We start from the raw sequence: 72,089 nt of genomic DNA on the forward strand, positions 1-72,089 counted from the left end.
AATAAGGATTTCCTTTTCTATTTTACATTGGTTATATAATGTTGAAACTATATTGTTGTAACTTCCTTGATGAAAGGATTGCTTTAAAATGGGAGGGGGGGGGGGGAGGAGGAAGGGAGGACTATAACGACGACTATTTCGGTGTTAGACTGCTTTGCCATAAAAGGCTCTGGATATAAGGGGGTTAAAGCCTTGTTGCTGGGCCTTTCAGAACAGCAATTCCTTATACTGTATCAAAGGTCTTTCAAGCCGCTGGAGCTTTTATGCTGCTCTGAAGCAGGTTTATCAATGTATACTAAGTAAACAGACCTTTGTTTTTGTCTTCCACCCACCGCCCCTCTCTCTCTCTCTCTCTCTCTCTCTCTCTCTCTCTCTCTCTCTCTCTCCTCAGCCTGAAGTTGGATCGTTTCCAAATCGGCTGCAGAAGCAGTTACTGCTGCCTCCTCCACACACATACAGGAGCAGGGTTTCTAGGGTGAGGCAATGCGTCTGCAATTCACAGAGACAAGGCAGGAATTGTAATTGTACTTCATCATGTGACGACTTATGAAAGAGGAAGTTTGGATGGTTTAGTCACGTAGTCCTCTGCCCTATTGCTTAAGCCTTCAGGTCTTCTCAAAGGAAAATTATTATGGTGTTTGCCCCTTGGAGTCAAGGGTTCAAAACTGATTACAGTTTGAGCTCGTATATTAATGCAAGTATGGACACACATCGGCAACGTAAACTTTTATAAGGCAAGGGAGAAAAGGCAGAGAGGAAACCTGCCAGTTGTAGATGGATTTTAACTGGAACACAGAAACTGCCATTTTTCTTAAGTACTAGGAAAACATACAATGGGGAACAATCCTGCAGGGACTAGATGAAGTAATCGGGTCCTTTCCAGCTCTTATTTCTATGGTTCTTTTTTATAAAATAATAATGCTGGAGCTAAAGGCAAACTATTTAAATAATTACTGGCAAAAAAAAAAAAAAAAAAAAAAAAAACAGGAGTTGGGGTGGAGGAGGAAGGAGATGAAAGGGAACAAAAGGAAACAAAAATGAGAGTTGAAACTTCAGGTTAGAATGACTAGCTCTCCAAAATGACAATATAAGAGAGCTTTCATTGTGTGAAAAAAAATCTTTTTAAACCAAATTGGCTCCACAAAGCTTAACAACCCTTCCCCCGATATTCCTCTTGACAACCACATTGTAACCTTGCACATACTGTACAGTATACAGGAATAGTTACAAGTAGAGGACACCTAATGGAGTTCAGCAGTACTGACATGAAGCTGCATAAAGCTTTTGACTAGAAGAGAATATAAGCATATTTCCCCATTACTGGATGCAATACTATATTATGAGTAAGAAGAATATGATTTCATTGATAGTTTAGGGAAATATTACTCTGGTGACTAGACTGAGTTTATTGATTTCATCTCAAATCCAGATGTGGAATTACAGCCTCCCTTTTCAGAATGCAATTCCTATTATGATTTTGGAAACTAAAGCTTAGAGAATTGTGTCTCATGGGAGGTGGAGGGTGAGTAGGAGCACAACTATAAAAACAGTTACTTGGATTTCCTGTGGCCTTTACTCTGGGTTCACTATGTTTAGGTAAAAGTCTGAGAAACTCTGTAGGACAATCTTAGGCAAATTCAAATTTATTTTTTCTTTCAAAAAAAAAAAAAGGTGCTCATGTAAGCTTTTGAAATAGATGAAATAGCCCAAATTGAACAATATCAGTATATATCATAGTTCTATCTTATTTTCTAAATTACAAACATGTACTTATGGAAATTTATTCTGTTCCATATGACCTTTATAGACTATATTTCTCTTGTGCATAGAGAACTCACATAATTAAAAGGATCTCTGCATATGAGGGAGATAAACTCTATGTGGAAGGTTTGAGAATTAGGCCAAATACAGTTAAAGGAACTCTTAATCATCCATATATTATGTACATTCGATGTTAATCATCAGCTTATATGTAAACATATTTACAAGCTTTCATTTATAGTAAAATTTGGGGTCATGATGTAGGCTGACTACCTACTGTGGTAAAATTTAAAGAGCCTGAGTGAAAAATACAGACAAAGGAGAGATTGAGGTCACCAAACTAGTTCAGTTTGCAAGAAAATTTGTAGGAGAATTGGAAAGGATTCAATAGTTATTTGATGCCAGACATATTTTATATGAAGCTCTTTTATTGACTTTTTGAAAAACAGTATGATGGAACTCACTCTTTTGGATTAATTTCTCAGTTCAATGTGGAGTTGCCTTATGCAATTTACTTCAATTCAACAAATATTTATTAAGCTTCTATAATATTTAAGGCGCTGTATGAGGTGTTGGAGATATATGATACACAAAATATTCACTAAAAAAGAACAGTAGGAAGATTATGCTTATTCATTTATTCAACAAGTATTTATTACCTTACTCTGTTCCAGACATTATGCTAGGCACTGGGAATAATAAAACTTACATTTTATGGGGGGGGGAGTAATAAAATATGTTTGAATATAAGGAAATACAAAATAAGTAAATAAAGATATAAAGGGTAATTGGGAGGGGATTGCTGGATATCATTGATAGTCTAGGAAATGAGGACAGAAACTAAGTATTCTAAAAGACTATTATGGTAAAGAGATAGTCCACCCCAAATATGGTCAAAAGTCAAAGATGGGAAGCTGGAAAGCTAGTTTGACTGAAAGATAGAATGAATGAAGGAGAGTAAAGTCAAATCAGTCTGCAGAGATTAATTGGGATTAGATTGTTTTAACTGATAAAATAATTCCTGATAAACGAAGAAGTTTGGATTATATTTTAGTGACAATGGGGAGTTACTGAAGCTTTTTTTTACAGGGGGCTGACTTTTAAAAGTGCCTAGGAAGATTATTTTGACAGCTGAATGGTAGATGAGTTGGAGAGGTGAGAGACAGGAAGTAGTAAACTAACTTCACAATTAAAATTCAGGGGGGAAAACAAACAATGAGGATGTTAAATTTCCTTTCATTAACTTGTTTAAAATGCATACACATTAATTATCAGGAAGGTGCAATGTAATGATTTGGTTGAGAGAATTGAAAGAAGAATTTTATAAGAAATGTAAAAGATTAAGAACAGTATAATGATTTTAGTTTTCATGCAATAATTCAACAATAAAATTCCAGAATTAATATTAATGTATTATCAGTCTTATTTCCACATTGAAAACCTGAGATGTTAAGAGGTTAAGTGATTTGTCCAAGGTCAAACTAAAGTTAATGACAGAATCAAAACTAAAAACTAAACCTAAGATACTTTGTCTACTGTCCTATGCAATACAGAACTATTACTAAAAACAGGGTCTTAAAGTACTCTCTCTCTCTCTTTTTTTTTTTAATGAATGAATTATGTTTCTGTGTAACAGATATGACTCCATAACTGCCATCATTCTTTCTTCCTTTCGTCACTACAACATACAGTATCTGAAAACAGTAAAGCAAACTGATCCTAATAGTATGTTTGCTGCTGATGGACACCACTCTCTATTTGTATAATTTGCCAGTTTTTAACAGAAAGGAAGGATGTGTGTAAAAATACAAACTTTTGAAACCTGATAATTTACAATTTTTCCATTTTCCACAGGCATAGTTCAGAGTCCCAGCAAAAGTGATGTCATCTCCTGTGTGTTGGGGTCTGTTGCACAGATATTTATAACACACATGGGGAAATCAAGAAAAGCCTTGAGAAGTTCAAAGGACACTGAATCCAAAGAAGAAAATAAATTTACAAAAGATATTTCCAGATGTTAGAGGTGAGAGATAGTGACCACTCTGATATGTATAATCTGGATTTCTTTAAATAACATACAACTCCACATTAAAAGCAAGAAAGACCAATGTGGAGCTGATAATGCCATTAAAATTTGCAAAGTGTTTTTACATAAATTATCTCATTGAATCCTCACAAAAACTCTGTGAAGTATGTGTTATTATTATGGCCATCTTAAAGATGAAGAAGCTGGCTGAAAAAGATTAAAAAGCTTTCTCAAGGATCTACACTAGTTAGTAACTATGGCAGTATTCAAACCAAGATCTTCTTGACATTGTTTTCATCATTCTGTCCACTGAGTAGTCCTGCTTCCAATCAGAAATGGATTTACCTAGAAGTTTAACCCAATAGTCCTCAAATTGGAGTTCTCTTGTTTCTAGTGCTAAATCAATCTCCCTGCCAAATTCCATTAAAAATAAATGTTTGAGGGCAGCTAGGTGGCACAGTAGATAGAGCACCAGCCCTGAAGTTAGGAGGATCTGAGTTCAAATGTGGTCTCAGACACTTAACACTTCCTAGATGTGTGACCCTGGACAAGTCACTTAACCCCAATTGCCTCAGCAAAAAACAAACAAACAAATAAATAATAAAAGTTTGGAACTCATAAATCCATTAGTTGTTAGAGAATTTTAGCTCTGATCACCACATTTCCAGTTAAACAGATTCAATGTGGCAGTTAACCTTGAAAAGATAAAAATAACTTATAAGAAATTAGCAATAAATGAAAATTCTTCTCCCCAAATGCTATCTCCCATTTAACAATCTTTGTGGTCAAATTTCACATGTAATCCAAGTCAATATATGAGACTGCTTACCAAAGACAAAACAGATAAATTGAGAGAACACTAGAATACATTTTGTATTTGTGTTATTATTAGTGTACTAGAAAGTTTCATCATGCTTTCTCAAAAAAAAAATGTCTATTATAAGAATTTAGCTGAATAAATTTTCTGAACAAGTTAGTTACCAGTTAGTATTCTGAACTAGAATATAATCTTTTGAGCTCAAATTCAAGAGAGTTTTGAGGGAAAAAACTCCATGTGTTATAAAATTCTCTTGTCTTATGAGGTTAAAACTGAAGAGCAATAATCTTTACATTATCAAAAAATGTATAATTTTATATTTCATGGTGCTGGCTAAAAATAAATCCTTGTAGATTCTGTGCCAAAATGAGAGACAAGGTGGTCTAGGGAATCTTGCCCCAGTACAGGGAATTGGAGGGACCTGGATTTTCAATCATAAATTCACCTTTGAACTTGAATAAAATCACTCTCCTTTTCCCCTGCTTCACATTTTGTTTCTATAAAATTGAGTCAGGGAAGGATTTTGATGATCTTTGGGGGTTTTAAGTGATTTAGATTTCTTACATGTACTGTACAAATAATGACTATCTATTCCTATCACCTAAACTCTTAAGTGCTTTGACAAAAGTTGCACTTTCATTTTTACAAGATGAAAAAGAAGGTAACACCAATAATCATGATTATAATGGCTCACATAATAATGGTAACAATAGCTCACATTTATACAGTACTCTAAGGTTCACAAAGTGCTTTCCTTTCAAAAGCCATGTGAGGTGGGTGGTACAATTATTTTTGTGGCAACACAGATGTGGTAGCATGATTCTGTTATGTACTTACTAACTGTATATCCTTGGGCAAGATAATTTACATGCCAGAGTCTCAGTTTATTCAGCTGTAAAGTGAAGAGGTTAGAAAAGATGATCTTTAATGATTCCTTCTAGTTCTGAATCCCACAAATCTCATAGTATCATGTTTAAAGTAGGTAAAGTATTGAAACCTGGAATCAGGAGAAGAGGGCTCAAATTCCAACTCACACTTCCATGATGAGAAGTAAATCATTTAACTTCTTAGTTTACCCCTCAGTTTAATGTGAGGATGATATTTTTACAGCCCAACTTAATAGGTTGTTGTTGTGAGGGAAGAATTTTGCAAACCTTAAAAATGATATTATCAATCATTATCATCCTTTCTTTATAGTTATAAGAGAAGACAAGGTTGATACAGAAAGGACCCTAATGTGACGTCAGGATACCTGGTCTTGAGTCCAGGACACTTACTAGCTATGAAATACTGAGTAATCTTAGTCAATTCATGAATCAACAGGCATTTATTTATTGAGCACTTATGCTGTGCTAGAATGTGGGGGTAGGGAGAGGAAGATTAGGATAAGAGGAATTTACAATCTGTTGTTCAGTCCTTTCTTTTTGAAGAGGCTTGATGTCTGATCTGACATGATCAAGGTCTGACTTGATGGTGAATTTGGATTTAAAGTTTTCATCTTCAGATTCAGGTGAATCTGGTGCCTTCTTTCTCATAAGGCTCTAAACATTCCTCAGAGTTTGTTTCAATCTGTTTATCAGGAGACCATTAGTATACTTTCATTAACCACTGGTCAGTAGACTCACTTAGCTCTTAGAAGATGGCATATTCTTTAAATGGCATGTTAAGAATAGTAGTTACAAAACATTCTTCCTCCCCCATAAACCTAGATCACATTTCCCCACAAATATAGACAACATCCATAGGACAAGTTGGCAAAACTTAAGCTATAAAGATGGCAAGATACACAAGTAAAATGTGTCATGAAGACCAGAGTTCAATCTAGCCTCAGATACTTACCAGCTGTGTGACTCTGGACAAATCACTTAATCACTTAATCTCTGCCTTAGTGTCCTCATCTGTAAAACAAGGATAATAATAGCACCAACCTCCCAGGATTATTGTGAGGACCAAATGAGATAAAATTTGTAAAGCATTTAACATTTGTGCCTGACATGTGGGATTTCGATATAAATCCTAGCTATTATAATTAAGTGTGGCAAAGGCAGCCCCCAACTTGTGCTACAGAAGGTCAGGGAAGATCTTCCTTTCTTTGTAAAGTTCTTAGTCAGTTTACCTGGGGTTCAGGGTCTCTGCTAGGCAAGTTATTCAGCTAGGTTCATAGATCCTTTGTCTCTACCTTCCCATTCTTTTCTCCATTGCCGGTAGTCATATCCCTGAATCTGCTTCTTCTCTTGGAAACTGTTTATGTGTATAATTACTTTGTGTGGAGTGTGTGTCTCAGCTCACTTGCTCGATGAGGTAGTTCTTACTGGTCAAATAGTTTCCCTTCAAAGCTCCATGACCAACATGGAAGGGAAGGAAAAAGCATTATTCTGAGAAGGATTCCCAAAATCCTTCATCAGATTGCTTAAGGGACTCATGACCCACAAAAAATGTTAAGAACCTATGATATAAAAGGTGGCACAAACTGAGCCTTGTAGAAACCATGATTCTAAGAAGTGGAGAAAAAGGAGTACTTTGTTGGTCTGGGGAGACAGCTGGTATAAAGGTACAGGGAAAGGAAGAGATGGAGCACCATGTATAAGTAAGAGGAAGAAGGCCAATTTGGATAGACTTGATGTTCTTAAAAGGGAATAATATATGATAAGGCTGGAAAGATAGGTTGGGACCAGGTTACGAAGGAATGTAAATGCAAACAGGAATTTGTATTTGATTTTATAGGTAAGAAAAATGCATTGGAATTTATTAAACAGGGAAATGATGTGATCACATTTGTACTTTGGGAAGGACAATAAGGAGGCTTTTTCAGGAGTCTCAGTGAGAGGTAATGAAGCCCTGTACATGGTGACTGTGCAAGGAAACAAAAAAGAAATCGATGTGAGAGATGTGGTGGAGGAAGACATTACAAGATTTAGCAATTGAATGGACAAGTAGAGTGACATGTTAAAGAAATGGCTGACATTAGAACTGGCAAAATGGTGATGCTCCTGATAGAAATAGAAGAGTTTAGAAGAAGGATGGATTTAAATGGATAGATAATGAATTCTGTTTTCGATATGTTGAGTTTGAGATGTCTCTAGAATATTCAGTTTGAAGCACTCAAAAGATAGAGATTCAGTATTAGAACTCAAGAGAAAGACTAGAAATAAGAGATTTAGGTCTGGGGGCCATCTTCATGGATGTGATTTTTAAGCTGATGAAGTCAAAAAGAAGTAGAGAATGTAGAAAAAGAAGAGTCTTCCAGATCTAAACTTGGGGGTATTTCTAAGAAGAGTAATTAGGATTTGGAATATACATGGTGATCTAACAACCTCATTTTCCTTATCTATTAACCATATCTATTAACCTTATCATTATCCATAGATAATGATACTTGGATTTCCAAAGTCATGAGACCATTGTGAAAGATATCACTGTAAAGTGATAGATGTGTAAGCTATTACAATATATAAACTATACTATATTACTACACCATTACTACCAGTTAAGTGACTATAACTCATTGTTCAAATGAGTATTAATTTAACAAATTAATTCAATAGATACTTGTGTGTCTATCATGGGCAAGACGTGTTAAACCCAGGGAAATAAAAGATGAAAATCCTTGTCCTCAAAGAATGTACCCTTTATTGTTTTTATCCTTAAAATAGCTATTAACCAACATGAATTAAACTAAATTCCTCTTGAAAGAAAGAAAATGTTTCTTCTGGGATTCTAATCAATGATGACATTTCTCTTTACCAAATTGTGTTTTGATGATCTGCTCTGCTGCTTATTTGTTCCAGTCTAATGTGCTCAGCAAGATAACAGTATTTTTCTAGTAAAATGAACTGTAATTATTTTGTGGGTATTTTAATAATAATGCCTTCAATTAAACTCTTTCTCTAAATCTAAGTTTCTACTCTAAAACCTCATAATTGAGCTCTAAGGAAAGAGAAATCTGATCCCATGCACTAAAAAGTTATTACAGGAGGAATGAGAAACTTAGAATGAAAACAGAAAGACACACAGAGAAACGGTTCTGATGAGGGGCAAAAATGGGAGTTGCAAAGTGACTGATATGGAGGTACCAAAACCTCACTAACATTTTCAATTTTCAAAAAATAAATATGAAAGATAGAAGCAAAGGTAGGTAACAGAAGTTGAATAAAGGCCATGACATCGTCATCTAAAATAAAGTCAGGACCTCAAATGCTTAAAATGAATTGAGGTTAAGGAAGGAAACTGTGATGACCGCGTATTTTAAAATCAGCCAGAGTCAGGAATTCAGGTTAAGGGAAAATCTTCAATCTTTATTCTTTGTGGAGGTGAAGGGAGATGGTGATAGCAATGTGAGCAGCTGCGACAAGAACCCAACCAGCAGTCTCCACCTCTCTTCCTGCCCCTCTGCCTCCATCCCCCAAAATCGTCCCTACATCATTTCCTATACAACACATCAGGACTTGCACAAAGAGTGGGCGGGGACCATTCTTTCTCCAAGCATATATATTAATTGAGTATGGTTCAATTAATACTATTTAGCCTCACGTGCTTGGGATCTCAGTGCATCAACTCGAGCTTCAGTCCATTACAGGAAACTAAGAAAAAAAATTAAACATATTATAAAAGAAGAGAATAAAAAAATAGAGAGAACCTCTGCTTGGGGTTAATGGTACTGATAACAGAGAGAAGGCAGAGCTGCTCAATAGTTATTTGCCTCTTTTTTCTCTTCTCTGAAAAATAACTTTTGCCCTGAAAACAACATAGCCAAACTAGTGAGGTGAGCTCCTATTTGCTCTTGGTGAACTTATATCATCTAGTCCAAATGAACTATATCCTCAGTTACTAAAAGTACTGGTAGGTGTGTTTACTTAATATCACTTAGTAGTTAATTCTATATGAAAAACTGTATGAAACAGGAGTCATACCATAATGTTGAAAGAGAGAATGTTGTTTTGATTTTCAAAAAAGAAGGAAAAGAACAGAATTTGAAAATTGCAGGCCAGTGACCTTAACTTAGATGTTAGGAAAATTCTCCCAAGCTTTAATAAATAGATGGTGAGTGAACATATAAAAAGGAAAATTTGAACATAGCTTTACCAGGTACAAGTTATGTAGATGACACATTTCTTTCTTTGACAGTTACCAAATTAGTAGATCAAAGATGTTATAGATATAGTTTATACAAGTTGATAAACAATCCCATATTTCTTGTGGAAAATATGATTCATAATATAATTAGATGGATTTAAATTTAGTTGAATGATTGAACTCAAAAGAATATTAATTAAAGATTCAACATCCACTTGGCAAGAGGTCTCCAGTGAAGTGGCCTAAGGATTTCTGCTTGACCCTTTGCCACTTAACATTTTATTACAAATTCAGACAAAGGGATAGATGGCAAGTTCTTTAAATTTTCAGATGACACTAAGGTATGAGGAACAGTTTAACACAATGATTATAATAGGCAGATTCCAAAAAGATTCAGCATTAGATAGAATCTAATAAGAAAAATTTCATTAGGGATAAATGTAACCTCTTAAACCCAAATTCAGGAAACAAGTATCTGTATAGAATTAAGGACCCAAATCAGTCTGACTTTCATTGATTGGTTGATAATAGGTCCCAGACCAAGCCTCACTTTCTCGTTGTTTGGGTTTTGATGGCTCAGAATGAGTGTAAATAGCAATTGTTTCTATTTTGTCCAGGAAATCTGAGGGTCTTCCCCTCCCAGATTGATTCTCTTGAGAGATCAAACTAGGTCATCTCTTCCTTCAGTTCATGACTAGTCTTTAATAGCTAAATAGATTTTGCCTCAAATAAACTGAGACCTGGGAAAGAGCTTAGCTTAAAAAGACGAGAGTCTCCTACTGCATCTGAGGCTATTGCCAATTGTCCTGAGCTAGATCTTGCCATTGGACTCTGATGACCCTTGAGGAGAGAGTGAGTTAATGACTTTGTAAAGCCATGCCTCACTTAAATCCAATTCACTCCTGAGTCAAGAAATAACCCTCTTGATATCAGTGGTGCCCTTTGAGATTGAAGGATGAACCCCAACAACAGAATTAGTGTAGATTAAAATTCATTTTTTAAAAGATCTAGGGGTTTTAGTAGACTACGAGTTTAACTGTTCTGGCAGTTAGAATAGTCAACAAAACTTAATTGATATTGTGCAACATTTAAAAAATATAGCATAAGGAGGTAGGTAATAAGTGGTCCCTCTTCATTTAATCCTTTTGAACCCCTTGGTTTAAAGACATCAATAAAGTGGAGATTATCTGTAAGAAGACAACCAAAATGATGAAGGGCCTTGAATCTACAGCATATTAATACTGGTTGGGTGAAGTAGGGATACTTAGCCTAGAGAAGAAGAAAATTCAAGGATAATATGACAACTATCTTTAGGAATTTGAAAGGCTATGCTACAGAAAAAGGATTATTCTCTTTGGTTCCAGAAGTCAGAACCAGGAGCAGTATGTAGAAGTTAAAAGGAACAAAATTTAAACAAAGTCAGGAAAAACTTTACCATTTTTATTATATCATATTATATTATATATTATATGATAATATAAATTATTAAAGTACAATTAGAACTATCCAGAAATGGAATGGGCTGCCTCAAGAAAAAATTGGTTTTCCCTCAATGGAGGCTAGATGATTATCCATCAGATGTGTTAGAGTGAGTATTTTTTATGTATGGATTGTACTAGATGGTCACTGAGTTCTCTTTCAGCTCTAAAATTTTGTGATTCTGTGGAAGAGAGATAACTCGGGAATTTTTCTTGCAGCTTGAGCCAGCAAGGTACAATATGTAGTCAATCACATTGGACAGAAAGTCTTTTGATCCAGGCTTAGTGATAGTCTCTTAAGATGAGTATGACTAAGTTTTTAGAGAGTTACCATCAGAGAGTTGGTTACCAGGTGAAATTTTTGGCCAAAACAATAGAGGAAATTGGCTCCTAAGAAATGAAGAAAATTATGATTAGTGTTTACACTAAGAAAATTTCAAATCCTTGAAATATTGTATTATCTAATAAAGTATTATATAGGCTTAAGGCACTTAATAATCAAATTCTTCCTATGAAATCTCTAAATGTTTAGCTTTCTTTTTTCATAATTTATATTGATTATGTGGAATTGGGTATGTTTCTCTTGTTCTGTCTCTTTCATACTCACATAAATCATTCATATGTATGCATATACATGCACAAACATATGTTTATATGTATATGTATTGCATATGTATATAAATGTATGCATATATACATATACACATGTGCATATAATATATGTATACGTAAATATATACTTTAGAAAATAAAAATAATGAAGCTTTTGAAAGTATTTAATATTAAGATAATCATAAGGGATAGTTATTACTGTGAGAAAGCTTCTCAATTGATCATAATCTCTTCTACATCTAAATTTGATACTTTACAATTAGGAGGCACATGTATTATGGTTATGCCAAATAGTAGTAAAAATTAAAGTTTGCATGCAAAAGATGAGAGATACAGAGTAATAATAGCCTGGTCTTGATCTTTGAAGAAAGGCAACTGATAGACAAGCATAATAAAATCTATTTCCTGAAATGTACTTATAAATACAGAATGTTTACTAAAACTAATCACAGAGAGTTAAAATTCAAATATAAATGAATTTTGTGTTTCTAAACCAATTTGACACAAGGCAAATGCCTAAGTGGAGAACTTGGCTATACCATATCCCTGAAAATTCAAGAAAAGCCAACAATGTTAACGAAAAATACTCATATTTATATATTAGTTTTTACAAAGTAAAAAGTAGTAAATTTTGAGTTTGCAAAATATTTCCTTAACAACTCTTTGGAGATAAGTATTAAATAATGAGATTCTTTAGGGGGCAATTAGTGTGGCACAAATGTAGATACTTAAAACCCAGTATCTGCAAAAGACTTATAATTGAATCTTTATTAATTAGTCTTATTGATTTCATTTATTCAATATTTACTTATTTAGAATTATAATCATTTTTTCTTTTTTATAGAATATTTTATTTTTATATTATAGTCATTTTAGAATGTACCCTTCTCCTCTCCCCGCTCCTACTCCTTCCTTACAACAAAGAAGACAAAAAATGATTAAGAAAAAATAACTGATGTATTGATCAAAGTTGATCGTGTATTATTTATCTTTGATAGAGCAACCTATCTTTTCTCTAAAAAAAAAGGTATTGAAACATTTTTCTTTAAAACAATAGTCACTTAGTCACTTTTTAATAAATCCCCCCAACTCCATTACAAAGCACACTTTTCAAAAAACTGATTATTGTAAATAAACCCATATACAAATATCTGTAAATTATCTAGTAGAAAGAAGAATTTTATAGTTTTTTTGTTTGTTTCATATTGAAAGTATGGCAAAACCAACTGTTATAACTCATTATCCTTTTGTTACCTCTCCAAGGTGACTTATTTACATTGCTGAATTCCTTTATTCTTTTTTTTTTTTTTACATTTTTCTTTTTTTTTAAATTAGAACTTAAGAAATAAAACAAGTATTTTCATAGCAAAGTAGTATAGAAAAAGGAGGATTACACCTGAAACTTTATGATTTACAACTAGCTATTCCTTTTAAATATACAACAAAGTCATCATGTAACTTTCTTTTTTTTTTCTCCTTCTCTCCCAACCACCAAGTGACTACCATTAGACACAAATATATAGATATAGATATACAGAGATGAATAGGTATAAGGTATCTATCTATATATGCATATACATATGTGTGAGTTCTTTTTCTGGATGCAAATAGGATCTTACTTCATAGAATCTTCCAATTAATTTGGGTAATTTTTTTTTTTTTTTGCTCTGCTTTTTTTTTTCCTCTTCTCTTACCAATTTAAATTTTGTGTTTCTAATCATTCCTTACAATGAAGTAGCATTTACTTGCATTCATATACCATAATTTGTTCAGCCATTATTCATTTATGGGGTACATGATTTGTTTTCATATTCCCATTATTAGAATAATGGTTCTATGAACATCTGTGAGCATTTTGTCTTTTCTTGCTGTCAATAATATTCCTGGTATATAGCTTTAGTAGCAAAACCTCTGAACTAAAGGGTATACAATTTTAACTTTCCTCAAATAATTTAAGATTATTTCCCAGTACATTTAAATTAGTTTATAGTTCCACTAGTAGTAAATTCATATTCATTCCTATCTTCCTATAGGCTCTCCCACAACAGGCTTTCTTGTCTCTTTGAATCTTGGCAATCTTTATTTATGTGATACAGTAGTTCATTGTTACCTTAATTTACATTCCTGCAATTGTTAATGATTTTGAACATTCTGGTGGTTATTGAGTTTGTATTTTCCTTTTTGAAAACTTCATTTGGAGCACTTTGATGTTGTTATTTTAATCATGTCTGATTCTTTGCAAGCCTATTTAGGGTGCTCTTGGGAAAGACACTAGAGTGGTTTTGTCATTTCCTTTTACAGCTCATTTTATAGAGGGAGGAAACTGAGGCAAACAGCATTAAGTGACTTACCTAAGATTTCACAACTAGTAAGTGTCTGAGGTCAGAACTGGACTCAGGAAGAGCAGACTTCTAGACTCCAGGCTCAGCTCTCTTATCCATTATGTCACAGCTACCCCCTACTTGTCTGTTGTAGAATAAGTTAATATTAAATATTGATGTTACTTCTCTATAGATTTTTGATGTCAAGCTTTCATCAGAGGGATTTAATGTAAAGATCCCTCCTCCCCACCATCTTTATCTGTTCTAGTTCCAGGTGAACTGATTTTACTTTTGAAAAACAATATTTTAAATTTTATATAATCCAGATTGTCTATTTTGCCTTTTGTAAAAACATCTTTTGTTTTCTATGAAATGTGTCTTCTGAAAACTACTAGTCTCTGATAATTATATATGACTATGAATCATGGGATAAAACAATTTCTAACAGATCCAAATTTCAGGTGACCCAAAGGGCAATGAATGGGGAGAGAAGCATGGTAGGCATTAGTCAAGTGCAGCACATATTCAGTGATGATTTGCATATAAGATATATAAAAGAAATGCAAATACATGTAGATCAGAGATGTGCAGTGTTTTTGTTTTTGTTTTTATTTTTGTTTTTTTGAGGTAACTAGGGTTAAGTGACTTGCCCAAGATCACACAGCTAGACCATTTTAAGTGTCTGAGGCCACATTTGAATTCAGATCTTCCTGACTTCAGAGCTGGTGCACTATCCACTGAACCACCTAGCTGCCCCAGAGATGTACAGTGTTATCTGGACAAGTCATTTAACTACTTTGAACCTCATTTTCCTGGTACACAAAATGAGGATAACAATACTCACAGTACTTATATCTCAAGGCTGTTGTAAGATATGATTGAGATGATTGTAAAACAACTTTAAAGTGATATATAAATGTCAATTATTACTAATTCAAATAGATTTAAATAAACAGAGAATGGACATAGTGAATTCTTATATTCTCATTGACCTGGTCAATCAATTGTTGAACTAGGAAAATGTCTTTAAATCGTCTGTGAAATATTTATGAATATATTTCATCAGGGATATTTTTGCTATGTACATAGGTCATGCTTATAAAAATGTTTTGTGTTAGATTATGTGATAATAAACTGTGCTGGACTTGACTCCAATTCCAGTGAACTGTGATAGAAAGAGCCATCGGCATCCAAAAAGAGGAATGCAGGGACTGAATGTGGATCACACTACAGTATTTTCATCATTTTTGTTCTTGTTTGTTTGATTACTTTTTTCTCATTTTTTTCCTTTTTGATCTGATTTTTCTTATGTAACATAATAAATGTGAAAATATGTATTAGAAGAATTACACATTTAACATGTATTGGATTATTTGCTGTCTAGGGGAGGAGATGGGGGAAATGGAGAGAGAAAAAATTGAAACACAAGGTTTTGCAAGGGTAAATGTTGAAAACTATCTTTGCATATATTTTGAAAATGAAAAGCTATTATTTAAATTTTTTTTGTTTTTTTGTTGTTAAATTTTCTTTTGAAACATCATACAAATTTAATGCAGTTTAGTCTTTGACAATGTATAATCTCTAAAAACAAATATAAAAGAGTCATGAATAATAGCACATATCACCCCCTTCTACTTTTGCATTGTATGGCTTATTAAAGCATAAAAATGTATAAAAGTTGATACGAATATTGTTTTTTGATTATTTATAATTTGAAGCTTTTAACAATTGTTTTCTTTTGCATTTTTGTTCTAGTCATATAGTCAGGTCTGACTCATAGTTATCTCATTTTGGGGTTTTCTTGGCAAAGATTTTGGAGTGGTTTGTTATTTCCTTATCTTGCTCATTTTATAGATGAGAAAACTTAGGTGAACAGGGTAAAGTAATTTGCCCAGGATCTTGTAACTACTGTCTGAGGTTGGATTTGAACTCAGATTTTCCTGACTCCAGGTGTGGCACTCTCTCCATTGTGCCATCCAGCTGCCCTTCTTTTGTATACTCATATTCATTTTATGCATTTTTCTTTTCATCCTGCATTCTTCACTCTGCCTTATTTCATAAAAAATCATGAAGATTTTTTATGTTAGATACTTTATTGATTAGTAGACCTCCTTATAAAACAATATATGCTTTTTTTTTTCAGTTATAGAATTTTGTCCTTTTTTATAATGGTTTGAAAATCAATCCTGAGTGTCTTTAAAATTGTCATCTCCAACACAAATTTCTCCTGCATGTATTTGTCACGTCTAACTGTTCATCATTACTTTTAGATTTTTTTAAGGTAAAAAATGAAGAAACAGGAGAACATTCATAACTAATGTACTGAATCTTTTCAGTTAAGTTTAAAAAATGAAACAAAATTCAGTAACTATTTGTAAACAGCGATTATTTTTCCAACCTACTTTTCAAAAGTTAATGACACAATATTGAGGTAATCTCATGTCCAAGAACCCTGCAGTCTACTATATTGGTTTTCTTGCTATTACCCAAACAAGACTGTCCAGTTTCCAAATCTAGGACTTTTATTGGCTGTTCACCATGCTTAAAATTCTCCTGCTATTCTTTTCTACCTTCAAGCTTCCCTTACCTCTTTCAAGTTTCAGCTGAAGTATCCCTTTCTGTAAGAAAACTTTACAGTCTTCCTTATTTTTAGTACCTTCCATCTGAACCTCCCCAAATTTTCCTGAATATAGATATATATAGATATGTAAATAAAAAGGTATAATAAAAAAAGAAAAGAATATATATATATAGAGAGAGAGAGAGGGAAAGTTGGGAAAGCAAAACATGAATTTCAAAGCTAAAATCTATTAAAATAACAAATACAAGAAGTTGGTTATTTGATAATACTAACAAAAATAATAAAGCTTTTACTAACTTGAAAAAAATCAGAAAACGAAATTATAGAAATCTCAGAAGCAATAAAAATAATTATCAGAATCTACTATATAGTTTTATGTCAACAAAGTGGAGAGTTCAAATTAGAAATAAAACTAGAAGAAAGAAATTGCATGAAAAAGGCACAAGAAAAATCGGACTTACAAATAAGGGAAAAATAACCTGAGAAGGAAATAAAAAATGCAAGCAGATAAAAACAGGGAGTGGAAATGTTATGTTGTGGTTCACACTCATTTCCCATAGTTCTTTTGCTGGGTGTAGCTGGTTCTCTTCATTATTGAACAAATGGAACTGGTTTGGTTCTTCTCATTGCTGAGGATGGTCAGGTCCATCAGAATTGATCAGCACATAGTATTGTTATTGAAGTATATAATGATCCTGGTCCTGCTCATTTCACTCAGCATCAGTTCATGTCAGTCTCTCCAGGCTTTTCTAAAATCATGCTGCTGGTCATTTCTTACAGAACAATAATATTCCATAACATTCATATACCATAATTTATTCAGCCATTCTCCAACTGATGGGCATCCACTCAGTTTCCAGTTTCTGGCCACTACAAACAGGGCTGCCACAAACATTTTGGCACATACAGGTCCCTTTCCCTTCTTTAGTATCTCCTTGGGGTATAAGCCTAGTAGTAACACTGCTGGATCAAAGGGTATGCACAGTTTGATAACTTTTTGAGCATAGTTCCAAATTGCTTTCTGGAATAGTTGGATACATTCACAATTCCACCAACAATGTATCAGTGTCCTAGTTTTTCCACATCCCCTCCAAACATTCAGCATTATCTTTTCCTGTCATTCTAGCCAATCTGACAGGTGTGTAGTGGTATCTCAGAGTTGTCTTAATTTGCATTTATATAGTTTGGTTTTATAGACACAGAGACACACACACATATATATGTAAAAGACATGAGTTTCTATTTATCTTATTTGCATATTTATGTATTCATCTATATCTCATTTGCGTATCTTTCCAGCTATGTATCTATCTCCTGTTTGCATACCTATCTACCTATCCATCTACTTATTTATTGATCTATTTGTCTTGTTTGCATATATATCTATGTATCTATCCATCTATCTATGTATCTATATCTTATTTGCATATCTATGTATCTATGCATTTATCTCTTGTTTGCATATCTATCAATTGGTCAGTTGATCTATCCATCTATTTATCTTTCTTCCTTTCTTCCTTCTTACCTATTCATCTATGTATCCATCTATGTATCTATATTTTGTTTGCATAGTTTTGTATCTATATTTCGTCTGCATATCAATGTAACTATATCTTGTTTGCATATCTATGTATCTATTTATATCTTATTTGTATATCTATGTCTTGTTTGCATGTTGTCTCCTCAAACTGTGAACTCTTTGAGATCCCTTTATATCCCTGAGGCTTAGCACAGTGCTTGACACACAATAGCCACTTAATAAATGCTTGTTGACTTGCTTTGACAACCCAAATGAATAGCAAGGTGCACATATGTAAATATACGAATTTTAGTTTTATTTCACATGTCACACATACTAAAGAAAACACAGTCCAGTACTTGTATTTGGTTTAGACCTTTATCCATTGATCAAGTGACTATAGTTGTCTAACAAACAGTACTCCCTGTGCTTTTCTCCCCAACCCCAACAAATCCTTACATTCTGTTTTTGAGTATATTGACATCAAAACAAGTTTGTGAAGTTAAACAGCTAACAGATCATCACATCATCTGAGAACATCATGTCTGCTTGGCTTGTGCTAAAGTACCAAGTAAGGAATGTCTAAACCACTGTCTGTACTGAAGATACATGTCTCTGGCAAGCAGGACTATATCATCATTAATTCTGCTCTTTTCTAGACTGACATTTTCCTCTGAGAATGTTTCAAGGTCTCTATGAAAAAGATTCATACTGCCACAGGACATCTTTTTGTCATGCATATAAATTAGATTGAAGATTTAGTGCCATCTTCACTACTTTTTGATTCTTCAAGAAGCACTCATTTAAAAAGTTCCATGTACTGGCATTGAGTTGAAGAGGTCAGCAGGATGTGCAAACCTATTTTGAGACTTTTTGCACCATCATTGGATTCCACTGGTTGTTAGCTGCATGAAGAAATAATGATTTCTAATTTTTTAAAAAATCATACATTTTTTGACTTGATTATGGCAAATTGGTACATTCACAAATTTCTACATTAGCTTATATATTGTGAAATGGTTTGTGAAAATGAAAGTCCTTATATTTTATTTTATTTTTCAGACCTGGGAATATAGCAAAGGTGAGCAGATTTTTTTTTTTTTTTGGATGATATGCTTACCACTTGTGTGATCCTAGGAAGTCACTTAGCCACTGTCGTCCCTCAGTTTCCCATCTAAAATAGGGAAAATAACAGGACCTACCTGCCAAGGTAGTGAGCATAAAACAGTTATAAAGCACTTACACTGTGTCTGACACTTAGTAGATACCATATACATGTTATTATTTTTGTATTTTAAAACACTAACAAAAAGGAAGATACATACATTTTATTTTCCACATAATTATAGTGGACTTTGTTATTATCAGTCAGATTTTCAAGAATCAGATTCAGCTTTTATGAATACAAAATATAGAGAAAAGTCAGAAGGTCTTTTTTAGATGAAACAAGAGACAGCCTTTTAAAAACCTGGAATGCTAAAGCCCTTTACTGAAAACATGTCAGGGCATGCCTGTTTGGGATGCTTTCAAGTGCTTTAGGCTCAAATCTCTACATATGTACTTTTCAAGTTGTTTTCTTTTAGCCAAGCATCCTGTTGATGGTATTTGTGTGCTTGGCTTTTAATTCAACTCTTTCAGTTCCAAATAAAAAAAAATTTTTTTTAATTCTTTGTTTCCACATCTTAAACAAAGCAAATGATAGAGCAGAATTTTTACTTGTGGTTCTTGGGATCTACTGTCATTGTGAAAATTCCAAAGAAAAGAAATTTTAAAGAAAGAAGAAACTTTAAAACTAGACACGGTTTGGGAGGTAGGGGGTGGGAGTCTTTCCTGGGCTGGCTCTAGAGTAAAGTCAGCAAATCAAAGAATGTAAATATGATTACAATGGAAAGTAGTCATGGAGTTCTGGAAAACATGGATTTGACTGCTGACTGGGATGGTTTCTAACTGTGACATCCTGGCCAAGTTGATTTATCTCTCCAATACATTTCATCATTTATAAAATGAGATGATAATAATAGCAACTATTTCCCAAGCAACTACCTACTCCTAAGGTCATTGTGAAGATCAAATAGGACAGCACAGGCAAATGCTTTGCTAACTATAATGCTACTTAAATGTCAACTGTTTTTATTAATGGGCCACTAATCTTCTAGAATTAGCTTAATTTTTTTTTCTCCTTTTGATTATATAGAGCAGAACAACATATTCACCTGAGTCAAGGAAGTAAGAAAAACACCATCACCACTACCAACAAAAAAATCCCTCTTATCTCTCCTCTGGGAGGTAAGTGTTGATTTATAGGTGAATTCTCCCACTCAATGGGAAATTTCCTTTTGGGGTAGTTTGGGCTAATTATTATACTATTCGAAATGGGGCATAGTCGAATTTGATTGCCTATCACCATAGTCAAAGAACCCATTATCTATGTTTATTCCCTAAAGGAAGCAGACACCAAACAAATTAGGCCCTGATAGGAAGTTAGGACTTAGAGCAGGGAGGGGAACCCTAATAATCCATATGGTTCAAACCCCTCATTTTATAGCTGAGGAAACTCAGGTCCAAGATAGCTGAGTGGGATAATGGGGCAGTAAGGAATAAAATGCAGGATTTAAGCCTTCAACTCCAAATCCAGGGCTTTGCTTTTGCTATTTGTATCGGCAGTATTCCCACATTCCCAACCAACGGGTCCAAAAACAGAGAGAAAAGACATGCTCAGAAGGCTCTGTTTTGCTTTGTTGTTGTTGTTGTTTTTTGAAGAACCAGCTATTCATGACATTTAACTTTTTGGAAATTCTTTTGGATTGTCTGTTTTATTGGGGACTTTCCCATGGTGTTACACAGATAAGAAGAAACTATCCCAGGAGAAAACTAACACACAATCTTAGCAAAGCTGAAGTTCTTTAAAAAAGAAAACCCAAAACAAAACACAAACTCTTTCCTTCCTTTCCCAGAAAGAGTCCAATTTATAAATGTCTTTTTTTAAATGGCCTTGTTATATAAATTTAGATTTTTTTTCCTAGTTGTAACCTAGCAAATTGGTCTGGAGAAAATAGCTGGATTCATGCTTTACATTTTCCTTAGTTGGTATAATTTAACTACTTCTATGTCAGAGTTTCAACGCTTCAGACTGAGTTCTGATGTTTCTAAAGGAAGAACAGTAATCCTCATGTAAAATTGTAGTATTGCTGCCCTAGGCAGCAGATGGTGTTATTAAATACACAGGCAAAGTCTAAGGTCATAATGCACTAACAATTAACCAGAAATACGATCTGACACAGTCATTTAATGGGTAACTTAGTAGATATATACCACTCGTATAGCTGTGTGTATAACTAGAAGGTATATAGCAATACCCTTAGAGCAATAACAGAGGGGGCATAGAAATGTCACAGTGGTATTCTTGTGTGAAAGCAATGTACAGAGAGAAAGTGAAAATCAATTTGATTTTCTCATAAGTTTTTTTTTCTTTCTTCTCCCCAACTTTCAAATCGACTCTACCAACTCAGAGTATACAATTTCTCAACAATCATTTAACTTAATTTGTGGGAAATTTTTGAACTGGTTATTGTACACTAATCTCCCCAAGCTAATGAGATTAGAAATCCAGATTTTCTACTTCTTGGCTTTGATGAAGCCATTCTGTTTCCATACCTTCACAGGCTCAGATGTTATTCCTGAAATTCTACAGTTTGGTTTAAAGGAGAATGGAGGTATAAAAAATTTCATAAACTATAGAATTGGAAGGAATTGTAGAGATAATTTAGTCTCTATTTTATCTATCTATCTGTCCATCCATCTATCCAAACTTTCAGAGGGGCAAAGGAAAAAGGAAAAAAAATGCTTTTAAGAACATCTTTAGGTTATGGTATGACACTTTATGTGCACAGACGAAAGAAAGGGAAGGAATGAGGGGAGAAAGGAGGGAAGGAAGGAAGGAAGGAAGAAGGAAAGAAGGAAAGAGTGTATCTCCCAACTGACCAATTCCAGTTTTATTGGAATTTGCTTTATAGAGGTTCACTTTACTTTATTTTACTTTATAGAGCTTTACATATATATACATATATGTATACATGTATACATACATATACATAAATATATGTATATATATTTATATGCAAGTGAATTGGATTTAAGTGAGAGAGGGCTGTGCAAAGTCACCTGCCCCACTTTCCCTCCAGAGCCATTTGGGTCCAGTGGTCAGATAGATCAGGATGGCTGGAGATGGTCCTGGATGAAATGGGAGACCTTGGCCTTTTTAAACTAAGGTCTGCAACAAGTTTCAATTTGACTGAGGCCAGACTCATTCAAATTCTAACATAAAGAACAGCTGTTGAGCCTACAGGGGCTAAGGGTATTATGTTGTTGATGTTGGTGTTCAGTCATTCATTTCATTTGTGTCCACCTCTTTGTCACTCCATTTGGGATTTTCTTGACAAAGACACTAGAGTAGTTGATCATCTCCTTCTCCAACTTATTTCACAGATAATAACAGGAAAAATGAGGCAAACAGACTTAAAGTGACTTACTCAGGGTTATTGAGTTAGTGAGTACCTGAGGTCAGATTTAAACTTAGGTCCTATTGATTCCAGATCTGGTGCTCTATCTTACAGCCCTAATATCAAATAGACCAAAGAAACAAAAACAAACACACACACACACACACACACACACACACACACACAAAAAAAAAAAAAAACTCACTTGCAAAAACTAGACTAACCTCCATGTCAAAATAGAAAAGAAAAGATGAAAAATGAAAATTAGGAACAGTGTAATGTCTGAGTAACCAGTCAACTAACATTTATTGAACAACGACTATGAACCAAACACTATGCAGGAAGGAGAAAGACAATCTATGTTCTCATTGGAGTCATAATCTAATCAAGAAGGCAAAATGCAAGTAACTATATGTATATAGACAAGATACATTGTAAATGATGAATAAAGGGGAAAGGGGAAAGCTCTAATATTAAGGGAGATCAGGAAAGGAATCTTATAGAATATAGAGCTTTAACTTAGAGTCTAGGGAAGCTAGGAAGCAGAAATGAAGAAGGAAAGAGTCCCAAGCATGTGAAAATTCTTGGAGTCAGGAGATGGAGTGTTGTGAGTTCTGAGAAACAGTAGTATTCCATCCTTAATCCCAATTTGTTTTTAAATTTAATCTTCTTTGGTTTAAAGGGTAAATATGAATCACAAGAACACACACACACACACACATATACATTGAACAAAAGAGCATCTCATCCAGCTATGGATTGTTGAATATACATTTATATTTTCAGCCACAAATAGCTCGATTTTCAATTTATCTAGATTCCTCCTGAAATTTTAATTGATCCTTGGAAAAGTTTGTTGGGTATACTTAGACTGAATGAATGAGAACTTTTTGGAGTGCAGAATATTACTGAAGGGCCAGCTGTAAAAACATGGCAGCAGAAGCGGAAAGAGCATCTCATGACCAAGAGCATGAAAAAAGTGTCTAAAGGTTCAAGGCAGCAGTACAACTCAAGATCTTACTAAGCATGATGAATGTTATTTCTAGGACTCCCTCCAACACACTTGGACACTATCCAGTGCCACATCCTTAGGTGCCCCATGGGATAGTGTATGCTGAAGAATAGTTCATATTACATCTTATATCCAAGGAGAAGATTCCAAATTAGTTGTCTCCATTTCTCTGATAGGGAGGTTTCAAATTATTCCTGGACCACATGATGTTGGTGCTTATTTAATTATGTTGAAAGAAAACAAAGTTTGCAAATTATTATGGACAGTTTGTTTTATTATAGTTAGGTATGTTAGGGCAAAATGAGTAGAGCTAAATTAGTCTTAGCCACAAATAAATTTCCAAAAGACCTACATATATTCTCTGTCTGTCTCTGTCTGTCTGTTGGTCTGTCTGTCTGTCTCTCTCTCTTTCTCTCTCTCTGTTTCTCTCTCTCTCTCACACACACACAAACACACACACACACACACACACACACACACACACACACAAACCACATACAGGGAGGAGCTCAGGGAACTAAGCCAATGATTCTTACTGGACCATGGCAGCCTCTGAAGGTTAACCAAAGGAGTATGTCTGTAATAATATATTTATGCATGGCATTGATGTTTCTAGCTCTTCCTTGCCCAGTATAATTTTAAAAATAATGTTAGGGGACATTTGTGAATGTGGTTGGTTATTCCACACTGTGGAAATATGGGGAATGTTAATTCCCCAATATAAATACCTTTTATTACTGAGAGGTATTTATATTCATATATATAACATTCAGTGACTACAAGTACAGGTGCAGCTTGGCTTTCAGATAACTTGATCTGTAATATTCCGAACTTAAAAAACAGGAAAATTTCCAGGATATTTATTCACATTGCTAAAGATTTCTTTAACACAAAATAGAGGATTCAGTACAAAATTCATTTAAATAGTAAGATGTCCTAATGTATTTGAAATTGAATTAACTTTAGAAATCAATTAATAAATATAATTTTCAGAGGCACAGCTATTGTATAAAGCAAAGTATGGCACTTTTGTACTTAGATATAACTAATAATATCTATAGAGAAGAAGCCATTAGTATTAGTGTCAATTTTCTTCAAAAGACATTTCTATTTTATAGAATCAGTCTCTAAGAGAAATAATTTACTACTATTTTCTTTAAGTTATAGCAATAATTATTAGAATAACAAAAATCAAGATGCAACTTAATTTCCCAATCATTATGATCAATCTATCCATTTTTATGTCCTTATATGTACACTTCTAAAGTATGTATTTTTATTTTTGGATACAGAAGAATCAAGGGTCAATTTGAATCAAAATTGATAAAGGTGTCTTCCTTAATTTCTTTGTCTACAAAAAAATCAAATTATAACCTTTTGTACTTTAGTTATGTTTTTGTTTCTAAAATAATCTAGCAAAAATCAAAATGTCTATTCTAGCCTATTTTTATAAGAAGTGATAAGTTTGGTCTTTTCATGCCAGAAAAGCACATGTGTGTAGCATTCTCTTGGACAAAGAGAGATACATCTAGGACTATTCCTGATTATTGATAGAAAGCTGTCAAAAACTGTAAGAGGTCTGCATTTAGTTTGTGCTATAACTAAGGAGAGGGAAACATTTATCCCCTCTAGAGTATGTTGTAACTCTGCAAATTCTAGGGACACTTTGTGTACTTAATCCTCAGTGTGCCAGGAATGGACCTGTAAAAAGCTTGCTAAGAAATGAGTCACAAAAAGGTGTTAATGGATGTACAGTGCCAGTTAAGTGTTGACAAGGTATTACCAAAAAGAAGAGGAAATCCTTGTTCCAGAAGAAACTTAGCTTTTCCAAGAAGCCTTTCTTGATCCTTCTTTCTCCGTCTATGAGAAATTCTGCTCCCCCACCTTAAGGTTTCACCTGTCCTTTTTGCTTATCATATTTCACTCAGGTTCCAGTTCTTTGCTTACCCATCTCTCTACTAGATTTTTAGATCCTGAAGGGCAGGGATTGCTGAATTGAGTTCCATTGATATAAAAGGAGCAGGTCTTAAGGAGGAGAGATGGTTCAGGCAGAGATAGAAGAAATACCTGTGTAGAATGGAGTAGAGTGACAGGGAGGAAAGGGTATCATCAGAGGAGAAAAAAGGAGAACTTAAGTCCTTACCAACTTGGTAGCCACATTATGTGAAACCCAGAAGAGATTAATGGACTGGGAAGATACTACATCCTGAAGAAGATTCTCAGCTAAAACCATAAGGTCAATGCTGGGATCTGGAGTCATTCCTGGATTCATAGCAAGCCATTTGTGGGTTTTCCTATGTTTTCCTTTCCATGTTTTTTGTTGTAATAAAATTGCCTTTGATATATTGCATGTAAAATGTTTATAAGGGAGAAACTGGGCAGTCAAGGACAAGGGTGGTTTTTCTTTTTCTTTTTTTTTTAAACCAAGATTGCGGACTAAGTATCTAAACCAGTAAGCAGTCCCATTGTATCATGGTGGGTTTCAAAATAAAAACTCAGGAAGCCTTCCCCAAATCTCCTTCTTTTGGCAGGGCCCTCTGAAGGCGGGGCAACCAAGTGCATGCGCTCTCTCACACACATATATTTTCACAAAAATTTTATAAAAATGAGGAAAGTAGGTCTATGCTTTGGTAGTTATTGGTGTTTCCTTAATTATCTTTTGAAAGTAATATTATATCTTCATCTATCTGAAATATCTTGTGCATTGATCCCTCTGTGCTTTCATGTGTCACTTTAAAAGTTAATTTACTTGGTTGGGCCCAGTTAATTTCTTTTACCTGGCTTTCTAAATGCTATTTTTTCTTTATTTAAAAGACCTACCACCCCAAGGGTTACTTTGATTTTTGTGCCCTTTCCCTTTGACCCCTACAATGGTGGAGCCACCCAGAACCATCTGGACTGCTTGACTGCTTTCACAGATTGGATGAAATGAGTCATCAAATTCATTCATTTTGGTGAGATGGATGACCATTTGGATTATAGAAATGGAGCATCATTGAATCTCAGAGTTGGAAAGATCAGTGATGAATAATTCTGTCTCGTCATTATGCCCTAATGTCTTCTAGGCCTTATCATCTGTACCTGCTTCTAAAGCCTTCTAACTCTTATAGTCTGGTCTATTGATGTAATTGCTATCCAAACTTCCAATGCAACCTTTGGACTCCCAGGTTTTCCCAACCATTCTGCAGCTGAGTTTTGTTTTGTTTTTTCTATGTCATCTCCCCAGAGAATGAGCTTCCTAACAGCAGGAATTGCCTTGAACTTTCTCTTCATACTCTTAGCATTTAGCACAATGCTTGACACATAATAAGAGCTTAACAGTGGCTTTTTCATTCATTCATTCTAGATTGAGAAATTAGCATCCAGATGTGAGGGTTTCTCTCTCAAAGATGATGAAAATACAGCATGATAGAAACGTGGACAAATTAGCTCTTTTTAAAAAGATTATCAATCTCATACTTACTTCATATTTGAAACCTCTTGGAATGATGTGACTCACTTAGGTCTCATTCCAATCTTTCTGAAGCTTTGTTTTCACATCCACAAATATTCAGACTATTTTAGGGTAGTGTTGCTTATGATCTTCAACTCAGTAATCATTTATTAAGGAATTATCCTAGGCATTAGGATATAAATACAAAAAAAAAAATCAGTTCCTTCCTTCAAGGAGTTTCTATTCTATTTGAGATTATAAGTAAACCAACAAATAAATATATTAAAACAAAAACAAACAAACAAACAAAAACTTTAGAAAGATCAATCAACCAACAAGAATTTATTAAAAACTAATTTTGTGTCAAGTACTCTTCTAAGCCTAAGGGTACAAAGAAAGATAAAAACATAGTCTCAATCATTATAAAGCTGACATTTTAATGGGGGTGACAAAATACAAAAGATGGTGCATATGATTTATATATGTATACAGGCTAAATGAAAGGTAATTTCAAAGGGAAGGGACTGGAGGGCAGGAGTAATGGAAGAGGGAGGCATCAGATTCAGGACTCAACAGAAGGTTGGATTTTAGGAGAAATCAGGAAAGCCATTCCAGAGATGGAAGCAAGGAAGAATAATATTTCAGGCATGGTTGACAGTCAATGAAAATTCATGAATTAGGAGAAGGGATGTAGTGTCTGAAGAATCTCTAGAAGGGCTGGCATCACTGGATCTTGGAGTTTATGGAGGGGAATAAAGTATAAAAGTGGAAAAGTAGGAAAGAGCTAAGGTATGAAGGGTTTTAAAAGCCAAACAGCAGGACATGGTTGCACATATGCATAATCCCTGCTACTGGAGAGGCTGAACTGAAGGGTTGCTTAAACTCAAGAAATTTAAGGTGACTAAAAATGATCAGGTGTTCACAGTTAGTTCAGCATCAATCTAGTGATCTACTGTGATTATGGGATCCACCAGGTTGCCTAAGGATAGCTGAACTGGAAGATGTTATCAGGCTCTCTAAGGATAGCACAAATCTGAAACAATCAAGTTAAAATTTTCAGTCAGTTATCAATAGGATTGGTCCATAAATGGCCTCTATACTTCCAACCTTAAGAAAGATAGGTTGACCAAATCAAAAAAAAAAAAAAGTCAATCAATGGATTTAAATTTGATTCTGGAAATCATAGGGAGTCTCTGGAATTTACTGAATTAAGTGGAGGGTGACATGGTCACACTTGAACTTTAGGAAAACTCTTTTAGACATGACACATGAATTGGGTTTTTAAGGAAGTGAGGGACTTCATTAAAAGAAAAATAGATTTTTATCATTACTTTCATTTCTAAATATATCCTTTCAAAATACATTCAGAGAACTATTCCTTATAGCAAAGTATATTTTTAAGTTCAGTGAAACTAACAACATATTAACTAAATTTGAAATATTCCAAATTGAATATTGAAATTGAAAAATTAAATGTTAAATATTCCAAATTCATTGTCTTCCACTTCTGCAGAGAAAGAAGGGAAGCCCATCTTCTTATCTCTTCATTGAGGCAAAGAAAGCTAAGAATTCTAAATTATAGAGATGAATAGGAATTGCATTCCAGATGGAGGGGAATGTCATGTACTGAAACACCAAATAGGGACAGTTTTTCTGGGAAGTATAGTGTGTAAAATGGATTAAAATGATTTGTCTAGAAAGAAAGCCTGGATCCAGATTGTAAAAGATTTTTAAAATGCCAGATACAAGAGATTACATTTTATCCTAGGGGAAATAGGGAGCCACTGAAGATTTTAGCAGGAAAATCACATAGTTACACCTGTGCTTTAAGATTAATTTAGCAACTGTGTGGAGGATGGATTGAAGAAGAGAGACTTTGAAAGCTGGGATTACACTTCAGAGATTATTGCAGTAGTAGTACAGGATAGAGTTGAAGACCTGAGCAAGAGTGATAGACATGATAGTAGGAGAAAAGGGAACAGATCACAGGGGTAATCTGCAGGTAGTACAAGACTTGACAAGATATTTGGATGCTGGGAGTAATAGATAGAGAAGAATAAAGGATAGCACCTTATATTTGCAAAGTACTGTGCATTTACTCTATTTGCATTAAGGAGTTAATTAGAGCTAAAATGGAACAGGCTACCTTAAGGGGAGGTTCATTTCCCTCCTTGGCGGTCTTCAGGCAGAAGTTGGATGACCACTTACTCTGTATGTTATGATGAGGATTCTGTTTGTGTATGGGTTGGATTAGATGGCCACTGAATCTCTCAAATGTTTTGATGCTGTGATCTAGAGGGTATCTCCTGGGTTGTAAGCCTGGACAACTGGAATGATGATGATGACTTCAATAGAAATAGTGAAATTTGAATGAGAATTGGGTGTAGGTAAGGAGATAAAGAATTTCAGTTGGTGATGTTGTATAAATGAATTTGTATTTCAAACAAGTATTTAAGTTTGTTGCCACTTCTCTCTTCATGGAAAGATTAAAATGCTCATTCCAGCACTTTGCTGGTCCTTTTAGCCTCCTCATTGTGGCAACTTTTACATCTTTTCATACTCTGCACTCCATCAAATTCTTTTTTTGCGGGGTTTAAAGCTGTATATTTATAGCATTGCACATATAAGTTATTAGAGTTATTTTAGGGATTACCTTTTTGAAGTGCAAATCAAAGCAATATATAACATGTAAACCTTCCAGACATCTAACAAAACACTTATTGTGAAAAATCTTAAATATTACAGATTCTAACTAAATAACTCAATTAGTTATATGGGAACAAATGACTCCTAGAGTCTATCACTTGAACACAAAGCCTGAGTTTTTGGTAGTCTAGAAAATTCCATTTGTTAACATTGGAGTCTTATTTATTTATTTTTATTAAAATTTTTTATTTACAAAGCATAAGCATGGGTAATTTTTCCAACATTGACCCTTGCATAACCTTTTGTATCAAAATTTCCCCTCCTTACGGTCATTCCCACCCCTAGCTGGCAGATAGTCCAATACATGTTAAATATGTTGAAATATATGTTAGATCCAATATACGTATACATATTTATACAGTTATCTTGTTGCACAAGAAAGATCAGATCAAGAAGAAAGAAAAAGAAAAACTGAAAAAGAAAACAAAATGCAAAGTACATAACAGAGAGAGTGGGAATGCTATGTTGTGTTCCACATTCTGTTCCCATGGATCTCTCTCTCTTTCTGGGTGTAGATAGCTTTCTTTATCGCTGCACAAGTGGAACTGGTTTGAATCATCTGAATTTTGCAGAGAGCCACGTCCGTCAGAATTGATCATTGTATAGTCTTATTTTTGCCAGGTATAATGATCTGCTGGTTCTGCTCATTTCACTTAGCATCAGTTCATGTAGGTCTCTCTAAGCTTCTCTGAAATCATCATGCTGGTTGTTTCTTATAGAGCATTAGTATATCATAGCATTTCTATACCATAATTTATTCAGCCATTCTCCAATTGATGGTTATCCACTCAGTTTCTAGTTTCTTGCCACTAAAGAGAGGGCTGCCACAAACATTTTTGCACATGTGGGTCCCTTTCCCTCCTTTAAGATCTTTTTGGGATTTCCCAATTAATAATATTATAATAAAGATTATAATAAATAAGAGTCAATTCTCTATATATTTTGGAAATGAGGCCTTTATTAGAATCTTTAACTGTAAAAATGCTTTCCCAGTTTATTGCTTCCCTTCTAATCTTGTTTGCATTAGTTTTGTTTGTACAAAAGCTTTTTAACTTGTATAATCAAAATTTTCTATTTTGTGATCAATAATAATCTAGTTCTTCTTTGGTCACAAATTCCTTCCTCCTCCATAAGTCTGAGAGGTGAACTATCCTATGTTCTAATTTATTTATAATCTAGTTCTTTATGCCTAAATCATGAACCCATTTTGATTTTATCTTGGTGTAAGTAAGTGTCCATGCCTAGTTTCTGTCATACTAATTTCCAATTTTCTCAGCTGGTTTTGTCAAATAGTTAATTCTTATCCCAAAACACTAGATTTCTATAGTTATTGACTATTTTGTCCTTTGAACCTAACCTATTCCACTGCTCAATTAGTCTATTTCTTAGCCAGTACCAAATGTTTTGATGACTGATGCTTTAAAATATAGTTTTAGGTCAGTTACAGCTAAGCCACCTTCATTTGATTTTTTTTATTAGTTCCCTTGACATTCTTGACCTTTTGTTCTTCCAGATGAATTTTGTTGTTATTTTTTCTAGGTCATTAAAATAGTTTCTTAGGAGTCTGATTGGTATAGCACTAAATAAATAGATTAGTTTAAGGAGTATTGTCATCTTTATTATATTCACTCAACCTATCCAAGAGCACTTAATATTTTTCCAATTATTTAGATCTGACTTTATTTGTGTGGAAAGTATTTTGTAGTTTTTCTCATATAGTTCCTGACTTTCCCTTGGCAGATAGATGCCTAAATATTTTATACTATCAACAGTTATTTTAAATGGAATTTCTCTTTGTATCTCTTGCTGTTGGATTTTGTTGGTGATGTATAAAAATGCTGAGGATTTATGTGGATTTATTTTGTATCCTGCAACTTTGCTAAAGTTGTGGATTAAGAAACAGAAATTTTTTAATGAATGCTTTTCTGTAGTGTAATCACTGACCCTATTTTTCTATCTTATAGATAGCTTTACTACAAAATATTATCATCTGATTTTTGCTATATCTGTTCCCATTCTTCCTACTCTCCATACCTCAGCCCATTTAAGCAATTTTAAAAAAATTTATAACATCAATTTAAAAAACATTTTAGTTTAAAAAACAATTTTAGAGAATGTTTTAAAAATTACAAAAACATGAGATATTTAGAGACATTTTTGATTACTGCAAAAGGAGGTGAAAATCATTGTTATATCAGCTTTGTCTCTTCTAAGTTTTACTAAAAAATAAAACTCAGTGAATAGAAAATGACAAATATTGTTCTGGATAACTTTATTGTCATTCATAGATAGGTAGGAATATTGTTAATATAATGCAGATCAAATAGAAATTTATCAATTTCTCATGCACTATTATGAAGTGCATGTGTATTTCTAATAAAGTTTTCTTGTTTTGATGAAGTATACCATTAATGTTTTCTGTGTTGTGTTTTCTTTGAACTCTTACTGTCTCCTTCAGACTATTTGACTTTTGCTTTTGTGATCATTATGGTTCCTATCCTTGGGTTGGTTGTAGTTAGAGGAGGGAGGGAAGATTATAGACTTTATATAGTTTCCTGTCAGGAACTCAGTGAACCAAATATGTTTTACATTAAGTACCAAAACTTTGAAACAGAGGAAGAAGATAGCAATGAGAGACAGACATTATAATTCTTTTTTTTTTTTTTTTTTTTTTTTTTTACCAAATGGAAGCATTTACTTTATGAAAACACACACACACATATATATATATATATATATATATATATATATATATTTTTTTTTTACTTTCTCTCATTCACCAGTATCACATATTGCTATAATCTTTACTTTTTAACACTAAGTAAATATTTTGTCTTTATTTATACTTCAACTGGACAAAAAGAGATTCTGTGTTTATGAAGACCCCCAGCAGCAAAGATGATTAGAATACATAGTGAACCTGCAGCCACTTAATTTTCTCCTTTTTATTATTATGACCCTGACACATCAACAAACCTGAATATTTCCTTATTCAAAGAATAGAAGATGAGGGTTTTATATGCTGCTGTGAATTTCTATTACATACAGCTTAATGTAAAAAAAAAAGTATACAGTAAATTAAACACAATTGTTCCTTCACTACTCTGCATAACTATTAATTTATTTTTGTCTTCCATTTTTTGTGGCCTTCATTCAAGGGAAACAGTCTAAGAGCCTTGTATAATGCTCTAAAAAAGTATTCATAGGAAATATTAATGAACCATTTTGATTAGAAAGAGAATAGATTCCAATGATGCTTGGATTTTCTAAAACAAACTAATCCAGAGAAAGAAAAAGATAAGTTAAATTCTGAAGTCACTTAAGATATAGGGATTTGATATTGTGATTCAGGGAAATTCATATCATATTGTTCCCTCCTTTTCTTCACTGCTCCCTTTGACATTCATAGAGAAGTATAAGATTATAAAAGCCTCCTTGAGGAACACTGAGTTGCTTGAGAATCAGTGTTTTATGAAGTTCATTAATTGGAAAAGTAGTGGCAATTCCTTTTTTAAACTGAACTACTACAAACATCCTTCAAATATAGTGAAATACTTTATACAAAATACATATTTAATTTATATATTTATTCAGTTGTTTGTATGTCCTTTTACACCTCTAAGAGATGTTAATAAGAGAGCTATGATGAACAGACTTTTTTTTTTTTTTTTTTTTTTTTTTGCTGTCTAACAAAATGCCATAGGTGGACAGCTACTCAGTAAACACTTCTGATGGTTAGATAAAGAATGATTCTTATTGCAGCTTAAAAAATCCCCCCAAACTTTCTGTAGGCCTAGAGTGATCTGTAGCAGATAAGCTAGTCTCTGACAGCCTTCTTTTCCTCTGAAGATTGTTACTGTTACTACTGCTGCTACACTTTATCTGGAGTAAGAAGCACTTTGTCCTTACTTCCTGAGAGCATTGATAGTTCCTTGATGACTTCCAGCTTGGGTAGCTATGTTAAGATGGGTAATGGATTTATCAGAGAAGGACTTCAAGGTGGTGATGATGGAGGAGAAAGGGCAGCTGGAACATGAGCTGTCTCCACTGTTGAATCAGAGGATGATACAACTTGAGAATTGGAGGGATCCTATACAGAAACAGAGAAATAGGGTTGGAAGGAATCTCTGAAACATCTGATTCATTCTTATCATTTTACACATGAAGAAACTAAGACCCACAGAGGTCAGATGATTTGCCTAAGGTCATACAAATAACGAGTAGCAGATCTAAGAGTCCATCTCTGACTCTAAATCTCATGTCCTTTCCACTTGAACAACTTTTATCTATCCAACCTATAGTTGGACAGGGTTAGTAATTCTCTGAAAGGAGAGCAGCAGTATGGGTGAGGAGGATGGAGTATAGCTAGATAGCACTTTTTAATATTCAAAGTTATATGAATATGTCAAAGGCATCTCAGTCTCACTGATGACCAATAGCAATGATGCTATAGTCTAAATGTAACTTTTATTAAAGATGGGGTGATTTATTAAATGATAGAAATGGAAGTTACATATTCACTATCCCCCCAACATGAAACTTGAAAAGACAGAATATTTGGTATCAATGAATAGTTGCAAAAACCCAGAGTGCTATCAATGTACTGTCTTCAACTCCCATTGCAGAGAATAAATGGTGAGTGGTCCAAATAGGTAGCAACTGAATAGCACCTAATTTACAGCAGGAGCTCAGTGCTTTTACTCTCTTTGCCGCTTCACTGGAACAAGGAGAAAAAGACATTAGGATGAAGGATAATGTGCTATAGACACATAAAGATGAAAGAGAGAGTGAAGCATTAAATGTCACTTATTTGAAGGTCCACTTTGGTCTGTTCTGCCCTGTTCCCCCTGAAAATACATTCCATGTGATTTTAACCATCTCTGCACCATTTTAGAGCTCAAGTTTCCTAGAATTTTCCATTTATCTTTGAATTCAACTATGTAAAACTGTAGTCTACAGTTTTATGGGGAATAACTTATGGATTTTAAGGTGTCTGATAAAAGAATAGAATGCTGTTGTTTTTATAAAATCAAGAACTGAACTATCACTAAAATATATATGATAGTATGAAATATGACACATAATCAATATGTTATTAGCAATCATGATTATTTTGTGATATAATCTACAACAGTAAAATACTAATAATAAATTAGTTTTATTTTATATTATATAATAGTTAAGTACTATTTTATACTTGTATATATTATTGTGGTTGCCATTTTCATATTTAATGCAACATGAAAGTCATATGATTACCTTGAAATTTACATTTGTATTATGATTACTAGATTTACCTACAAATCTCTTTCAACTCTTACAACTCTGATAATCATAGAAATGACTTTCCCAACACCACATAACTGATATATGGGGGAACCATTTCTAGAATCACTAGAATGCAGGCCTGGCATTCTTTCTACTGAGCCATTTCTATCCACTGTATCACTTTTCCTTTACATGCTCTCTAATTTAACTTCCTTCCTAACTGTGACTCCAAGAACTGAAGACAGTACTATAAACAAAATCCCAAACTGAGGCAAGTGCAGAAGTACCATTGCCTCCTTGTTCCTGGAAACTTAAATGCTCTTGCAGCCCAAGATTATATTAGTCCTTTTTGACTGTCATATCACACGATTTACTCATTATGATCTTTCAGTCCAATCAAACTCCCATAAGTTTTCTTTTTCCAAACTAACTGCCATCTAGACATGTCTCCACTATCTTGTACTTGGGAAGTACAAAATAGCCAAATTTTGAACCCAAATGTAGGACTTTTACTTTATTCCTAATATACAAAACCTTATTATATTCAAGCCCATCAGAATATTTTGGATCTTGATTATCATCCAGTATCTTAGCTATATCTTCTAACTGGGTCACCTTTGAATTTGATGAGTACACCATTTCTGTTTGTTTTTTTTTCCAAGTCAGTGATAAAAATGTTAACCAGCATAGGATCAAAATACAGATCCCTGGGGGGCACTCCATTAGACATGGCCTTCCAGGATTGACAATGAGGCATTAACTATTTGAGTCTAACCAATCTACCAGTTCTGAATTTTCTAACTGTACTATTATCTAATCTCTACTTTTCCACCTACCATTTTAGTAGTTGCCAAATTAGTAACAAGAGGTAATCTGACATGTCCTGTCCTTAAGAGAAGGAAGATTTGTGATTTCCATGTCTATTTATATATGATCACTAATTATCCCTTCAATAATACATTTCAGAATTTTTTTTTTAAGATTTGAACACAAGCTTACTGGCCTATAGTTAATTTTTTTTTTTTTTTTGAAAACAGAGATCATATCTTTAATGCTACAGAATTCTCATTCTCCATGACCTTGAAAATTTCACTGACAGTGACTCAATACCTGTCATATATTTCTCTACCTGGGGATAGGTTAGGTTACTTGAAATTGTCTAGGGCAACTAAGTACACTCTTATTATGTTTCCTTTCTGATCTTTGGTATCAACCTCCATTAAGCTTCCCATTCTGTCCTTTCCAGGACAAAGGTCATTGTTCTTGGCTGAGAAAACAGAAGCAAAGTAAGAATTTAGAAGCTCTGTCTTTATTATTAAAGTCCACTTCAAGCACTGGTACCATATCTTTTGTAAAAAAAATCTTTTCTCCAATATAGCTCTTAAAACAAATTTTTAAAAAATCTTCCCTCTATTTCCTTGACAACTTCAGCTAATTTGAATTATCAGCCCATGTATCCAATCCATTGTCAAATATTTGTTTTTATCTTCCACTTATCTCACCTTTGAGTCCCTTTCTCTGTACTCACATAGCCACTACTCTCATATGGATAGCTTTCTAATTGATCTCCTTGCCTCAATTCTCTTCTCACCTCCATTCAGCTACCAAAGTGATTTTTTAAATATATAGTTCTGACCATGTGTCTCCCCCAACCTAAGCTTCACTACAAAATAAGTTCCATTGGCTCCCCATTACCTCTAGGATGAAATATTGCTATTCTAAAATCTTCATACCCTATCACCTTCTTACCTTTCTAGACTTCTTAAACTTTATTCTCCCCTATACATTGTATGATCTAGATGCATTGGTTTTCTTGTGTTTCTCATATGAAATATTTAGTTTCCTATAGTCTTTGCACTAGCTGTCCTTCAAATCTAAGCAGCTCTACTCTTCATTTTTGCCTCTTGGCTCCCCAGAATCCTTTATTTCTCAGCTCAAAATTTTCCTTCTGTTGGAGAGCTTTCCCAGAATTTGGCCCTCCTCAAACCCCCTTCCATTTATTCTGAAATAGCTCGAATGTACCTAGTCATTTATAAACTCTTATGCTTTAAAATGTGAGGTCTCTAAGGGCAGGGACTACTTTTCCTTTTTTTGTATTCCCAGAATTTATCACAGTGCTGGGCACTGTGATAGTAAGAACAAATAAAATGCTTGTTGAATGACTAACTGACTGGCTGCCACTATTCTTAAGAGTATAATGTCACACTTTTGTATTTGTCTATTGTCATCTATGCTTGCCTCCATATTCTGCACATATCTTTTAAAATTCTGAGTTGGTTGGTGATTCTTTGTACATCAGTCTTTTCAGACAATTCCCATTTTCCTCTTTATCAGAGAAAATTTTTGTCTTCTAAATTACATTCTTAAGAGTTTCCCATTCTCCTGGGATGACATCTCTTATAAAATTTTAGTCAATCAGATTCTACTCATCCCACCTCTGACTCCTTTGAAATTTGCTGTGCCTGTCACACTAAGCCAGACTTGCCTCTCTTCTTTATCACAAATTCTTAGGAGGAAGGAGTAATCTTCCTTTAAAGATCTCACTTCAGCAAACAGTTCCTCCTTATTAGGGACAATCAGATTCAGAATAGAATTTCCAGTTATTCATTGCTCTACATTTTGAAGGATGAAATTAGCATTAAGGAAAATTAGCGGCTCTGCATTTGACAGAGAAAATGCTCCATCTAATGTCTGGATAATTGAAGCTCCCCATTATTATTATATCATGCTGTACTACCAGGCTTGTGTATCATCTGTTCCTGCTCCTTACCTGGATCCATTTTTTAATCTAATGGTCTATGTAGATGCTGATGACAAAAACATAATTTCACTCGATCTCTTCACTGATCTTTTTTCAGATGTTTCTCCCCATATTTTCTACTTTGGTTCCTGAATTTCTTCAATTAAATAATCAACAGACATTTATTAAACACCTACTAAATGCTAGAACATGAAAATAAAAAAAGTTGATAAATCCATGAGCATTTATTAAGCATTCACAATGCCAGGGACTAATAAGCAGATAAAGGTAAAAATAATGTTCTTGCCCTCAAAGAAGTCACAGTTTAATGAGAGAACAAACATGAAAACACCATCTACAAACCTAATATATGTAGAATAAATGGGAAATTATCTCAGAGGGAAGATAATGCTATAAAGGGGAATCAAGAAAAACTACTTGTAGAAGGTGAGGTATTAGCTGAGACTTAAAGCAATCCAGGAAATCCAGAAGAGGGATATAAGGTAGAGTAAGCATTCCAGCTTATAGCTCAACCAGGTAAAATGCCCAGAGTTAGAAGATGGAGTCTCATGTGTGAATGATGTATCACCAGATCACAGAATATGTGATGTTGGTGTTCGTCCTTCCTTCTTGAAGGGGACCAATGACATCAGCAGGGTGATGTCTTGACTTACAAGTTAATTGGATATAAGTGAGATAGAGTTGTACAAAGTCATCATCTTCACTCTCCACAGTCATAAAAGTAGGGAAATAAAGAGAAAGAAAACTGGAAAGCTAAAATGGAGCTAAGTTCTGAAGGACTTTAAAAGCCAAACACAGGATTGTACATTTGATCCAGAGTTAAGAGCAAGTCACTTGAGTCTATTGATCAAGATGTGACATGCACCTTAGGAAGATCAATTTAACAGCTGGATGGAGGATGGAGGAGTAGTTCACAGTCTTGGCATTTCCTCTCTATATACATTGTTTCTGGAGTTTTAAGTGATAATTATGGTGGGAAGTAACTTCTTTGATCTGAAAAATCACATGGTATTATTAGTATTTCTCATATATGGCTCTAGTTTGTTAACTTGTAGAGCAATATGAATAATTTACAGTTTTTAACAATTTAAATTGGTCTACCTAAATGAATTAGTAACCTAAGAGACCCTATTTTATGATGCATGGAGATTTAAATATTTTGATTAATGATTTAGCTATGCTAGTGCACTGAAGTATTAAGCTGAAGATCCTATTAAAAGCAGTGACTAATAAGTACAGTACAATAATATTGTACAAACAATAAACTACATTTTCTAAGTACAGGGAGATGGAAGAGAATCTGGTTGCTCTCTCCTTTATTGTAGCTCAAAATTATGTCATCTGTATTTATATTTATAATTAAATGGCTCATTCAACATCATGCTGTCCATGTAAATTTGACAAAATTATTCAACCTCACTGAACCTCAATTTCATTTTCTGTAAAATGAAGGAATTGGGATAGATGATCTCTAAGGGCCCCTCTCAGCTCTGAGTTTTTCAGTTCAGCTATCTAGATAGGTTTGAATTATATAGGAAGAGTTATTGATGGTGGGAATCTCTCTCTCTCTTTCTCTGTCTCTCTCTCCGTGAATGTGTGTATGTGTATGCATGTGTGTGTGCTTTAATATTAAAGAGAACACTTTAATATTAACTGTGATATTTAACTTGTAGGGGAGGGGGGCAGCTACCTGATGCAGTGCATAGAGTGCAAGACCTGTAGTCAAAAAGACTCATCTTTATGAATTCAAATATGGCCTCAGATAGTAGTTGTGTCACCCTGGGCAAGTCATTTGACTCTTTTTTCCTCGGTTTCCTCATTGTAAATGAGGTGGAGAAGGAAATGGCAAACCTCTCTAGTATCTTTGAAAAGAAAACCTCAAATGAGGTCATGAAGAATCATACAGGAATAAAAAATGACTAAACAAGGACAACAATAAATAGAGTTAAGGGACAAACTTTGGAATCAGACTGGGCCAGATTAAAATTGTGTCTTTGTTGTAGGCTGGCTATGTAACTATAGACAATCTAATCAATGTCTCAGATTCTCTTAAATCATATATTCCAGGAAAATTATTAATCTGCAGTGGTAGAGAGTATTCACATTAGGAGTTTCTCCATGCTATTGAAATCACAAAAATGATCCCTGCCACAAACAAAATTAAATTCACTTTTCCTTTACATGAAATTGTTAGTTTGTCTCAGTTTAGACAAAAGATAAAGTAAGAAGCATTGCAATCTAAGGAAAGAAATAAGACATGAGAAAGTATAAACAGTATGGGAGAAATTTAAGAAAACATATTCATTATGATAATTAAATCAGTTTACTTAAAAAAGGAAAAATAGTGTTTGCATATAGAATAAACACAACTGCATACAGTATTTATGTAATTGAAGCAGACATGACAAATAATTAAAGTGAATTGTCAGGAAAATGGCATTTAAACCAATCTTTCTATTTAAGATAAACTACAAACTTTTTTTTTAAAAAGAAAAAGTTGGAATATTATTATCTCTGGGTTATAATCACTTATAATAAAATAGAACCTATAAAATCAAGTCTATGAACATATATGAAATCTCAACTTTGTTATTTTGTGGTCAAAATGTCTGTCCCTCTATGTCTGCTAGACATCTGATAGAATTTGTTCAGAATATTGAAATCAGCAGAATGAACATAGAAATGTTCATTGGGTTGTATGTATTTTTTTAATTTCAGGGTTGCATTATTTCGGTTCTTTTAAAATCTATCAAACCTTTTATTGTCAAAAACTTCACTTATTAAGAACATTAAGAAATTACTAACTAATTAGTTTTTAGGATCTGAACAATTTAGTAATTTCAAAAAACAAACATATTGACAAACTAGTCAAAAATCCAAGAAATATTTATAATAAATGGACAGTTGTTATTTTTCATATGAAGAAAAAGATCTTTTTGATTAACATGAAAATTATTTAACATTTAATACTTCCAGAATGCTTTCTTAAAAAGTTTTAATCAGGTTGCAATTTTGTCAGCAATGTTCAAGTGTACCCAGCATTGAGTTTTATTTACTTTATTTTTCACAATTTCATGCTTTTGATTTTGTACTTTGAAACTGTCCTTTAGCTTACTCCTTTATCTTATGTTCAGTTACAGTTATCTTATCTTCAGTTACATCATTTTTCAGATGGGAAAATAGAAGATGAGAAAGATTGTTTCCTAAGTTTCTGTTTTCTCTTTCTATTGTTTCATTTCTACAGTTCCTTTCTTAATGATCTCCTTTATCTTAATGATCTGATTTGCCGGGGGTTATACAATTGGTATATATCTGAGACAAGATTCAAACCAAGATTTCTTTGACAAAGAGAAGATCTAACTCAGTTTTAATTGATCAACAATGGACAGAAGCAGCTACACCCAAAGAAAAAACACTGGAAAATTAATGTAAACTGTTTGCATTTTGGTTTTTCTTCCCGGGTTATTTATACCTTCTGAATCCAATTCTTCTTGTGCAACAAGAAAACTGTTCGGTTCTGCACACATATACACATATATTGTATCTAGGATATACTGTGCCATATTTAACATGTATAGGACTGCTTGCCATCTGGGGGAGGGGATGGAGGGAGGGAGGGGAAAAGTCAGAACAGAAGTGAGTGCAAGGAATAATGTTGTAAAAAATTACCCAGGCATGGGCTCTGTCAATAAAAAGTTATAATTATTAAAAAATAAATAAAGAAAAGAAAAAAAAAAGATTTAAACCAAGACTACCTAACTTCAAGGCAGAAACGCCTGATAGGCTATTTCATATGGGTGTTTATTAATTGTTTATGCTTGTTCATTGCTGCAACTATGCCAGCTAGGTCTACTAAAAATTCATATTATTTAACCCCATTTCAATCCTTACCACTGCATTTTACTCCTTTCATTCATGTCTAATTGATTGTATCACATTCCCAGAAAAACTATTCAAAACTTTCTCCTCTTCAACCAGCCCTGAAATCAGGAGAACCTGAGTTCAAATTTGACCTCAGATACTTAACTCTTCCTAGCTATGTGACCTTGGGCAAGTCACTTAACCCCAACTCAGCAAAAAATAAATAAATAAATAAATAAAATAAAAAATAAAGCTTTCTCCTCTTTTCTAATGTTTTCAATACTACTCCATTCTCATCTCTTTGAGTAGACTACTCACACACTTTACTAAGGAAGTAAGGTCATCTATTAAGAGCATTTTAATTTTATTTCACAATTCAAAATCTTTATATATCTTCATTTTGTACAAAATATAAAAAACTATTTGTATGATTTCATGGACAAACATCAATTAAATGGTCCCTGTCTTCAAGGAACTTATATTCTATCAGGAGAAAACATATATGTAAATAAATATTCAAACATTTAAATGTTCTGTGATCTTATCAATGTGAAAATTTTTTCTCTTTATATTCCAGTGAAGAGAAGAAGGATCTTCTACTAGCCAATATATGTTAATATTTGTACTTTTAGTACTATCTCTTCCCATTTTCTCCAGAAGTATACCTCATTCATTTTTCATCTTTATTTTGTATTCATAGACTGGTATCCTCACTGCCTACAAGCATATAAAACTGCATAGTAGTCTAGTAGGCTTGAGAAAATGCCATTTCTAAAAATGAAGAGATCATTGATACACTTTGAAAGATAAGTATTAGTAGAGTGTGTCAGAAGTCAAGTTCCAAGAGACTGAATGAGTGAGTGGTAAATGAGTTTAAGCATAAAGAACTATAGGACAACAGCTTGAAGGGATGGCAGGGTAAGGGAAATCTTTTGAAGGAAAAGAAAGAGCTAAACACATTTGTGTAGTTGATTAATTAGAGTGTCTGACTAAGAGTCAGCAAGACCTGGCTTTGAATCCTGCTTTCAATTTGGATGACTTTGTAACAAGTCCCTTAGCCTCTGCCAGAGTCAATTTTTTCTTCATCTGTAATAAGTGGGTAATAATATCTATAGCTTTTGACCATAAGATTGTCATGAATATTTAAGAACATAATGTATGCATAATGCTTTGTAAATTTAAATGCTCTAGATAAATATCTTTGTCCAAGAACGATAGCTACAGCCATATGTAGCAGCATCAGGATTTGAACTCTATACCATAAGCCCGACTCTCTTCAACTATACTACACTGCCTTCCTAAATTCCCCCAAATGATTGGGGTCAAGGTATCCAGCTTCTCAACCATGAAGACTATTAGTTTGTCTTTGTGAATGGAGTTGGTTCTGGAATGCTCCAGGTTTCATTTCAGATGATTATCATCACTCATTTTTTAAATGCTACTGTATTCATGGCAGTGTTCTGTGGATGGATGGATTTGTCTATTACACCTAAGACTTAGTCTTTGAATTCAAGTTTATAATTTTAAAGGGAAGACAGGACTGTAGGAGATTCTCCTGTTTTTAACAGCAGCCAACCAAAGTTTCTAACAGCAAAGGGAAACCTCAAAATGAGATTAAGGATAGTGATGGGTGGCTTGAAAGTGTGAAATCTTTGCACTTTAGACCAAAATCCCTAATAGTACGAAATATTTTGGATTGAATAACACCTTATATGGGTTATCCTATAGAAGGTGATAATGTACCAATGAAAAAAAAAACCTCATTTTCTCCACCTATCCATCTACCCCCATCAATTTCATTCCAAGCAGTGAAGATGCTACATTACTTCCTGGAATTGAATTGAAAATTGCAATAACAACAAAAAAATTGGCCATAAGAAAATCAATTACAGCTATCCCTTTCATATCACTACTTTCCTCACTGCAGTTTTGATATATCATGGGTCAGCATAAGAAATTAAATAGGAACTTGGGGGGAGTTTTGCTGAAGCTGAAGATGACATGTGAAGGCCAGTAGATGACACAGAAAAAAATGTGGAAATTCAGAAATGCATAAAATATATGTATAGCATTGTATAATATTACTATATTTTCTTTTTTTATACCATAATAAATCAGACTTCTTCTCTAGTATGAAGGGAAGGCCAAAAAGATTTTATATAGATTTTCCAGATGCCAGAGGTGCTGCCCTGAATTTCTGTGATGTGGAAGGAATAACTGCAATTAATTAGCTATTAGAAAATTAGCATTATTAATGAGTGATAAAAATTTTAAGTTTAACATACATTCCTCTAACCAGAAAGTCCCCACAAAAGTGATTAGTGTACATTTTATTTATTTTTAAAGTGGAAAGAAAGATAAGAGAAAGGAACTAAAGAATAGTCCCTTTGTATTGTGTGTGAGAGATAGTAAATGAAGAATGTAAGCCTTCAAAGATATTAGAGTAAAATCAGTCATCTTTATTTCTTCTCAGGATGATCTAAATGAGTAAAGAGCCACCTGCAATTCTACTTTTCTTTTATATCATAAGAGAAAGTTGATTGAATATTTAAGTATTTCATCAATTGAAAGTACATGCTTGGTGTCATATAGCACTAGAGATCTGTTTATATGTTAGATGAAAGTAATGATGAATGAAACAGTGAGGTTTTGGTTGTGCTTTAAGCATTTTTTTGTTCTTTCCACATTGACTAAGAAATGCTTTTCTAGTCATAGCCTTTACTTATGAATCACTTTATCAGTTTTTGTATTTCTGATCTTTACCAATATTACCATCTTTAACAATAGTTCTATTTCTCAGAAACTGGTTGCACATGGGAGGTTATCCTTCGGGGATATGAGAGATGAAGATTCTCTCTCTGTACATGTCATTCCCTCTTTGCTTTCCATTCCCCCTCAAAGAACTTATATTCTTATTATGAAAAAGAATGTACTATAGGGTGCTTTTCAGCTTCAGGGGTTGGGATAAGGTCGGGGAGGAGGTGAAGGAAAAGTACCATCTAGAGCAAGGCATGGTGATGAAGTCTGAAAATTAGATGCAGAATGAGGAGGGGAATTAAAATTGTTCAGCCTGGATTCATCCCTAAAATAGAGGCATTGGGAGGAACTCAATAAAGGGAGAAAGAGGCTGGCATAGCAGAATCATCTACTAGGACAAAAACTAGGTACAGCAGATGGAGCACTAGATTTGAAATCAGGAAGACTCCTCTTTGTGAATTCAAAATTGGCCTCAGCCATTTACTAGTTTTGTTTCCCAGCAAATCACTTAATCCTGTTTACCTCAATTTTCTCATCTATAAAATGATCTGGAGAAGGAAATGGCAAACCACTCCAGTATCTTTGCCAAGAAAACCCCAAATGGCATCACAAGGAGTTGGACACAACTAAACAACAATAAAGCAAGGATCATATATGCACAAATGCTAAATAAAATTTCACCTATCTAAAGCATTCACTGAATGAGAAGTTCTGCCATAACTGAATTTTTCAGAGAAATCAATGATGTATTTCCTTAAATACCAATACACCATTTAAAAAAAATTGCTTCTATCTTATCTAGACTGGAAATGAAGAGAACTCCTTATGGCTTTGATCCATCCTGATTAACATGGGGAAATTCTTTTTCTGACTTGGGTCACTTCATCCTTGCTTAGGAGAACCTAATTTTCCCCCTTCTCAGAGGGCCAGGGGCTCATTATGTTAATGCTAAATTTAGTTGGAATACCCAATCAACTTTCCCACTGCATCTCAACATTCCTGGTATCTAGGATTACAGACAGATCACAACACCCAGCTAAACCATCAACATGTATAAATTTTTATTTTAATACTTTTGAGTAGGGGATCTTTCTAAAGTATATCACACATGTTCCTGCCTTTTTAAAAGAGTAAACATAATTTAGATTTAAAAAATAATACATTCATTACAGATATACAACATGGTTCAGTTCTTCAAACAGTGATGTCTTCAAAGTCTTTGGAGATATATGCTTATTTGTCCCTACACTAAATAGTCCCTAAATGCTATGCTTTCAGTGTTTTTTCCTGGTTTACTTCTAATTTCCCCCCTTTTCTTCTCTACTGTCAGATGTCTCTCAGTATACCTACATACAACAATTTCCTTTTGTTCTTCTAATTTGTTATTTTTAATCTGAGGGTTCCGAATCTAGGCAATCAAATATATTAGAATTGTGTGTAAATCAAGAATAAGTAGGCTTTTTCTAGCAATGCAGGGACTCTTACCTCATATGAGAAAAAGGCTCAAGCTTTAGTTTAGAGACTATGTGGTATCAATTTTTTTGATAGATTGAAATATTCTTCTTATTTTATTTTTGTTATTTAAAAAAGTCTTCCAATCAGGTTAAATTGTTCTAGACCAGATTGAACCAATTCAAACTACTCTAAATCTTCTGATGACAGTTTTAGATAATTCAGGTTACTGATCATGATTATTTTTATGACTATCACTGTTTTTTTTAAAGCTTTTTATTTCCAAAACATATACATAGATAGTTTTCAACATTCACCCTTGCAAAATCTTATGTTCCAATTTTTTTCTCCCTCCTTTCCCTCATATATCTCCAAGTAATCTAATAAATGTTAAATATGTGCAATTCTTCAATATGTATTTCCACAATTATCATGCTGCACAAAAAATTCAGATCAAAAAGGAAAAAGAATGAGAAAAAAGGAAAAAAAGCAAGAAAGCAAACAACAACAAAAAAGTGAGAATACTATGTTGTGATCTACACTCGGTCCCCAGAGTCCTCCCTCTAGGTGCACATGGCTCTCTCCATCAAGACCATTGGAACTGGCCTGAATCACTTCTCTGTTGAAAAGAGCCATATCCATCAGAATTGATCGTTATATAATCTTCTTGTTGATGTGTACAGTGTTCTCTTGGCTCTATTCACTTCACTTAGCATCAGTTCATGTAAGTCTCACCAGGTCTTTCTGAAATTATCCTGCTGATTGTTTCTTATAGAACAATAATATTCCATAACATTCATATATCATAACTTGTTTAGCTACTCTCCAATTAATGGGCATCCACTCAGCTTCCAGTTCCTTGCCATTACCAAAAGGGCTGTTACAAACATTTTTGCACATGTGGATCCCTTTCCCTCTTTTATGATCTCTTTGAGATACAGGCCCAGTAGAAACACTGTTGACTCAAAGAGTATGCGCAGTTTAATAGCTCTTTGAGCATAGTCCTATATTTCTTTCCAGAATGGTCAAATCCATTCACTACTCCACCAACAATGTGTTAATGTCCTGATTTTCCCACACAAACATTCATCATTATCTTTTTCTGTCATCTCAGCCAATCTGAGAGGTATATAAAGGTACCTCAGAGTTGTCTTAATTTGCATTTCTCTGATCAATAATGATTTAGAGCATTTTTTCATGTAACTAGAAATGATTTTAATTTCTTCATCTCAAAATTGAAATTTTACATCCTTTGACCATTTATTAATTGGAAAATGGCTTGTATTCTTATATAAATTTGAGTCAATTCTCTATTTTAGAGATGAGGCCTTTATCAGAATCCTTGTATGTAAATTTCTCCCCCCAGATTATTGTTTCCCTTCTAATCTTATCTGCATTGTTTTCCAAAGCTTTTTAACTTAATATAATCAAAATTATCCATTTTGCATTGCATAATGTACTCTAGTTCTTCTTTAGTCACAAATTCTTTCCTTCTCTATAGATCTGAGAGGTAGGCTATATTTTGTTCTTCTAATTTGCTTATAGTATCACTCTGCATGTCTAAACCATGAATGTGGTATCTATTTTGAAAGACACCATAATAAACAGTTGCCTTTTTCCTCTGATTAAAAATATTAAAATGTATTTAAGTATTTAAAAGACTTATTTAAAATGCTACTTGGAGATCTTTTTTGCCTCCTCTTTCTCAGTTGCATTCCAGACAGATGAGCTTTCCAGAAAACTGAGTTCTGGATAGATGAGGTACAAATATAAAGTATACCTATTTCCCATTTGTATTTTGCAGATAACATGGGAAATTAGTAACCAGTTATTTGAATTCTTATATTCAAGGACCATTTTCTCTTAGTTCACTGAAGGCTTGAAATTTTTTAATAGCCCTGTGAATTGAAATGACAAGAGAGAAAAATGCTTCAGGTCTCTTTCGGTGATTTTTAAACTCATAAAAATGTCCTTAGTATAGCTAAGCCAGTGTCTGATCCCAGACAAATAATGACCCTTGGAAATCTATCTCTGGTCGCTATCTCCATACTGATGACACTTTCTTCATCCCCTGTTGGTCTAGAAGATTTATCTTCAAAAACTAACCTCTTCTGTTCAGAATCTTATTGGCCAAAAACATTGTCTAGGCAATGGCCAGCCCTGTAAGAGTTCATAGCAGTTACCATAATCAATATAGAGAAAATTAATTGAAGATGAAGGTACTTCATGTGCTGCGAAAGAAGAAAAATTTCTCCAGGTAAAATTATACCAGAGATTCCCAAACTACTAAAAACACCCAGAGTCATAGACTTTGCCCTTCCAGATTGACAATTTTTCTGTAGGTGGGATGTACCTAGGGTTGGAAGGGACTTCATGGACCCTTATATTAAGCCTAGGGAAATGAACTGAATTATAAAATGTCCCTCAGTGAATAAGTGAGAGGAGAAAAATTTGAACTTAGGCCCTCTCACTGCAGAGTCATCACATGGACCATGCCAGGCTTATACTCACTTCTTCATAATAAGAATAGTCGCTTCCCTTTCTTTCCCCTCCCTCCCCCATCCCTTTGAGAGCACCCAAGAAGCTTATTGGACTGTGCTCTAAGCTCTTCTGATCTCACTCCACCATTCTGTCACTGTTTATATTAGGTATCAGGCTCACAGCAATCATGTGATAAATTTTGCAGTCAGCATGTTTACCTTGTGTTAAACTTTTACTAATAGAAATCAAGTAATGTGTACCACTGAACTGCTCCTTGCCATGTTCAAACAACACCTGTGAACATTTTTTAGCATGCATTTTAAGTCCCCTCATTTTGTATTTCACCTTGCTGGGAAGGCTGGGGAAATGGCTTCTGTTGATTCTCTGGTGATTGTTAAGTGACTGCAATCACTGATTTCAATTCATTTCAAATGAACAGATATCATTTGAGCACCTGTTATATGGGAAATACCATGCCAAGTTTCCGTGAAAGGTACAAAGATGACTGAAAGTTATCCTTTGGCTTAAAAAGTTTATGATCTGGTAGGGGAAACAAGGAAGAGATGATCCATGGATTTAGAGCTGGAATGGACCTTGTAGGTCACTACTGCTATCCCCTTCATTTTGCTGATAGGGAACCTTAGACCTAGAGAGATGGATAATCCAAGGTATAGAGGAGATAAGTGTCTCAGAGCTGGGTTCAAACTCAAACCCTTTGACTCCAGATTAATGCGCCATGAGGACACAAGCAAAAACAACAATTTCCATTCATATATCTACCCACTTTGGAATCTTCATTTTAAAGTACTAACTTCTAAACATACTGTGTCCTAATAAGTACAAACACATAATAATGATAGTGATATATCATCTTTAATATTTAAAAATATTTTGTGAAGACTGCATAAGCTTTTTAACATCCCTATAAAGACACATGTATAGCTAGTTGGAACAGCAGATAGAGCACCCGACCTGAAGTCAAAAAGTTTTATCTTCTATACTTCCTAGTTGTGTGATCTTGCTCAAGTCAGCTAAACCTGATTTCTCATCTATAAAATGAGCCAAAGAAGGAAATGACAAATTTCAGTATCTTTGCCAAGAAAACTCCAAAAGGGATTAGTCATAAAGAATCAGACGAAATTGAAATGACCAAACAACAAAAATGAAGATGCAAGTATGATGAATGATTTTTGTTATATATTAAAAAGTCACAGAGATAGAATGAGGTAAATGATTTATCCAGGGTAATGATTGAACATTTACCTAATGAAAATGATATGCTTGCTGCAACACCAAGAGTTTTAAAGTTAGGATCTTGGTCTTCTAAGTAGACCCAGTGACCCAGTTCACCTATCTTTAAGTTGAAAGTTAAGGGTGTGACAGGCTGTTGATTTTGTATTTGGGGTTTGGTGTTTCCCTTCTCTGATTTGAACTTTGGATTACTCAAAGGACAGGCAACCCCTCAAGACTAGGATCTCATAACACTCAGTTTTGTCCTACCTTTCTCACTAATAAGTAATAGAAAAGATAAAGTACACCACAGATAAAGTAATTCTCTCTCTGTCTCTCTCTCTCTCTCTCTGTCTCTCTCTCTCTCTCTCTTTCTCTCTCTCTGTGTGTGTGTGTGTGTGTGTGTGTGTGTGTGTGTGTTTCTTTTTAGGGGTCATAGGTGGAGAAAAAAATAGTCATTTTGTTAGTTTTTATTACACTATGGGCAGGGCCTCAATAGGACTTTGTTTTTACTTGCCTTATCAACTAGGTAGTTTTTTATGTTCTCTAGCAAAGTGTGCAAAGTCATTTCTAGGTGAAATAGCTTTGTGCAGGAAATCTAGGTTAACTCAACTTTTATGATTATGGGTAAACTCAAAGGTAGAGATGTAGTCAAAGGTATATAGAAACCTAGAGAAAGAGCTAATAAATAGAAGTATAAATCAAAAAATTTTGCATATACAAATACATACATGCATATACACATGTATATATGCCTATTTGTGTCTAAATGTGGCCATCTCTAGTTCTGGGAGTGGGGAGGGAAAAAAAGAAATTTACATGATAACTTTATTTTATATTTAAAAAGAACAGCATGTTATACACAATAGTTTTGCAGTTTTATGTACAATCATTTTTAAAAAAAAATACTGTGTTATAGAAGAGATTATTTTATTCCATAAATTAAAAACAAAATGTATTTAAAAAAAACAGCATATGCAGAGAACTCCATGGAACAGGGCGCACACATTTTTGGGGTCTTGCAGGCCAACAGCATTAAATGATTATTATCTCAGATCCTGTGGCCCCGAAGTGGTGACTAGAAGCAGTGCAACGCTGCCAAGAAGCCTCTGCTTCCTTACTCCTTCCTTATGTCAAGGCAACTGGTAACCTCTCTGGCTAGGCTGATGGCAGGGGGAAGAGGTAATTTAGTTCATAAAAGATAAGTGAGTTTGAGAAATCTTGAGAAATGATAGGGTAATCCAGTATTTAAGTAATCCAGTTTTATGAACAAGTAAAATGGACCCAAACCTACACGAGTTAGCAATATAATTTGATTTTAATTCCCTAGGCATTGGGAGGCTTACTATTTGAGTCACCATGGTCTAATGGTTTTAACTGGGCCTTAAATACATGGTATTTGATGTTAGAAGCATGTACTGATTTAGGATGAGGGGAGCTTATAGGACCAATTGCAATCTCTTCAAGGATAGAAAGGAAGGAAGAAATAGGCATTCTTGAAATGCCAGTTATGTGCCCGACACTGTGTTAATAAGAGTTTTTTCAATTATTGTCTTATTTGATCCTCAAAACAACCCTAGGAGGTAGGTACTACTATGGGGGAGGGGAGATGTGGGATTGTTATTCCCATTTTATGGGTAAGGAAACTGAGGCAAAACAGAAGTAAAGTTCCTTGCTCAGGATCATACATCTGGCAGATGTTTGAAACTGGATTTGAACTCAGGTTTTCTTGACTTCAGGCTCAATGCTCTGTGCTACCTAGTTGCCTCTAGATTTTATTTTGTGCTCTCTCTTGAGTCATATAATGCCAAACATAGAGTGGTTTTAATAATGATAATAGCTTATATTTATCTAATATTTTATATAATTAGCTCATTTGAACTTCAAAAGCTTTATGAGAAAGGTGCTATTATCTCTCTTATTGCTAGCAAATATCTAAGGTAGGATTTGACCCCAGCACCTTTTTGACTTTCAGTTCAATAATTGATGCATCATTAGAGAGCCCACGCTGCCTCTCAATTTAGTAAATATTTGTTTTATTGATGATTAGAAGTTATCAATTTTGAATTGAGCTTCTTCCAAAGTTGTTGTTAGCCTGATTGTAGAATCCATCCACTAAAAAATAAAACAAAAAAAAAAAAAAACCAAAAACCCAGATTCATGCCCACTAAGCTCCTTGGTTTGTCATGTTCTTTTTGGCTCTGTCCACTATTTATGTAATTACAATAATATACTATCATCTGCTCTTTCCCCTTTCTTTAATGTTCTACCAAAATGCATGGGTTCTTGGAATCAAAAGAGGAAAAAAGGAACAGACATTAAGTACTTGTCAGTGCTGAATAGAATATCATGTCCTTAGTGGATCATATAAAATTAGCTAATATCATGAAGTATGTTCTTTATTGGCATCAATAATTCTGAATGATTCAATGAATTTCTTCATGTTTTCATGCCTCAGTTCATTTACCTTCTATGGATGGCCTTGTCTCCCTTCTAGCTCTAATGTTCTATGGCTTCTTTTTAAAAATTTTGATAAAAGATTTTAATTTTCAAAATATATGCAAAGATAGCTTTCAACATTCATTGTTGCAAAGCCCTGTGTTCCAAGTTTTTCTCCCTCCCTTCTCCCAACCCTTCTTTAGATGGGAAACAATACAATATATGTTTAACATATATTAACATGCAAAATTCTTCTACATATTTCCACATTTATCATGTTGCAACAAGAAAAATCAGATCAAAAAGTAAAAAAAAAAAAAGAGAAATAAAGAAAAAAATATCAAGCAAATAACAAAGAGGTGCAAATACTATTTTGTGATCCCCATTCAGTCCCATGGTCCTCTTTCTGGATGCAGATGGCTCTCTCCATCACAAGTCTATTGGAATTGCCTGAATTATCTTATAGTTTTGAAAGAGCCAAATCCATCAGAATTGATCATTACATAATCTTGTTGTTATGTACAATGTTCTCCTGGTTCTACTCACTTCACTTAGCATTAGTTCCTGTAAGTCTCTCCAGATTTCTTTGAATTCATCCTTCTGATCATTTCTTACTGAACAATAATATTCCATAAAATTCATATACTAAAATTTATTCAGCCATTCTCCAAATGATAGGCATTCACTTGGTTTACACTTCCTTGCCTATGCAAAAAGGGCTGCTACAAACATTTTTGCACATGTAGGTCCTTTTCCCTTTTTTATGATCTCTTTGAGATACAGACCCAGTAGACTCACAGTTGGATCAAAGGGTATGGACAGTTGGACTTTGAGCATATGTCTATATTGCTCTCCAGAATGGTTGGATCAGTTCACAACTGCATCAGTGTCCCAGTTTTCCCACATCCCTTCCAACATTTATCATTATTTTTTCTTGTCATCTTAGCCAATCTGAGAAGTATGTAGTGGTATGTCAGAGTTATCTTAATTTGCATTTCTCTGATCAATAATGATTTAGAGCATTTTTTTTTCATATGACTAGAAATGATGTTCTGTGGCTTCTGATTAGTGTCCTCATGTGAAATGGGAATCATAGTGGGTAATAGTCTAGTTCAAAGGGATTTGTGAGGAAGGATGATGCTGCTTAAATAATATAATGAGAACTTCATAAGTGTTTGTTGAGTTGAACTGAATATTATTTTTAAAATTTCTTATATTTACAATTTTGACCCTTTTCTTTCCCCATATAGTATTCTGTTTTGTTTTGTCTATACTTCTTTGTTTGTTTAAATATAACACTATGTATAGTTCTATCTTTCTGCAAGTGTTCAGGAGAGAAAATCCTCATTGTGAAGACCTAAAAACTCCAATGGAGTAAATATAAAATCAGTGACATCTAACCAAGTCTGTAGCAAAATGAGCCAAGAGAATGATGACTTTCAAAAATAACAGCTAGCAATTTCATAGTATTTTAAATATTTTACATTCATCATTTCATTTGATCCTTACAACAATTTTATGAAGTAGGTAATAACTTTATTCTTTTTTACAATTGAAGAAACAATTAAATTGTTTGATTTGAGTCATATAGCTATTGCATATGAGGCAAAATTTGAAGTCATGTCTTCTTAACTCTAATTCCAACAATCTATGCACTATTGTACCTAGTAATTCTCATTAGACAGCACAAAGACAGATAAAATTTCAATTTGTGCTTAATATAGATCCATATTTGTTCATATTTCATGGTTATAAAATCTTCTTCCAATATCTTGTCATGGTTTAGAGGCAACCAAGATGAGGGCTTTGGCAACAGAATCCCAGGTCAGTTAGGGCCTCCAGGTTTATATGGCTCAGACTATTTCTGTTCAAGAACATGTCTAACTAAGGGAAGGAGACATCACCAGAGGAGACTTCAGGAAAATGAATTTTTTGGTTGCAGAAGCTCTTGAAAAAAGGGTGCTAATTTGTAGCAAGTCTGTGCTCTATGTCAGTGGAATAAATACTCCATTTATAAGATCATGGATCTTTTGAAATGTGAGTAAAAACTTTTTTTATTTTTATATTTTCAGAGCTGCTTAGGAGTAGGAGAGACACCTCCTCTATGGAACCTCCCTCTTCTAGCAACTCATCCATAACTTCTTGTCATTGAGAGCTGACTGAAGCTCTGAGGAATTAAATGTTTTGCTCATAGTTTTCCAGTAAGTGTGTATCAAAAGGCAGACACAAACCAGGACTTCCTATTTCTAAGACCAACCATTAACCCACTAAGCCATGCTGTCTACCAGATCATTTTCCATTTGGACATTTTCCATTTGGAAAAGAACTCTGGTTTTATTTGTTTCCAAGACAGAAGAGATTACATCCAAGTTGCGAGAGATTGCACCTTAAATTCTGTGCACTGGACAGTATCAAGCTAGTATCTTTACAATGCATTGTAGAGTTGTCACATTAAGATGGGTAGATGATAACATTTTTTTAGAATTCCTTCCTTACACTTCAATGCCATCTTCCTAAAATACCTCTTCAATCACATTTTTTTGTCCAATAACTTTCAAGGATTTCTGGGTACTTATCCCAGCCTTAAAAAACCTTTCACAATCTCTCCTGATCTTACAACCATTTCTCAGTATGAAAGTTCTACTCTAGGTAGATTGTTCTACTGAATCTGCCATCTATATTCCATTTCTCATATCTTAGTCTGAAGTTTTCTCTTCCTGAAATGCTCACCACTATCCTCTATTTCCTGACTAGACCCAGCTCAAGCTTCACTTCTTTTGTGGATCTTTTCCTGGTTTCTTTAATTGATAGCAATCTCTATAATTGCTCTCTGAGTTCAGGTCTTTCCCTACTCTGAACTCCCAGAGTGATTACTATCTGTATCACTCACCTGGCACTTAGTCATATGCTTATTTCTGTTGTTAGGTAACTTTTCAAGTGTGTGTGTATATGTATATCGTGAATCCTTTCCACTAGGCTACAAATGGCTCATAGGCAGAGACTATGTCTCATACTTCTAAGTTACTCATTGTACCTGGGTAGATTGTCAACATTCAGTTCATAGTAAGTACATGATAAATATTTGTTGAATGAATAGGTCAATGAAGTATTGGATGGTTGAATGAGAGGATACAAACTTCAAATGTTCTTTGAGCAAGTCCCTTGAGAGAAAATCTCTGAAGTTTGGAAGATGATCACATAGAGGTATATGTTTGTGTAAATGTAGACATACACATACACATATACATATATATCCACATGTTTATTCACTCATATATCTAAATGTGTGTATGTATGTATACATGTGTATATATGTATGTACTCATACTCTGCTGAGTCATGCCCATCTTTTCTGGTCCTAGTTTCTGGTCATACATTTGTATATATTTTGCATGTTGTTTTCCCATGTAGGGTGTGATATCTTGAAGAAAGGAACTAATTGGGTTTTGCATCCCCATTGACTAGTGCAATGCTTGTTGGTTGAATGACTGATTGATTGGAATGAACATTGGATTTTGTCAGACTTCAAAATCTGGCTCTTCTCCTTCCCATTTCTTATATACCAAATGGAGTTAGGTTAAATGATTTCTAAATTTGAAATCTTTTATTTCTGCCCATATGCTTACTGCTTTTATGAAATAGGTCAAAACACTTAAATATTTGGGCCTGATGTAATTGAGAGGGAGGTTGTTACCTGTGGAAGTGGGTAAGGTGCTTAAATAATATTGAAGAACAAACTTTTAAGGGCATGAGAGCAGTAGTACTTGATTCCCATTTCAGTAAGGGTAACTTCAACTCCACTCAACTCTCTCTCTGATGGTTTTAAAGTGAAATTAGGAAGGCATCTTTTCAGGGGACTTCTGTTTCCCCAAAAGCCTTATAATGTGAGGCAACTTGGAAAGAATAGTGAATTAGATTAGGAGTTTCTGTTAGGAGAAAGGAATGCCACTTGAAAGCATGGCACATCCTCAAACTTTTCACTGCAAGTAGATACAAGCCTATGGTTGTTCTGTCCCAAGTATCCTTTCTTGTCCTTGTGATGACAGCTTCATTTCTTCTTCCCATAGGCTTTTCTGGCAATTCTTCTCTACCAAAAAGAAGACTTGCTGAAATATCTCTTTTTCAAGTCAGACAACTTGGCAAAACTGGGCAACAGCAGAAGAGTGACTGGTTTCAAGTTGTTTTTATGAAGCACATCTAGACAGTAATCAGGAAATGCTACCAAGCAACAAAACTAAATTCTCTTTAAAGTTATTTGTTATTTTGAAGTCAAATAATAATAAAACTTTATATTGATATGGCTCCTGTTTCTCAAAGAACTCAAAGCATTTTATAACATGGCATTCTTCCACACAACATCCTGTTAGGGAGGGCAATTGGCAAGGTCATCATTGCCACCCTTTTTTGCAATGTCCAAGATCTGGAACTGTGGTAAGGGGGCCTTATCTCACAGTTGGTTCATTTGTCCATGCTTGTCTGATTGGAAACAAATGCAGATATCAGTTTTATTATTCAGTCACCCAAACCACAGCTCTGATCAAAGTATACATACATCTGTGTGGCAAGATAATATACATAAAGAGCCCAGAGCACCATGGCTTGCATTTATGGCTACAAGAACTAAGAACTATATGAGAGAACTTTTACAGAATTGTAGATTTCCCTTCTTATCAGGGACACAGCTAATTGCTTGGAGAAGAGAGAGATGAAATGGATGTCCTATACATCATTGTATTAGACCTGGAGATTAGTAATTTTCTTCCATCTCCTCATGGAGGTACTCAACCTTGTACGAACTAGAGATGAACTTCCCCCTCAATCTATAAATTAATTAATCAACAAGCATTTATCAAATGTCTACTTTGCCATGCACTTTCTGATGCTGAGAATGCAAAAATAGATATTAAATAATTCTTTCCCCACTAGGAGATTGCATTCAATTTGAGAAGATAATAAGTAAAAGCACACAATAGATATAGAGTAAATAACAAATAGTTCTGAGTGGGAAGGAATTAGAAACTAGGGGGATCAAGAAGACACAAGAGTGGAAGTTAGAGTTCCCAAAGACTCATTGGGTCTCAACAGATACAAGTCAGACATTGACTTACCACCTACTCCACTACTTCAAGTTGCCAGGAATTTTCATGTAAGGTATGTGGTCACCAAGCATGTAGGGTTCTTGATAGCAAAAACTCTGCCATGCTCTCATCCCTAAGTTGTTACATCTCTGTGACCAGAAAAGAAGCTCCAGAATCTCAAGTTGGCTTCCCTGTGATGCTTGAAGGCCAGGTCCTGGTGAAGGCTAGAGGGAATAGTGTTCTTCTCAAGAAGAAGAGATAAAGGGAGATGGAAGGAGGTAGCTTTGATAAAGACATGTCATAAAGTGAGCCTGCATCTTGGTCTCAGGCTTTGGGCATTATACATAAAGATATAATCCCACAGATACAGAGATGCTTTCCTCAAATCTGCTAGCCACTGGCAAATTGGATTACATAAGACTTTTTGCAAAGAATTCAGGGAGAAAGACCCCTGAACAGTAGAAATGATTTGCAATGGAAGGTATGATTCCAATCTAAAATCATACAGCTAGGGTCTTTGTGTCTGGTTATCAAGTCAGAGCAGAGAGAGTGAGAGAGACAGACAGATGACAGACAGACAGAGACAGAAAGACAAAGACAGAGTCAGAGACAGAAAGAGATAGAGACACAGAGACACACAGAGAAAGAGAGACACACAGAGAGACAGAGAGGTAGAGAGACAGAGACAGAGAAAGACAGAGAGAGAATCAGACAGAGAGAGAAAGAGAGAGAAACAGACAGACAGATAGAGACAGAGAGAAGGAGTCATATGGCCCTATGATTCTGACCTTTCCCTCATCTGGTGTTTTTTTTCCCTAATTATTTTTAAAATAGTTTTTTATACAATAGATTTTTATTGATGTAATTTCTCTTCATATTACTTAGATTTTCTTTTGTAACCTTCTCACTTCCCTCTCAAATAATCATCCTTCAATTCTTCATGATAAAGATTCTTTTTAAAAGGCAAAGAAGAAAAAGAAAAAAAATTCATATACTGTAGTTCAATGACATCAGTAGTTGGTGGATTTTGGGAAAACATCTCATCTCTATGGTGACTGAAATAATGGGGGGGAGGGAGAAACAAAAGTGCCGCTATATCAATGAGAAAAAAAAACCAGCCTGACATCCATTTAAATTAAAGGTGCCTGTGTGTTCAAAGTCTGAAATAATACAAGTAGTAATCAGTTAATTGGCAAATTAATAATTTATGTAAGCTAAAAACATGACCTATCCTGTTCAAGTGAGCAGCTACATTGAGGGTATTCCCCATTTTCTGTTACATTATTTCTATAATAGTAAAAAGTGAGGGTGAGGCTAATGATAATATTTTTGGTTGATTAATTAAAATAATTTCAATTTGCCAGCGAGGGTTGCATGCTTTCTCAATATTTGATTAAAAAATAAACACCTCTGAATTGAGGAGTTTTATTTTGGTGATGTATATAAAGTATCCAAACTAGGATTTCATATTGCAGACTTCCCATAGAATATGGTACCAAGTTCATATTGAAGGCAGAGTTTCACTGTATAATTAGGAAATTCTTCAGTTAAGTTAGTGTCTAACTACCTTGGCCCCAAATGAGAAGGTGTCATGAATAAGGGAAATCCAAACACCTCATCACCTTTCAACCTTTCACATCATAACAACAGCCATTTCCCTGGAGGGCATTAATGTAGGGGGACCAGTCACTTCTCATAAAAGGGCCCACACTGAAGTCATCTTTAATAAAGCTGTCTGACTTGGAGCCATGATGACTAATAAGGAGGACAATTGCTGGCAAGTAACAGCGGGCTATGACAAGCTACAGGTGTCAAAGGTCCAAGTCACATGTCTTTTGCCTTTTATAACATGTGCTTCAGCCTGAGGAAAGTATTATTATTATTATTGGAAATTTTCATAGTCTATTTGGTCAAAAAATCCCAGTTGTGCAGATGTTAAATAGTGTAAAATGCTACTATTGAGAGCTATGATCCCAGGATGTCATTTTTTTCTTAGTTTTTTTTTTTTTTTTTAATAAGAGGTAAGAATAGTGAAACACAAAAAAGTGACCACAGTATTAATGTTTCATTAGGTCTTTAATATAAAAGGTTCTTTTTAAATATGATTTTGAGACAATAACATTTTTTGTTTTTATAGTAATAGCTTTTTCTTTTCAAAATGCTTTTCAATGATACTTTTCAATATTCACCCTTACAAAACCTTATGTTACAAATTTTTTCTCTCCCTTTCCCTCCACCCATTTCCCTAGATAGCAAGTAATCCAATATAGCTTAAACATGTGCAATTCCTCTAAACATATTTCCACATTTATTATGCTGCTCAAGAAAAATCAGATCAAAGAGGAAAAAAATGAAAATATAAAAAGCAAGCAAGCAACACCAAAAAAAAGGTGAAAATACTATGTTGTGATCCACATCCCCACAGTCCTCTTTCTGGATAAAGATGTCTCTTGTCCATCAAAAGTCTATTAGATTTGGCCTGAAAGACCTCAATGTTGAAAATGTCTGCAATATGAAATCCAAGTCTATCACAGTTAACATTTTTCTTACCTTAAATATTGTTATATGGTGTGGTTTGGTATTTTTACTGCACAATTGTTGCTTGCAATGTAAACATTTTCCACAAGATGAAGGAAAATGAAGCTAAGTTGCAGAACGAGGCTATTATTTTCTCTTCTCTTCTTTTCTTTACATCTGTTATTGCTTTCAACATTACTTCATAGCTCCAGGTATTTCTGACTTGTAACTGTCCCTGGCTCCATGACTTGCTTTCTTGTTACCCATTCCATTGTTGTTATCCCCATTCATTTTATGGGGAACATCCTCTCTTCTCCAAAACCCAGACCCAAACACCTATAAGTCTTAGAAGAAACGTAGCGATCATACACTCCAATTTCCCACCACATGTGTCTTCAGTTAAACTGAGATTTGTTGAAGACCTTATCTTTAAAAGACCAAAATCTCATCCAAGGCTATCTCTAATCAAGCTGATCTCTATCTACCCCCTGAACCCAAATGGTTCTGGAGGGAAAAGTGAGGCAGGTGACTTTGTACAGCCCTCCCTCACTTAAATCCAATCCAGTTGCATGTCATGATATCACCTCCCTGATGATCCTCTTTGAGAACAAAGGACAAGCAACAACCTCTGTGAATAAAACTAGTCTGAAATTGGTCAATTGGATGACTTCCTTCCTTCCTTCCTTCCTGCCTTCCTTCCTTCTTTCCTTCTTTCCTTCCTTCCTTCCTTTTCTTTTCCTCTTTCCTTTCCTCCTTCCCCCTCCCTCCCTCTGTTCAGATAGGGAATCTCTCCCTTATCCACAGATGCTCTTAAAATACTTTTTTTTTCTCTTTTGTATCTCAGAACCTTTTCCAAGATGAAGTTTACTGACTAGATTTCTTTCTTAAGGACCAGGCCTTAAACCAAAACCAATCTAATTCTAATTGGCCATCTAGGTTGTAGGCCAAGCCCCACTGTTTGGATCCTGATTGACTCAGATTGAATGTAAATAACAGTCATTTCTGCTTTGACCAGAAACCCTGAGAATTTTCCTTTCCCAGATTCATTCATTCATTCATTCATTTAGATTTTTTTTTCTTTTTTGGACTAGGTGAAAGAGGAGATTCTTTGTCTCAATTGCCACCTAGCCTAAATCACTAAATGGGTGTGACCCCAGTCAAACTGAGATCTGTTGAAGACCTTAGCTTAAAAAGCCCAGGTCTCCCATTGCATCCAGGGCCATCTCCAGTCATCCTGATCTATATTTGGCCACTGGATCCAGATAGTTCCAGAGAGGAAAGTGAGGCAGGTGACCTTGCCCAACCCTCCCTCACTTAAATCCAATTCACCTGCCTATCATATTATCACCTCCCTGATGTCACGTCTTCTTCGAGGATGAAGGACAAACAACAAAACAACAACAGCAATAGGAATTCCCTGTATGATATCCTTACACAAAGGTGGTCATGGCAGTCTTTACTTGGACACCTTCAATGATGAGGCACCTTGCTGCTTCTTATAGGAGCTTTTTTCTCTTACTTTATATCCAGTTCTGTTGGCTTCGTTTCAGTGAGTATTCTTTACTCTACCTTTTTCCCCTTTCATTTCTTAATAGCTTTATTGTTATTCAACTACTTAGTAGTATTCTTAATCATATAATCTGTGTTTCATTTGTGCTTTGTCTCTTCACCCAATTACTGAAGATAGGCACTGGAACTTCAGTTTCTCTTGTATCCCTCCTCCTTCTTTCAACTTGGTCTTAGAACAAGTGCTCTGCACACTTAAGCAATCCAATGATGTCAGGTGACACATCCTTCTCCTTTCTCTTGCCTCCATCGGGTAACAGCAAAGGAGTGGCGCAGTAGATTAGTCAGTCCTTCTGGATTCCTTTAAATAATTCTGACATTGACTCATTGTTTGAATTTGAACAAGTTACTTCCCTCTCTATGACCCAACTTCTCATGCGACAAACTACATTGTATGCATCTCAAAGGAATATTACAAGAATAAATGAAATAAAGTCTGTAGAACACTTAGAGATAAGTGGATGAAAGATATTTTAAAAGGAACCTCTCTCCCTCTCTCTCTCTCTTCAGCCTTAGACAATAACTAGCTGTGTGACTTTCAACAAGTTGTTTAACCCTGTTGGCCTCAGTTCCTCATCTGTAAAATGAACTGAAGAAGGAAATGGCAAATGACTCTAGAAACCCCAAATGGAGTCATAAAGAGTCAGACATAACTAAATTAAAAAATGTTTCACTCTATATATGTCCCTGAGGTCCATAACTTCCTTAGGAGCATGGGATAAGAGTGGTTCATCTGCAGCCATCCCTGTTAGACTTGCCTGGAGAAGAGGAAGAAAGATCCAGTCACATCTTTAAGTGGTAAGCAAAATGGCCTAGTTTGTTGGCCATACCCAAAAAAATGATTGTCAAACCACTATAGCATCTATAATTATACATGGATTCAAAGTTCTCTTCCCTTCCAAACTTCATGTTATATTTGTTTTGTATAGAGATACAAAAAGCACCAAGCAATGGAATTAGAATTATTTGTGATGATTTCTTATGCTCCCATTAGGCTATAGGTTCCAAAGGGCCCGGTTTTGAATCTAATCTAAAGTTTGCATCATCCCAAGATGCAAAAAAATATTATCTATACATAGTAGATGCTTAAAACATATTAAATGAATGAAAGGATTTACTATTAATATAATATATGATAATACTTATTAAGCATCTTTTTCACATGGTATTTTAAGCTACTGGTGAAATTAAATTCATGTTAACTTCAGATATCTAAATATCACACCTGTCCAGATGGGTGATAACTGGCCAGATAGACTGGAGTTGGGGAATGCTCAAGGAAAACAAAATAATAAGGTTATTTTATTCTCTCCACTATGGAGCTACCTTATGGAGGCTGAATATCTTCAAAGAACCCTGAGTGGGAGTGCTATGTATTCACCTTAGTCTTATATTGAACCTTGTGGATGTCAGATAATGCTTAGGATCATTCCTTCTTCTGGAGATTCAATTCAAGTAAGTATTAAAGACCTGCTTGACCTTTTAAACCCAATTTCCCAGGTACTATGCTAAACACTATAAATCCAAAATCAAAAAATGAAAATCTCTGCTCTCAAGGAGCTTACATTCTGTAAGGGCAGGGCAGAGAAATTCAACATGTAAAGAGATAAACAGAATGTAAGTAATGTATCAGAGGGCTGTGTTACATATAAATAAAGCAAAACAAAGTATTCAAGGCCAGGAAACAAGATCATTGTTACTGTGCATGTGCTATGTGGTAATCATATTAAGCAAGGGGAACCAATTAGTGAAGAGAGAGGACAGTTGAATTCCCTCAAGTCCTTAGATTTTCTGATTTCTCAGGAAGGCACTGACCCATTGCTGGAGATTCTCAATGGGGTCAAAATAGAAGTACATACAGTCTTAGCTAACCAAGAAAGGCTTATACTTAGCCTCTTGAGTAAGAGTAGAGATCATGAGGCTATGCAAAGCATTAAACAGGGTTAGCCTATCTTTAGTAAATAGGGCAGGCAAACCCTTAGGATGCCAGGTTTCTAGGGCTTGTCAGCCTGATGCCCTTCTGATGAAGAAGTTCAGGTTACCTACAAACAGACCATTGGGTAAATGCCCAGATATGGCCCAGGATACTTCTTTCCTCCTCTGTAATTAGTTTAACCTGATTTGGCTGGAATTGCTGGACCTGTGGTTAGGTTGTCCTGAGTGAGATTATCTGAAGATTTATGTCCAACCTTGAAGGGACAGTGTCTCCCTCTAGCTTCCAGTTCTCCAAAGATAAATCCCTACCATCTTGCCCAGCCTCCACTGTAGGATAAGGGCTGATCATGTTGATCCTGTAGATCCCCTTTGCTTTGCTACATAGGCAGTTTCCATTAGGCTGTTAAAGATGCATCCACTTATTGAGGTTAGAAAATATAGGGTCAAAGGGTAGATTGAGAAGGAGAAGGTACTAGGCTAATAGATAGTTGGTTGGGGAGGGTTTTTATTTCCTTCTTAATTAAAAAGTGGACTTAAAATATTCACTGGAACATAGAAAACATTTCTGATTGTTAGTCTTCTGGGAAGATAGTTTCTTGAATCATCTGTTCTTCCTTGAGTTTTCTTGACTTTTGATAAATGGTTAACAATACCTGCAATAAGGCATTGCCTTCCAGCACAAGAATTTTTTTTAGGGGGGTAGAACAAGAATGGAGAGAAGAGGGCAGAGATTTGTATGAAGCCGCTCATCTAATTAAAACTAATTGGACAACAGAGGCCTAGGGAGAACAGAAATATTTTACTTCCTCTCCACTAGCCCAAGCAAATGGACATAGAATTCTGAGCTACACAGGAATGAGAATAAAAAAATTAGTTATTTCTCCTAACAGGGAGAAATTGATAAACTAGGCCCATTTCTCAGATTTGTTCTAAATAATGAAAGACTGAAAACTATTCATTTCTGGAAGTAATCACTCATGGTACTATTAAGATGATGAAATTATGTTTCTTCTCTCATAAATTTTCTCATTACAAATATGGCATTCATTTACAAACATGCTCACTGCTTCAGAGTTTTTAATATAGCATTTGTGAACTTAAACTTTTTGGATAATTATTTCAATATAATTGATTTCATTTGTATTTATATTTATTTTATTTTATACATTTAAAAACATTTTTCTAAGAAAGGTTCATATGTCTCATATGGTCCTAAGAGAGGCCATGACACACAAAATATAATGAATCCTTGCTAGAAAAAAGGTTGTAAAAATTAGGTAATTAGTCCTCTTAAGCCCATTTATTTTGTGTCATTGTTACAATAGGTATCCTAACTGATTAGAAACTACTTTAAGAACTTTAAAGAACTTTAAGAATTGTCTTTTACTTGGTGATTAGCAGTTTAGAAACTTCAAGAAAATGATTTTTAAAGGGGGGATTAACTTGATTAAATTTAACTTCTCTGTGGGGGCCCCATAACTTGCTTTTTAAAAAAAGCAATACTCTCTCCACAAGGCCTCTTGATAGAAACAATGAAAGGTTAACACCTGGAAGAAAAAAAAAAAGGAGTTCTGGTCAGGACAGGTTATAGTTTCTCACATGAGTTAAGCTGAGTAACCAACCTAGCTTCTTACTCCTAAAACAGGGACAATGTTTAGTAACAAATGAAGCCTGGCACTAGTGGCATGTGAGATGCCTTCTTCTGATTTGCACACAATGGGACAGGTTACAGGAAGTAATCAGCTCAGTATGCTCTATCCTACCTGGCTGGAAGATCTCATAAGAGAGCCAGGAGCACATCATATTGACAGGTCAATGGCTTTCTTTCACAATACACAAATTTCCCTTTAGGTAAAACAAGTTTATTTATTGGGGTTCCTGCAGCAAACACCTATCTCCCCTCTTCCACCAAGTTTGCAGATAGCATTCAATTCAATTCACTTCAGCATTTACTCAGCATCTATATATTCATGTAGCAGCTTAGTAGAGTTTAGGGAATCTCTCTAATTGTGTTACTTTAAGCAAGTCATTCACTAAATATTTTATTGCCTTACTTGAAGATGTGAAATCTCTCTATTTCCTCTAAGATTCCTTCTGGCTTTAAGTCTATGACCCTATAGAGTATTCCACTATACACTGAGGCTAGAATGACCCAAAACCAAATGAACAAATAATCCCTATCTTGAAAAAAGCTTAAAATATTTGAGAAGGGGCTGGGTTATAACACATAAGTAAATAAGTAAATGTAAGATAATTTGATAAAGGAAGCAGTATGGGGAGACAAGAGAAAAACTAGAGAAGACTTCTCAAAGGAGGTGATACCGAATCTGAGCCTTGAAAGATACTGATTTTGAGAAGCAGAAATTTCAGGTATGGGTATGGAGTATGTCAATGAGTGGAGGCAAAAGATGGCATGCTGAACTTGGGAAACAGCCTGACCATTTCGGTTTGACCAAATTGTCCTTTGTCTTGTTTTCAAAAAGAGGTCGATGCCATTGTTTACATGTTAGGCCATGGAAAGAGAATTAACTGGGAAAGGACTAGGAGATCTTGTATTAATCTTTGAAGGTTAAGAATTTTTGCATACTCATCACATGTTCCCTATTACTCTCTCCCTTCTCCCTTCTTCTCTCCCTTTCTTTCCTCCTTTCCTTCCTCCCCTTTTTCCCTTCCTTCCTTCTCTTCCTCCTTTCCTTCCTTCCCTTCCTTCTCTTCCTCCTTTCCTTCCCTTCCTTCCTTTTTCCTTCCTTCCTCTTTCTCTTCTCTCCTTCCTTCCTTCCTCTTACTCTTCCCTTCTTCCTTGTTTTCTCCTTTCTTTTCTTCCTTCCTACCTTTCTCCCCACCTCTCTCGCTTCCTCTTTCTTCCCTCCCTCCTTCCCTTTTTCCTCCCTTCTTTCCTCCCAAATTGGGAGGAATTGGCTTGGGGATTGGATCCAACCCAAAATTGCTGCAACTATTAAGTAGGATGAAGTAAAAATATTGTTCAAAGATTAAAGTTGTTTTGATTATTTGAGTAATAACACATTTATATAGCACTTATTTACAAAGTATTATCCCATAATAACCTCATGGGTATTATTTTAGAGTTGAATGGACTGAAACTTCGAAAATTCAAGTGACTTTCCCAAGTTTACCCAGATAGTCTATAACAGAGCTAAGATTCAAACCTTGTCTACTAATTCCAAGTGCTGTGTGCTTTTTTCTCCTACCACTAGTTAATATATAATAACTCATATCTACACAGAACTTTCATATTTACATGAAACATGTAAACAGCCTTCTTTATATAGTTATTATCATCTCCCTTTTACAGATACCAAAATTAAGACTTAGGTTGTGGCTTGCGTATTTCTGTCAAATGAAGCAACATATGGAAAGATCAATGTAATTGTAGTGAGAATATAGAAATGTAAGTTCTGCTCTGTCTCTTATTAGCTGTGTGACTTTAGGTAAGCTGCTTAACTTATCTGGGTCTTATTTTTATCATTTATAAAAATGGGGATAATAAGTGTAATACCTACCTTGTAAGAGTTGTTGAGAGGGTTGAATGACATAATAAATGTAAAGCACTTTAGAATTGCAAAGCCCCATTTTAAGGTTTAAAAATGTAATATGATTACATCAGCTTGTCAAACTGAACATGTTCAAAATGGAACTCATTATCCTTGCTTTTTTTTTTATCCTACTCCTCCAAACTTCCCTAACTCTGTTAAGGACATTGCAATTCTTCCAAGCCATCCCCATTCACAATCCCTCAGTCATATGTTCATATTACAGGGGCTTATAGTATAAAAGATCTTTCCCCTCATGTCCCCTGCCCCCATCAATAGGATGTTTGCTCTAAGCCAGCCCCTCAGACTGTGCTATTATGTTTGAGTAGAATCCTATCTCAAAGAGAGAAATCAGTACCAGAGGAAATCAGGAATGGGGATGGGGTGGTGGATGGGGTTACAGATTTAGCCCCACCCACCCAGTTTCAGGGGCTCCCCCAAAAGGTAAGAACTATGAGAGAGTACTACACCCCAATGAATCTGATAGCTCAGTAACAAAAACTGACATGTTTACACCCAATATTCATTATCTTCAAACTTGTGTCCCATATAAATCAATAAAGATCTATTTTGCTAAGAATTTCCTTCTTCATTTTGAATCTATCTGCCAACTCCTTCAACATGTCCAGCTCTTATTCAGCTTAAAAAACTTTCCCAGGACCCTCTCATCCCCTCAAGCTATCATCCTATATATCTCTCCTTACTTTCATAGTCACATTCGTAGGGAAAAAAAAGTATCTATAATGGCTAACTTCTTTTTTCTATTTCCCATTCACCTATCAATTTCCTGCAATGTGAGGTTTGATCCCACTACTTGAATGAAATTATCCTCTTCAAGGTGGCAATGAACTCATAACAACTAAATCCAAAAAAATTTTAATAATGTTCATCCACCTTGACATTCTTTAGCTTTTGGCCCTCTTGACTCCTAGCCTAATCAGGATCTAGTATCCTAAACTAAGTCATCTATCCACATAGCAGAGAACCAGGTACCTTCTTCTGTAAAAATGGAAGTAAAAAGCATCTACTTCCCAGTAATATATGTACATGTTTGTATATGTATATGTATAAAATAATTTGCAAATCTTAAAGCACTATACAAATGCTCATTATCACCTCCTCCTTCCATTTCTTCTTCCTTCTTCCTTCTTCTTGTTCTTGTTCTTGTTCTTCTTGTCGTTCTTCTTGTTCTTGTTCTTGTTCTTGTTCTTGTTCTTCTTGTTCTTCTTGTTCTTGTTGTTGTTGTTATTGTTGTTGTTGTTGTTCTTCTTCTTCTTCTTCTTCTTCTTTTTCTTCTTCTTTTTCTTTCTCCTCCTCCTCCTCCTCCTCCTCCTCTTCTTCCTCCTTCTCCCCAGATTCCCACCTCTGCTGGAAATATTGCAGAACTCTACTCAAACCATGAAACCCAATATATTGAAATTAGAATATTGAACACCCGTCCTTTCATTACTTTCCAATATTCTTTGGACCTTGCTATTTACTCTGCCATTTTACTTACCTAAATACTACTTGGCCTTTCAAACAGCTAAGTACTGAACATAAATATAAACCTGAATCCTCCTTTCTGTGTCATCCTTTAGAGTAGGGACTGTTTCAGTTTCTTACCTGTATCCCCAGTACTTAGCATAATGCTTAGCTTCTAGTTGATGCTTAATTGTTTTTTTCCATTATTCCCTGGATATTCTCTCCTCCCTTGAATTCTGGACTCATGTCATTCTTCATTCTCCTCTCAAAGTTTGACTACTCCTTATCAGTATCTTTTGTTGTATCATCTCCCCTTAAGGTTCTGCTTCAAGCCATCTTTTATTCCATCTCTACTCTCTCAGTTATTTTATTGACTTTGTGAGTTTATCATACCTACACAGATGACTTCATTTTTCTCTCTTATACCTCATATATCCAGTCATCTTCCTCTCAAATTCCCATAATATGTCTGCAGTTGCCAGATGGATATGTCTACTTGTTGTCCCATTGGCACCAGTATGTGAAACTTAATGTTTAAAATAGTACTTGTTATCATTCCCTTTCACTATCTCACTTTTCCAAACTTTCCTAATTCTGATGAAGATACTGACATTCTTCTAAGGCATCTCAATTCACAGCCTCATAATCAGCCTTGATTTTTCCTTATCTTTCATGCCCTACATCCAATAATTTTCTCAGTCTTATCATCTCTACCTCCATAACATCTCTTATACAAGTCACTCTTTTCTCCTTTTACACAGACTTCATCATTCACTCAATCTATTGTAATAGTTTCCTAATTGTTTCCTGCTTCCAGTCTTTTAACTCTCTAATCCATCCTCCACAGAGTTACTAAAATAATTTTTCTGAGGAACAGAATGGAACACATAATTATTTTACTTTAAAACTTTACTTACATGTTTCTAGGATAAAAGGAAAACTCTTTAGTCTGATAGTTAAAGACCTCCACAATCTGACTATAACTTCTCTTTCCTTAATATTTCATATTACTTCTCTTCACACACTGTACAAGATTTTTAAAAAAAAAAACCTTAATAGTTTAAAATTGCAGTAAAGACACCATGAATATTCCAGTCAAATAACTGGAACTAGTTATTCCAGCTTGAAGAAGGTACTGATATTTTTCTGTTGTCTCCTCTGTTAGATTGTAAAGTCCTTGAAGGAGGGACTTTTTATTTTTGCCTCTTTATATCTTCAGGATAATATAATGTCTGATGCATAGTAGGCACTGAATAAATATTGGTTGATTGATTGATTGTTCCTGACTTCAGCATTCTGTCTTCCATCTCTTTTGCCCAGGCATCCTGCCATACCTAGAGTTCACTTTCCTCCTTGCCACCATCTCTTAGAAAGCTTAGTTTGTTTCAAGGCTTGACTTAGACACCATTTCCACATGAAACCTAGTCTGATTTCTTCTATTTTTAGTGCTCTATCTCCTTTCTCTAATGATGACCCATTATACACCCACAAACATACATGTACATGTGTGTACATGTGTGTGTGTTTATGTATATGTGGATGTGTACTTGTTATATGACCCAATTAGAGTAAATAGAAGTTGTTTTGCTTTTGTCTGTATTCAAAGTATCTGACACAGTTCCTGCCCAGGAGAAACTTCATAAATATTTGGGTCAAATAAGATTTATGAATAAGATACCTATATTGCCATTATGGGATTATAGGTTTACTTGGAATCAGATTAGATATTCATCTAATAAGATGAGTAACAGGTGTTTTAGGATGCATGATAATTATTGAAGAGATCTAGATGTTAAGCACTATAGTAATTCAGAGAAAGGAGAGATTATTATGAGTAGAAGATATTTAGAAAATATATTATTTATGAAGAGTTTATACTTTATGTAGGTTTTGAAAAATGGGTAGACTTTAGATAGGTCTAGATAGATTAGAAAATAATAGTATTCTATGTGTGGAGAATACTGTGGGTAAAGACACAGAACAAAAATTCAAAAGGTATATTTGGAGAATGGCAAAGATGCCGGTTTATTTGAAACTGGTTTCACTGGAAAAATAATAAGAGACAAGGTTAAGTAGATTGGGTTATATTGTAGAAGGCCCTGAATATAGGGATATGAGTCTATATTTAATGTTTTGTTCAATGAAGAACCATGAAATAAAATAGATGAGAGGAATATTTGTTGTGATTGTTCAGTTATTTCTCAGTCATGTCCAACTTTTTGTGAACCCATTTGCAGTTTTCTTGTCAAAGATACTGGTAATGGTTTTCCATCTTCTTCTCCAGCTCATTTTTATAGATGAAGAAACAATTTACCTCAGAGTGATTTGTCCAGGGTCATATAGCTAGTATGTATGTATAGCCATATTAGAATTCAGGAAAATGAGTCTTCTTAACTTCAAGCCTAACACTTTCTCCACTGTGCTATCTAGCCACTTTCAGTGTTTCTAAATAAGAAGTGGGAAAAGGCCTGAATGAAAGTAGGAATTAGTAAGGATGAAAATTGCTTATCTGCATTACAAAAAAATAGATTTGGTGACCAATTGGATGAAGGAAGAAGTTGAGGAGGCTGAGTTTTGGATAAGAATCTGAAACATTGATCATGAACAGAAGAAAATGATTCAGAGAAATATTGATATAGTTTATTTTCATTCCAATGATATCTTTACCTCTTCGATGATTGTAATATTCTCCAATAAGTCTGTCATCTAATCAAATTTCAAAAATCAAAAACTTCAGGCATTCCTCCTCCTCTTATATTTCTTTTAAGACCATTCTCTGTGTAAAAGACTTTAATGAGATTAGGAATAGGGATCTGGGTTTACAATTTTATTGACATGAAGAACTCCCAAGTGAGAAAACTCTATGCTTGACATTTCTTATACAACTTTTCTTAGAGAGTTTCTGAGAGCTTGAGAAGTTGTGACTTCTCCAGGGTCATACAATCAGTATGTGCCAGAGAGAAGACTTCTACCCAGGTCTTTCTGGCCAGCTCTCTATAGCACCTCTTTTTTAATCAGAATAGTAGAAATAAATTCTTGCAGGTTATCAGTGCACCCAGCATGTACTTCTTTTGCCCTTGACCTGTCCAGCTCCTACATCAATCATTCAAGTAAGGGAGGCAGGATAAAATCCAAGAAGTTCATTTACCCTTTGCTCTCAGTTTTTTCTGGTCAGGGCTTTCTCACAAGCTTTTCCAGTCACAAATTGCTGTGGTAGATTTATCCTACTGATGCAATGCAGGAACTCAGAACACTTTGCAAGCTCCAAGTACTGGCCTCACTTCCAAGCAATCATTGTTCTCTGCTCTCTTTCTTCACCCCTTTTTCTCTTACAATCGGGTGTGGGAATTTAATTTCATCTTTATCTCTTTAATGCCAGGCATTTGGAGGTGGGTGGGGGAAGTATTTCTGACAAAGCATATGGAAATGGCAGATCTATACAAGAAAACATCCCTCTCTAACTTCTCTTCAGATTCCAATTCAGTTTCCATTCTAAAATCTACCCCAAATTTCTTCATCACTCATGAAGCCATCAGGCCAGAATCCTCTGGGAGGAACATGGGTGCTATATAGAAAATGTATGTTATATGCTGTTTTCCCACATTAGCAAGAAAGCTCAGTGAGCATCTTGTTTGCTTGCCTGGTACATAGTAAAGTGCTTTAAGAATGCTTTATTTCTTCCTTCCTCCCTTCCTCTTTCCTTCTTTCCCATGTCTCTCTTTTTCTCTTAATCTCTCTGTCTCTCTTGTGACATCTCTCACACTGTCTTTCTGTCTTTCTCTGTTTCTGTCTCTGTCTGTGTCTGTCTCTGTCTGTGTCTCTTTCAGTCTCTTTGTCTCTGTTTCTGTCTCTGTCTCTATGTTTCTGTCCCATCTCTGTCTTTTTTTCTCT

At 34.6% G+C, this 72,089-nt stretch overlaps 1 long non-coding RNA gene across 2 annotated transcripts; it reads left to right on the plus strand.

Annotated features, from left to right (window-relative positions):
- Positions 1–3,384: 3,384 nt before the first annotated feature.
- On the plus strand, positions 3,385–56,382 carry LOC111720456. 2 transcript variants are annotated; one of them, XR_004233949.1, is made up of 3 exons: positions 3,385–3,784; positions 20,383–20,474; positions 56,155–56,382. It is a non-coding gene; the product is annotated as an uncharacterized LOC111720456 (long non-coding RNA). The 2 variants fall into 2 exon arrangements; XR_004233950.1 differs by lacking the exon at positions 3,385–3,784 and adding an exon at positions 18,843–19,269.
- The last annotated feature ends 15,707 nt before the right edge of the window (positions 56,383–72,089 follow it).

The sequence above is a fragment of the Sarcophilus harrisii genome, chromosome 4 (genome assembly GCF_902635505.1).
Source record: "Sarcophilus harrisii chromosome 4, mSarHar1.11, whole genome shotgun sequence".
In the NCBI taxonomy this organism is placed as follows: Eukaryota; Metazoa; Chordata; class Mammalia; order Dasyuromorphia; family Dasyuridae; genus Sarcophilus; species Sarcophilus harrisii.